This window comes from Vigna angularis, chromosome 11 (assembly GCF_016808095.1).
Source record: "Vigna angularis cultivar LongXiaoDou No.4 chromosome 11, ASM1680809v1, whole genome shotgun sequence".
Taxonomy (NCBI): domain Eukaryota; kingdom Viridiplantae; phylum Streptophyta; class Magnoliopsida; order Fabales; family Fabaceae; genus Vigna; species Vigna angularis.
Genome location: NC_068980.1, coordinates 15,082,462 through 15,154,550, shown reverse-complemented (window position 1 = coordinate 15,154,550; position 72,089 = coordinate 15,082,462). Strand labels below are relative to the sequence as shown.

The window sequence follows — 72,089 nt, the reverse complement described above, 5'->3', positions numbered from 1 at the left end:
AATCTTACCATACCATCATTTATACTATTTAATAGATAATGAGCAAAGATAAGTAAATCAAGGCATGCACTATCATCCTCTCTTCAAAATTAATTATCTCACTATAATTATATTAAGGTTTAATTGCTTAGTTTGTCTCTACTTTCATTGGTGTGTGTCAATTTTATCCTTGCTTTTAAAAAAGTGTCAATTTCGTCCCCACGTTGTGTAATGTGCATCAATCAACTTTATTCCATTAATTTTGCATAAACGGAATTAATTGTATGGTGATGTGAATACAAACTATGCATTTTCTTCTTCTCCTTTGTGTGCGACACAAACCCAACTCTTTCTCTCTCTTCGACTTAGAGAGAAAAGAATATTTTTCTTTTTAATATTTATTTTTTGGATAACTTCTTCTAGAAACACTTTAACAAAAAAAAACAGAAAAACAAAAGAAACATGTTTCTCCATGAACTAAAATAAATTTATTTACAAGTTAAAAATTTGATTTTGGCAAAATTAATATGAGGAAATCTCTATAAATTAACAAATAAAGAGGAACAACAAGATCTCGATGATGATGGTAAAAGAGAAAGGATTTATAATGACAAAAGGAAAAGTACAACGGAGTTAAACAACACTTGCTGAAATTTTAGATTCGATAGGATCAATTAGTCACTATAAATTTTTCATTTTGTTTAGCTTGAACTTCGAGTATATATATGATATGGTTATTTATTTTTTTCAGTCTTTCTAAGATTTCCTAGTATACTTACACTAGTGTAAAAACAGTGTATAAAATCACACGTTCAACGTCCAACCATTAAATAGCCAACGTTAAAAATGACTGATGACATTTTTGTAAATAAATGCAATTGTAGAACGTTGAACCCCATTCAATTCGACGTTCTATGATGGTAATTATTTAAACCAACGTGTCATTCTCTTTCTTCTTTTAAACCACCAATAATATGTTGAATCCTATAGGAGTTCGATGTAATATTTGTCAGTCAAAAGTCAAAGAGTCAACCTTTTCAATTTTTTTTTCTTTTTTCTTTTAAACAACAAATAATACGTTAAATTCTGTAAGGGCTTCAACGTATTATATGTCATCCATAAGCCAAAAAGTAACCCCTTTTTAATTTTTTTTTCTTTTTTCTTTTAAACCACATATAATACGTTGAATTTTGTAAGAGCTTCGACGTATTATTTGTCAGCCAAAAGTTTCCCCTTTTTAATTTGAGTAGAAGATTGAAAATTCATTCACTTTATCTTAGCGCGCGAGACCCTCTTCTTTTCTCAAACTTTTCTCGAACGAAGTTTGACGACCATCACATGTAATCTTTCTTTCATTTGATACAAATGCATGTTAATTAACTACTTTATGTATAGTTTTCGTTTGTTTTGACTGATTATTTTCGTGTTCTTGTCCTTCATAGGCGCATTCTGTTTTCTCTCTCACTAGTGGAAACACTTTATTTCAACGAACTCACCTTTTGAAGGCTAGTTTTCGTTTTCATTTTGAAGAACTTATTTGTTGAACTTGTTTGTTGTTGTTTTTTGTTGAACTTGATTATTGTTGTTATTTGGTTGAACTTGTTTGTTGTTGTTATTTGGTTGAACTAGTTTGTTGTTGTTGTTTGATTGAACTTGTTTGTTGTTTGTTGTTGATACTATACTACACGTTCATAGTTCATGCTTTATAAAATACCAAAAATTGAAATTTGTTGTTTTTCTACTTTTTAGTTATCGTAGAGTTGTAAAAAATGATTACAATTAATTAAAGAAAACAAAAAAATGCTTAACGTCAAATATTAACAAAATTCGATGTCAATTTGATTAATATCGAATTTTTTAAATTCGACGTCAACTTAACGTCTTCCGATATGATGTCGACTTCAAATTCGACGTGAGAGGCCAAAAACAACGACATTATACGATATTTTTGTACTAGTATTATTTTACTCTTTCACTTTCTTTTTTGTTAAATCCACATGAGAACACTATTAGATGACGAGAGTGGGTGCCAATTTGTGAAACCGTGTCCACCATATTGTGCCAAGAAGAGAGATAAATGTATATAATACTATATTATTTGCAAAGGAATATTTTTGTCATCTTATTTTTCCATCTCTCTTTCATGCATTTCTCATCTTTTTTTTTCCATCATGACATTACTTATCATATGTTTTACTTCCTATCCTTTTTCTAAGTACTTTTCATTGGGTGTATACATTTCATTGTTAGTAAATGCTACTTCGTATCCCAATCATTTTTTGTGTGTTTCTTATAACATATTTTTATACACGGATACCATAAGACTGACAATAACACGTAAATTGCATAAAGATCAAGACTACTTTCACATTTTTTTCTTCTCGATAATAATGGATATATATCTCTAATTGTATATCTTGCCTGGCTAATTGAGCAATTGCCCATGTTTCTTTCACAATTAACTACATAAAATACGTTATTTTTCTCAAATTGTTCTTTTATTTATCTTAAAGATATTTTCTATTAAATTTCAAAAAAAATTGTGGTAATTTTTTAGCTTCTTCAACAGTGTAGAATAAGTTTATGCATGATTTCGCCCAACATGACCAGAATGTGTGAGAACTTGGTGTCGATGTCGAAGTAGTTAACGTTGCAATGGTGAATTATAATGTTTGGATTGAAGTATTTGCCTGAGCGAGTTTTGTGTTTTTCTTTAGCCAATCTTGCTTTTGCGTTCTACGTATTGTGCTTTGAGGTGGTGGCGGTTGAACGAGAAAGCAGAAAGGCATTGGTGTGGTAGGTGAGTTTAGGTTTGAGGAAGAGTTAAAGAAAGATCAGGATGATACTTTCCAAAGTTGGATATTAAAAATTGTGTTAAAAAAATAAATATTTAAAACAAAAATATTATTTCTCTCTTAGTCGAAAAGAGAGAAAGAGTTGGGTCTGCACGCATAGAGGAGAGAGAAGAAAATGCAATGTTGTTACATTATTTATTTTTATAAAATTAATGGAATCAACTTGATGCACATTATGGACTGTAGAGATGATATTGATACATACTAATAAAAATAAGGATAAACTAAACAATTAAATCTTATATTAATTATAGATAAATATAAACTGTAATTATTAGATAATATATCATAAACATTAAATTATATAATATATTAAAGGAATATCAAATTATTCTAAAATAACTCTTCAGAATGATTTCCTATATGTCTTTTTTATTTTTTAATTTAAGGGTTAAAAATCACTTATTTGTTAAAATCATAACTTAAAAAATGTTGATAAAAGAGTCATTTAACTTAAAAAAGACTTAGTTGTTAAAATAATTAAGTTAAAAAAATAAATAAATCACGAGAATGGAAAATATTTTTAATATTATTATTAAAGTAGATTTATTGGTTACCATGTATAAATATATTATGCAAGTATAAAGATTGAGGTGAAGTTCTCTTACAAACAAGACTGATAGATTTTTTTTTTGGGGATATTTGATAGTGTTTATGTCGTGTTTTGATCAATTTTTAAAAATGTTGAAATTCAAAAGGAATACATCTATCTTTCATATGACGAAATTATCTAATAAAGTTTTCGTTTGGTGATGCAATACATTAAATGAGATATTAGTTGTCATATGTCAAATTCAGGAGAAGACTGACTTTGTTGCCAAAGATCAAGCGAAATTCAATTTGAGATACTAACTTTTAATTTCGAACATTCTTAGAAATTTATTACAATTTGGCATCTAAACTTATGTCAATAATAATTAATAAAAATAATACCTTTTATGCGTATTTCTTACTATTTTGCTTATAAGATTCTGATAATTGTTTTTTCATTGTTATTATTATGTGTTAGCGTGAATTGTGTTTGAAGAAAAGTAAAAAAGAAAAAAAAAACAATTACTTTATAGAAAATTAGATAAAAATAAATAATAATAATAATAATAATAATAATATAATTGTTTTCTAATTGTATTTACCTCTTTTAACAACGAAACTAGTTTCCCATTGTTGGAAAAATTTGTGGCAGAAATCAAGGAGAGACTTGTGGAAGGATTGAAATAGACGGAAGAAGACATTGTGAATCTCATGTGAAAGAAGAGAGAGTATTATTTTTTTTTTTTCATGTTCAAAAGGTGCGTGTTATTAATAGTGTCAACAACTGGTGTAACCTTAGACTTCAGAAAAGGAAAAGGATTAATGTTGTTATGTACGTGATGTTCGGAGTCTTTACCTACCATTGGTTTCATTCTAGTAAAGTAGTAAATGTTTTGTGTTTATGCAGAAGAAGTCATAGCTTCAAGAAAACACAGAAAGAAAGGAAAATAACATGCCTGAAATGATTAATAAATCATGTGATTGTAGTTGACAATTGATCTTTTCTTGGAGTGGACTAAATTCAAGGATGAACAGTTAAAATAAGTCAAGAAAATTGTATTATTATTTTTTTTTTGTGAGATTTAAGATAAGCGTTTCTCAATTTTTTTTAGAAAATGTTTTTAGCTGGTAACATTAAATTTAAAAGACTACATATTTTTTTAAATGTTTTTAGTCTCGTAAACTTATTATTTAATGACTAAAATAATTCTTATTTAAACTTATCCAACTATATATATAATATAATTAGTAGATCTACTAATTATATATATATATATATATATATATATGCGTGCGCTATTTTTTATATTTTTAATTTATTGTAAAATATATTAACAAGTAAAGAGTACTCCTTCAATTTTCATGCAAATAGGTGTATTCATTGGCCTACTATCAATATAACCTGCACATTCGTTGAAAAATAAGTTTTTTTTTAATTACTAGTAATATCATTAAGCCTAATTAGATTTTAAACTTGTTTAGATTTCTTAAATGAATTTAAATATATAATGGAAAAATAATTTTTTTTTTTATTTAATACGAGGTTAACGAGTGATATTTTTAAGGGAACACTAGCTTAATGGGAGGGGTGTTACTCTTTACACTTTTATTTATGAACCATCTTTTAATTATTGTCTTCTAAAGTATCTTTCAAACACTTCATTATTTTTTGAAGTTTGTTATTTCAGTTAGAATTATTGCACTAGTAATCCGTTAAATTAAATATTTTCTCTTTCCTCCCTTTTTCCTAACCTATTTAAGGTTAGGGTTTTTTTTTCTTTCAGAGTGTAATACAAAAAATGACTACACTATTACAATAATACAAAAGATTGAAGTTTTCTCTTACCTTTATAGAAGACTTTGCATCAATCAACTCTTTTTCTTTCTTCCTGAAAACACGAATCTTCTTCTTTCTTCCTAAAGACACGAATGCACACCGCAAAGAGCTTCGTGCTTTTTCTCTCTAAATTCCAGAAGTCTTGCACACTTTCTATCTCTACTGTCTGACTGCCTCGAGGCAGTGTCCTTATCTTGAGATATTTTATCTCTTTTAGGCCTTACATTTTGGGCCTTTGTTTAAGGCTTTTGGGCCTGTAGCTTAATATGATATCAGAACCAAACTGACATATGCTTCCTGAAGGGTTTAAATGACACTTACCAAACTGTTAGAAACCAAATCCGCTTGATGGAGCCTTTGCCCAACATCAAAAGAGTTTTTTCTCTCCTCATGCAGCAAGAACGTCAAGAAAGACCACATACCAGAGCAACTCCTCAGACTGACGCCTTCAAGATCTTGGCCAGTACCACTGACAGATCCACTTGGAAGCCTCAAGGATGTGGCACTAGCTCACGTGGCCAAGGCAGAGGAAGAGGGAGAAATCCCAACTATGGGAAACAATGTTCCCATTGTCATAAGATGAATCATACAGTTGATGAGTGTTATTCCAAACATGGTTACCCACCATAGTACAAGAAAACTAACAACAACAACAACAACAACACTTAAGACAAGGGAGGACAGAATGAGTGGAGTTTTGCTAATGTTTGTAAGGATGACTCTACCTCTACCCAGACACAGAATGTTCAACCGGGACATAACAGTAATTCTATGCAATCTTTTACCCCTGAACAGATGCAGAAACTACTAAAAATGATAGAAGACATTGACAATTCCTCACACAGTGTTAGCCAAGTGCAAAGAAACACTCTTGGAGACAGTCTAGGTAATTTTTCATGGATTATAGACATTAGGGCCACTGATCATGTGACCCATGAAAGAAAACATTTTATTACCTTTCATAAAATTAAACCCATATCTGTTAGGCTTCCAAATAATTCTATAGTTACTGCTCAACATGCTGGAACCATTTAGTTTTCAAAGAATTTCATCATCTTTAATGTTCTCTATATTCCAGAATTTTCATTTAACCTAATATCTGTACAAAGTCTAACTAGGGACTTAAACTGCACTCTAACATTTTCTTCTAAGACTTGTCAGATACAGGACAACTCTACCTTGAAGATGATTGGACATGCTAATGTTTATAAAGGCCTATACTATCTACAATCTTTCCCTATTTATAGTCAGGAATATGTTCCTAAATCTGTTTTTTCTTGTGAGCAAGTTAATGATGATTTGTGGCATTACAGACTGGGTCACCCTGGCCACAAAATCATAGAACAAATCTGTAAGAATTTTCCTTATGTTCAAATGTCATCCAAAACTGTTTGTGGCATTTGTCATTATGCTAAACAACATAAACTTCCTTTTTCCTAAAGCACTACTACTTCTACTAATTGTTTTAAATTGATACATTGTGATATATGGGGCCCTATCTTTATCCCTTCTATTCATGGACCTAAATACTTTCTTACAATTGTTGATGATTACAGTAGACACACTTGGGCTTTCTTGATGCACAATAAAGGACAAACTAGAGAACTTTTGCAGAATTTTATTCTAAAGATTAAAAATCAATTTGGCAAAATTGTTAAGACTATTAGATCTGACAACGATCCTTAATTTAATTGTGTTGCTATGTATGATTGCTATGGTATTGAACATCAAAAAAGTTGTGTTGAGACTCCCCAACAGAATTCTATTGTTGAACGTAAACACCAACGTATTTTAGATAAAACTCGTAGTCTTCTTTTTCAATCCAATATACCTACTGCCTATTGGTCTTATGCTATATCTCATGCCATTTATTTGATAAATATATTACCCATATTTTTTATAAATGGTAAGACTCCTTATAATTTAATGTATGACAATCCTCCCACCTATTTGAATTTAAAAACATTTGGCTGCATATGTTTTGCTTCCACTTTAGAGCACAACAGACATAAACTCGATTCTAGAGCCAGAAAAGGTGTTTTCTTAGGATATAAAAATGGTGTTAAAGGATATGTTATAATGGATGTTAGTACTAGGGAGATATTTTTAAGCAGAAATGTTATTTTTTATGAAAATATTTTCCCCTATAAGGATGCACAAGGTAATCAGACCAGCCATGATGAGAAAGAGATTAACAATGTTCTACCTAATGAATTTTGGTATGGTCAAAACTGTGATGAAGTTCAGAATTTTGAGGAGAATAGAGATACAGAACAGAGGTCTGATGACAATGAAGATACTATCATTGACACTGGTGCTGATCACACTAATGATAGAGAAGATCACAATTCCAGAAAATCTACCAGAGTTAAAAGGGTCCCTAGATACCTAAATGACTACATACACCAGGTTAATCATTCCTCAACCAGTTATCTTCATGCAAAAAATAGCTACAAGACTCCCTATCCTATTTTCAATGTTCTGTCTTATAACTCTTTATCGGAAAACATCTAAAGTACACCTTGAGCATATCTGCCAACATTGAGCCTAAATCCTATAATGAGGCAAAAGACAACAGTTGGTCACGACCATGCAAAGAGAATTAAAAGCCTTACAGGACAATGACACTTGGTACTTAACTCAACTTCCTCCTGGAAAAAATTACATTGGTTGCAAATGGGTGTACAAGATCAAGCACAAAGCTGATAGCACCATAAAAAGATACAAAGCTCGGTTAGTTGCTAAGGGTTATAAACAACAAGAAGGTATAGACTTTTTGGACACTTTTTCCCCTGTGGCTAAACTAACCAATGTTAGAATTCTTCTTGTTATTGCTGCCTCAAGAAATTGGCATCTACATCAACCGGATGTTGATAACGCCTTTCTGCATGGAGACCTAAATGAAGAGGTATATATGGAGCCACCACCAGGGCTAAACATACATACAAAAGGTCAGGTTTGTAGGCTAACTAAATCCTTACTTCATTATTGATCATCCATAAAAAAAAAACATATTATTCATATCATATTTAATAGTCTTATGTTACTTAGGAATCAGGACCTAAAATTATTTAAATATTTCTTTTTTTTATTTCTTTCAACATGCATTTTAAGGATAAAGTTCTAAAGCAAACAATATTGAGAATCCAAGTTCTACATTGAATAAAAATGAGGAAGTGTAGCAACATATAAAGGTGAAAATCCATTAATATGTTGTCTTAAGATTTTAAGTAGAAAATGATATCGATTTTTTGTGTGATTAGACTTAAATCTCATTAGTATTATATCTCCTTAGAAAACCTCTCCTCCATAATGCTTATAATACACAACATTCATAAGTTTGAAATTCATAAATGCTTATAATACACAACACTGGTAAGTTTGAAATTCATAAATATGTTACTTAATTCAATTTTATTCGTATGGATTATGTACTCTAACTTAGAAATGAAAATAAGTTGGGTTACACCTCTTGTATGATGCATGAGAGATTCAAAATATTTTTTATTTTCTTGTTCGCTTATTATTTAGAACATCATAATCGATTTGACCTAAATGACACAAAATATATAATAGTATTTTCACAAATAAATGTGGACTTTTCATGTCCACTGCATATCCATCCAACATAAACATAAAACTGTTTATTTATGTTAGTTCTAAGAAGAATCAACGTAAATATATATATATATATATATATATATATATATATATATATATATATATATATATATATATATATATATATATATATATATATATATATATATATATATATATATATATATTACATTAATGACTAGATTGTTTTCTAATCACAAAATTCATAAAATAAAATTTCAAGTAACAAATTTACTATTATTTTCTCATCTTTTACAACTGTAGTTACTTTCTACCAAACTGAAATAAAAATTTTAAGGTGAAACTATAACACATGTTTTATGTCATCTACACGTTGCAACACTGACAATTTTATTTTTTTAATTTAAATAATTAACATAAAAGTATGTCGTACTAGTTATTGTTCTAGAAAGGTTTTTTCATGATAACTTTTCATTATTTAATTCATAATAACTTTGGAAGATCATTACTACTATAATTTTTCATATTTCGTAAGTTGTTTTATGCAGATTTTCTATAAAAATAATGTATAAAATTATTTTTCTATAAGTTTTTATGTGGTTTTTGAAAGTTCCACAGAATATCTGCAGGTAAATTCATATGAAAAATGAAAACTTCCAATAAATTTTCAATTCATTTATCTTTTACTTTTTTTTAATGGTGTTATTGAATCTTTTCACGTTAGTGGTTCTTCTTAACTCTTAAGGTTATAAAGAGGTTAATCATGGAGCGTGAGTGTTGCTTCCCTTATTATTCATAGTGAGATTTTGCTTCTTTTAATTGGTTTTCTCATTTGAATTTACAATTTGTATAATGAGTTGAAATTTCATCAATGTTATCTAATTTAAATTTATGTAAATATAAAGATAAGTGTATTGTACATGGTTGAGTTCTCTCAATCTTGCTAATTATTTGACTGAGTTATTTAAAATAAAGACATGATATTATTTATCAGGTACCAGTATTGTTTAACCCTTAGTTAATAAAACAACTACTAGATATTCTATGAATATATCACTTAGTCGAACATCGAATACTGAGTATTGGGTACTATGTTTTCTACACCAAATACGATGTATATTTTGATAACAATGTTAACCATTAAGTCAGGATACAATAACTCTCCAAAATTTACATATTTTTCTATTTTTAGAAGTATTTGTTAGTCTTTTCTTTTCTAATTTTGTAGAATTAGGATAGTTTTAGGTTTTTCCTTCAATTCTTTAGTTTTATAAAATTATAGATAAAAAGATTTTTAGGAGCAATTTTTAGTGTTTGTTAATGATTAGGAAATTAATATTTTTGAAAAATCTTTTAATAAAAATTCATTTCTTTATTTTAGCTTAAATATGTTTTTTATTTTCTTTATTTTCTGAGATGTTCTGTTTTTTTAATTGTTGATAAATCCTTGTGCTTAATTGAATTGAAATCACTGATTGCACTAAACATTGGGCTGGATGTTCTATTTTTGAACCCATATTCTGCATTGTTCTGGTGCTAATATGAAAAGAGTGTTTTATCCTGCACCTCCAATTCCTTCACCATGCACCTCCTACATTTTCAAAAATTTCCTTTTTAACCTTAGTAAATATTTTCTTAACTTTTTCTCTTTTTTATTAAGTAACCTTGCACCTCTTCTCTTTTAACAATTTTTTTAACACTTTGTTTCTTATTTATAATTTAATATTTATTTAATTTAACTTAAAAATCTAATACTACTTAATATATTTTCATATTTTAATAATTATTAAAATATAATTTGTATTATTACAATAGTTATATTAAAAAAATTAAAATTAGAATAACTAAAATAAAATTAATAATAAAAAAAATTAATGATATAAAATTTAATTTAATATATATAAATATATTAAAATTGTTACTATGAGCTTATAACGGACCAATTGGGTAAGGTGGCAAAATATTTGTGCTGCAATTTTGATATTAAATCAACCCTTTTTGACTTAAAAGCTTGCTTGAACTCATGTTTTTAGTTTAGTTTTGTGAATAAGTGAGTAGAGGGTATAAATAATAATTTTATCACTAAATTCCCTTAATTTTGTAGGTTATTAGTATGATTTGGAAGAAGAGCAAAAATATCAAGGAGTTGGAACTCAAAAGGGACAAATAAAGTATTAGAGAAGAAGGCTGAAGAAGGTCGCAGGGAGCCTGGTTGCCTCTTTAAAGGGCCCTCAGCGCAGGATGTCACGCATCACCACCTGGGCGCTCCATTAAAGGCGTTGAGTGCCAGCTTCTTTGTGCCGCACACCGCCTGGGCACCCTCTTAGGGCCCTAAGCGCCACTCCTCTCGCAAGCTCGCCCGGTTGCCCTAAGTGGGGCGCTGAGTGCAAGCGTTATTGGGCTTGGACTATATTTTTGCTCTATTTAAGGACTTGCACGCCCTAGGGTTTTTCTATCTCTTTCATTCCATTGTACACCTAGTTTCTTCATGGCGATAGAGAACTAATCTTATTTGTTGTTGGGGAAGATGTAACCTCTAAACTCTCATATATTTGAATTTGTTGTGAATTATTATATGCTTCTTTCATTAATTGTTAGGGATTTTCTCCTTTGATTTATGTCTATTATATTTGGTTTTTCTTTGTTATTGGGAAATACCTAGAAACCAAGATCTGGAGAATTTCTCCCAAAAGCAATATTGTCTAACGATGGGGATAGGAGGTTTAGTTGTCTTAAGCTTTTATTCGTAATGCATAATTAATTATTAGGGATGCAAGGGATTGTGGTCTAATAATTAAGGATAGGCATTCTTCGCCGAGGGATCGAGCTTTAAGTAATTTAGAGAGTGACTCCTAACAATTTAATGAAGAAGATGAATTCTTATATGCATGAAAGTAAGGATGGTGAAATCTATACCCCAGCAACATTATCATCTCATATTATCAACATCATCCATTCATTTGTGTTTTAGCCTCAATTGATCAATTTGCATTCATATTTACTTTTGTTGCATTTGCATTTAAAAAACCAACAAAATATCTTTTCAGTCTTAATTAGTTAAGTAATTATACAATTGTCTAGTATCGTGAGTCTTCTAGGATAAGATATTTGGTCTTACCATTTTATATTACTTGATACAATTTGGTACACTTTTCAATGAGTTAACAAAGGACCGAGCGGTTGACATGCCAGAAAACATTTCATGACCGCTCGGTCCCAATAACCATTGAGCAGAGTTAAGGCGCAATTAATGTCACAACAGCTACTGTTAAGCGGTTAAGGTTTGCATTAATAATCATTAAGACAACTCTATAAATAAGGGTTTAAATTTTGAGGTAAACTCACTTTTACTCACTATTGAATTACAAAAAGCCTATGAGAAAAATTCTAACTTGAGTGAGTGTGTTCTGTAGGTTACCCCCTACACCGATCGATTATTTGGAGCAAGAGCAAGAAGGACGTTCGGTAGAGACATGAACTCTTCAAGCGGTTATCTGCATCCCATTTCAACATAAACAAAAATATTAAATTAATAAAATAACATTTCAAAATTTTTAGATTTCTTAATTACTATTATTTTTATTTTTATTTTTTTAATATTACTATTATAATATTATAAATTATATTTTAATAGTTATTTAAATATAAAATATATTAAATAACATTAAATTTTTAAATTTAATTAAATAGTTAATAAAATAAAAATAAAAATAAATTTTTAAAAACTTTCGTTAAATCCGATAAATATGTTCTCTCATACCATGATTGGTATTTTTTTTTAATTTTATTTTCTATTTAAAATTTCATAATAATTTAATAATTTAATATAATTTAATATATTTATATATATTAAATTGGATTTTATATTATTATTTTTATTACTTTTATTTTAGTGATTTTAATTTTAATTTTTTTTATATAATTATTATAATAATACAAATTATATTTTAATAATTATTAAAATGTTCTCTGATAGTATGATTGATGTTTTTTTAATTTTATTTTCATTTTTAACATTTAATAATAATTTAATAATTTAATATATTTATATATTAAATTGGATTATATATTATTATTTTTATTACTTTTTTTTTAAAATTTAATTTTTTAATATAATTATTATAATAATATAAATTATAAATTTTAATAACATTAAAATTTAATACACGACACACGTTATATGCTTTCAATCTAATAAATATTTTCATTTTCATTAAATACTACATATTGCCTTCAATTAACACAACAAATCACTTGAAAGAGACACCGAACTCAGAATTTCAGGACAAAAGTGAAGCATAAAATCGACATGCATGAATCCAGAAGTAGCATTGGGTCACAGAACAAACATCAAGTCCAGAAATGGATTACAGAACCGCAAATCCAGAGCACAAACCCTCATTCTCAAAACTATTTAACAAAAAGACACGAGAGAGAAACTCCGATAGGCGTAACAATGCTCAGAACCACCGCATCACGAACACACAACCAAGGGACCAAAATGGAGAAGAAAGAACGAATGAAGTGGAAACAAATATGGAGAATGGGAAACGAGTATGGAGAATGGGATGGGAAGAAACAGATATGGAGAGAAGTTAAGGATTTAGTGTTTTTATAAATAAAGTAAAAGATTAAAATGAAAAGGGTAGTTTTGTAGTTAAAAACAATTGAAGAGGTGTAGGAAGTGGTTGGGGGTGGGGAGGGAGTAACTCTCAACCTGCATATATTTGCATCAATTTGAGCCGCAAGAATTGGATTTGAGCTGCAAGAATTGGATTAGTCTGCACTACAGTACTGTTGGGTTGAAGAAATTGGGCCTGATTAGATTGGACTGTTGCAATTTGGGCTGAACTTTAGTGCAACGACGGCGTTTTTGCCTGGCAGAGCAGTCTTTGCAAGGGTCTTGCTTCGTGATGCATTTGGCAGAGAGCACCCTCTCGCGTTAGGGTTAGCAAGAGAAGAGTAGAGTTCGAGCTCCATAGCACGTGAGCAGAGGTTGTTCTGCAAGGAGAAGAAGCTGACCAAAGCTGACCGGAGCTGACCGAAGAGAAGATGATCGGAGGGCTCGTGATGAAGGCGAAAATAGACCGTCCGATGGGAAACAAAGCGTCAAAGCGTTCAGAGGTTCTCTATTCCTCTTTTCCTTTCTGTTTTTCTTGTTCTGATAGACCCTATATAAAGGGGTTATGTAAATAGTTTTGAGGGGTATCGAGTGGAGGGTGACAGACTCCACGGAACGATTCGAGATCGCGAGTGAGAGAGTAGTGCAGGTTTTTCATTTGCTTTCAAAGTAGCAAGGGTTTATTTCGCTTTTGTAGAATATAGAGATCTTGTTCTTGATTCTGGATTATTTAGAGGAGTTCCATGGGGTGACAGACCTTGGATCATTCTTGAAGTCTTCCGGTATCGATTCTTTTGTAATTCTTGTTTCTGAAATAGTGAAATTTCTTTTTCTACGATGCTTAGTTCATTCTGGAATTATACTTTGTTGATAGTTCATTTTACTTGCAATTTTAGATTCTAATTCAATTTACATTTCTGTTTGATTGGTATTTATTCTGCACGAGATTTTATGATTCTAGCTTTTGTAGTTGTTAATTTTGCATTCTGAAGTTGATTTTAGATTTTCGTATTTTCCTTTTATGTTTCTTTCATTGATTGTATCAATTTGGTTTCTGTTATGAGTATGGTGATGAATTGTAGTTTAGGATTGATTTTTTTTGTCCTTGATGATTGAATTTAGCATAGGTAATTGCTGTTACTTGTTCTTAGAATAGGTTTTCATGATTAGCTATGGTTGGATGTAAAATTCTGAGTTAAGTGTGCATTGGTTGGATAATTGAGTGAGAATTGCCATTTCAATTTCTGAGATATGAACAAGAAGACCCCAAAGTGGACTTCATCTTTTACAGAATGTCATTCTGAAGAGTAATTGAGACTCTTTCTTCCAATCCATTGCATATTTGCCTCTGATTTTTACATTTGCCTAATATACTTAGTCTGTTTCTTTCATTTGTGATTTTACATCTCTTTCCATTTGGTTCTGTACATGAAAATCTAGTCTTTGCATTTACATTTACATTTCTAGAATAGGCATATAACTAAGAGATTCATTTGTTCATTGGTTTCATATGTTGAGCATCTAGGTTTCTTTAATTTGCATATCCAGATTCATTAGTTTAGATCATTTTAAGTTCATTATTGCATTATTTTAGTTTAGGTGTTATTCTTTCATTTCATTTTCTTTCTTTTAAACAGTTTACAGATTTTAGTTTTAATTCTTTTCTTCTTAATTTCATTCTTTTAGTGTCCCCACCTTGCATAAATAATAAGTAGTTAGTTAATAAATAAAAGCAAGACTATTACTGGTGACATACCTTGTAAATGAATGGACTGTAATTTTTTTTAGAATTATTACTCTACTGTCATAAAGTATGAAAGCATGAGGGTTGGTTTAATTAGGAGTAAAAGTTGAATTAAAAACACATTGGAATGGGTAAAGCGTGCAATTTTGTTGCTAGGTACAAGTGATTACATTATTTCAGACTTGTATTTGGATTGCTTATCTTTTTGGATATCTGATTAATTTGTGTACTTTCTATTTGCCTAATAATTCCTGGATATGATATTGCCCTCATATGATATACATGTTCAGCTGATGAAATGTGGTTGAGAGAATGTGAATTAAGCCTGGCAGAATAACTTGAGAACTGAAAATGTTATTTATGTAAGCTGTTCTTTTTGCATGACACTAATGCCCTGCTGCACTGATACCTCTTGTAATATGATAGTCACTAACGTTGCTATATGGTTATAAGTCTAGATTAAATGAACACTTTAGTGTTGTCTAGAATATAGGATTTAACGACAGGGTCTGATGGGTATTATTGACGTTGCCTTGTTTTTTTTTTTTTTTATATATAGTTCAATGGTTGAATGGTCTGAGCATGCTGCAGAACATAACCCTGGTTTATGTGTGTCAATTTTATTAAATTAAAGGTGGTTTTAATTATATGATTGAAGTGAGGGATAATTTGTACGTTATGTGCCTCTTTGCATAGCTAGATTGAGTTGTTTTTAAGTCCAAGTTGGTTGGAGTTCTTTTGCCTTGGAGATTAACGTTGTTGGTTGCTAGTGTGACTTTTGGTTAGAAATAATGTTGATCTTATATGTTTAATGTATTTTGTTTTAACGAGAATGGTTTGGAGTTTGGTGTTGTTCTGCTTTGCATCAAAATACTATTTTAGTCACATGGGTACGTGGTTGAAGTGAACAAGTCCTAGTGGGTAGGCTCCATCTGAGTGCACTAAAGTGCATAACATAATCTATAATTAACAAAGAAAGGTCCTGAACTTGAAGTTCAGAGAAGATGAAGAGTCTTATATTTTGATTAAAGAAAACTGATACACTTTACTACTGTATTTATAGAAGACAGTAGTTCTGAAAGATAAAAACGCGGGAAGCCCCTAACATAAGTATTAATAATAAAATAATGACATTATACTTCAACACTCCCCCTCAAGCTGGAGCATATAGATCATATGCACCAAGCTTGGAACATATAAATTGAATTCTAGGCCCCCTTAGAGATTTGGTCAGAATGTCTGCGAGTTGTTCATTAGAGTTGATAAACTCAGTAACAAGATCCTCTGACAATAACTTCTCTCTGATAAAATGACAATCAATCTCTATGTGTTTTTGTTAGAGTTATTGGTTATTGTGTATGAGTTATGTGTGTATGAGTTGTGTTCAAGTGTGTTCCAACTAAGAGTGAGGTGGAAAGGAGTGTTCCAACTAAGAGTGAGTTGGAAAGGAGTGTGGTTAGTTACTTTGTTTCCTATAAATGTAAGTGTAGAGGTGTTTAAGTCCTCAAGAGAACATATTTTTATCTCAAGTTGGTATCAGAGCAGGTTCATCCTGCTCTGGTTTCTGTCCTAAAGTGGTCCACTAGCATTGTCATTGCTGTTTGCATCTGTCCGGTGCCCATTGTTGCCGTCCGCGATTGTCTTGCCACTGTCTGCAGCTGTGAACTACAGTTTGAAGCTCTTCAACTTATTGTCTCTGCCATCTTGCATCTGTCCGCCGCCGTTCGCCGTCACTGTTTCGTCCGGCGACCACTGGATCTGGTTCGCCTCTTCACGCGACGACCAACCCCACCGGTGCTGTCGTCTGATTCTTCCCCACGTTCCGCCACGCGCCGCTTCTTTGTGCGCTGCGAACAGGCGTGTGTAGCTCACGCGCCGCCCTCTGGCCACCGGAAAGTCACCGCGACACCTTCATAGCCGTCGCCTGGACCTCTTCTCTCTGCTCTGCCCCTCAAAACCCTGCTTTAGTGAGGTCCAGAAGCTCCCCTTGAAGAAAACCCTAAGAAACCCCTAGGATTTTCTAGTTCCTCTTGGTTTTCTGGCTCCTTTTTGGTTCCTCTCCTATTTTTATCAACAATGGTGTCTGGAAGTGTTCTTTCTTTCTTTGGAAGTCCCTCAATTACTTCTGAAAAGCTAAACGGAAAGAATTACCTCTCTTGGTCTGCTGCCGTGGAAATGTGGTTTCTTGGTCAAGGACATTATGACCACCTTGAGCAGGATGCAAGCCAAGTACCTTCTGAAAAAGCTGAACAATGGAAACAAACATATTTCCAATTGTGTGCCCTATTGTGGCAATCTGTGGAACCCCGACTTTTGATATCTCTTAGAGCCTTCAAAACATGTCACTCTTTTTGGAAGAAAGCTCAAAGCATTTATGCTAATGATATTCAACGTCTCTATAATACAGCAAACAAGCTTGCATGTCTCAAAATGACAGACCATGATATGGTCTCCTTCATGACTGAAGCCCAAGCAGTTGTGGAAGAGTTGAGAATGTTCTTGGAAGTGGAATCTTCGGAAGACATCAAGAAGAAGCTTGACAAGTAATATATGGTGATGATCCTCCGTGCTTTACACCCTGATTTGAATCATATCAGAGATCAACTTCTGACAAGTCATGAGGTCCCTTCCTTGGAAGCCTTGACCACACGTCTTCTTCGTGTTCCAGTGCCTTAATCTCAGGTAATACCTCATTGTTCTCAACCCTTTCCCTCCAAGAAAAACCCCATTTTATTACTCTTGCAAATGGCTCAAAAACTTGTTCAAAGGGAGTCGGTCAAGTCTCCCTGTCTCCCTCTTTAACTCTGAAATCTGTTCTTTTTGTCCCTAATTGTCCATTCAATTTAATTTCCTTAAGTCAGTTAACCAAAATGTTACATTGTTCAATAACTTTCAATTCAAAATCTTTTGTTATACAGGAGCGTGGCTCGGGGAGACAGATTGGAGAAGAATATGAAGCTGGAGGTTTATACCATTTTGGATCTTGTTCACGGGTATCCTGTGTTGCAGCTCTTCCCCCTAAAGTGTTACATGACCGATTTGGCCACCCTCACTTGTCAAAGTTAAAAAACAATGTGTCCTGAACTTAGTGGTCTTCAGACTTTAGAATGTGAGTCTTGTCAACTAGGAAAACATGTTAGATCTGTCTTTCCTAAAAAGTCTCAATCAATGAGTAATTCTAGTTTCTCTATTATTCATTTTGATGTTTGGGGACCTAGTCGCGTCTCTTCTTTTGGTTTTAGGTACTTTGTTACCTTTATTGATGAGTATTCTAGATGTACTTGGATTTATCTAATGAAAGATCGCTCTGAATTGTTACCCATCTTCACATCCTTTTTGAATGAAATCAAGAACCAATTTGGTCAAGTGATTAAAATCTTAAGAAGTGATAATGCAAAAGAGTATTTCTCATCCAATTTTTCTGCAATCCTTAGCTCCCATGGTATTTTGCATTAGTCCACTTGTCCTCATAAACCCCAGCAAAATGGTATAGCCGAAAGAAAAAATAGACACTTAGTTGAAACTGCTCGTACCCTTTTGCTTGGTGCCCATATAGCTGTCCATCACTGGGGATGCCATCTTAACCGCCTGTTTTCTTATTAATAGGATGCCCTCCTCCTCTCAATAATAAAGTCCCTTTCTCCATTCTCTTTCCCAATGATCCTCTCTTTCACACCCCTCCTCAGGTTTTTGATTGTGTATGTTTTGTTCACGACATGTCTCCGGAGCTAGACAAGCTCTTTGTTCGTGCGATCAAATGTGTCTTTTTGGGCTATTCTCGGCTTCAAAAAGGGTACCGGTGTTACTCTCCTGAAACCAAGAAGTACTACATGTCTGCCAATGTTACATTCTTTGAACAGACACCTTTCTTCTCTCCATCTATTCAAGATGTCCATATCCTTCAACAGGTCCTTCCTCTTCCGGTAGTTGAGTCCAATATCTCTAATGTCAATGTCAATCCAAGTCATGCTCAAGGTCCTCCCGAACCTTCCTCTTCACATATTGATATCTTCCGACACAGTACCCCGATGGGTAGTCCTCTTCTAGAAAATGGTGGATTTCCTCCTTCAGATCCTTCTCCCTCATCGCCTCCTGCCACGCCTCCTAGTGAAGATGATTTTAGTTGGCCCATTGCTCTCAGAAAAGGTACTCGTTCCACTTGAAACCCTCATCCCATTTATAATTTTCTTAGCTATCACAGATTGTCGCCCTCCTTTTATTCCCTTGTATCCTCACTGTCCTCTATAGTTATACCCAAAAATGTGAAAGAAGCACTTGATCATCCTGGATGGCGACAAGTCATGATTGCTGAAATGCAGTCTCTTGACCACAGTAATACTTGGGAGCTTGTGCCACTTCCCCCGGGCAAAAAGGCTGTTGGTTGTCGATGGGTCTTTGTAATTAAAGTTGGCCCTAATGGTGACATTGATCGACTCAAAACCCGGCTAGTTGCAAAAGGGTACACTCAGGTGTATGGCCTTGATTATTGTGACACATTTTCTCCCGTGGCCAAGATGACTACCATTTGTCTGTTCTTTGTAATGGCAGCAATTCGTCATTGGCCACTTCATCAATTGGATATCAAGAATGCCTTTCTCCATGGTGATCTTGAGGAGGAAGTTTATATGGAGCAACCTCCTGGGTTTGTTGCTTAGGGGGAGTCTGGTATGGTTTGCAAATTGCACCGATCTCTATATGGGCTCAAGCAATCACCACGTGCTTGGTTTGGAAAATTCAGCTCAATTGTTCAGAAATTTGGGCTAAAACGTAGTGAAGCAGATCATTCAGTCTTTTATTATCACTCGTCTCTCAGGAAATGTGTTTACTTAATTGTATATGTTGATGATATCGTTATTACAGGGAATGATACTGCTGGAATATCTCAATTGAAGGAGTACTTGTGTAGACATTTCCAAACCAAGGATCTTGGAAGCTTCAAATACTTCTTAGGCATTGAAGTAGCTCAGTCAAAAGATGGAGTTGTAATCTCCCAAAGAAAGTATGCTCTGGATATTTTGCAAGAAACAGACATGATTGATTGTAGACCGGTTGAGAGTCCCATGGACCCAAATCAAAAATTAACAACAGAAGAAGGTGAGTTATTCTCTGACTCGGAGAGATATAGGAGGCTAGTTGGAAAACTAATCTATCTCACTATTACAAGGCCAGATCTATCTTTTGCTGTTGGGGTGGTTAGTCAGTTCATGCAAGCTCCATGTGTTGGCCATTGGAATGCTATCATTTGCATTCTAAGGTATTTGAAAAAGGCTCCCGGGCAAGGGCTGTTATATGAAGAAAAAGGAAGCCTTCAGGTATCAGGATATTGTGATGCCGATTGGGCAGGTTCTCTTATTGATAGACGATCTACTACTGGATATTGTGTCTTCCTTGGAGGAAACATTATCTCATGGAAAAGTAAGAAACAAAATGTAGTGGCTCGATCAACAGCGGAAGCTGAATATAGGGCAATGACATCACTAACATGTGAACTTATATGGGTGAAACAGTTCCTCTAAGAGCTTAGCTTCTGTGACATCCAGAGTATGAAGATGTATTGTGATAACCAAGCTGCTCTTCACATTGCATCAAATCCAGTGTTTCACGAGAGGACTAAGCATATAGAAATTGATTGTCATTTTGTTCGGGAAAAGTTATTGTCAAAAGAAATATGTACCGAGTTTGTTGGATCAAATGACCAACTTGCAGATGTGTTGACTAAGTCATTAAGGGGACCTCGGATCGAGTTTATTTGTTCCAAGCTTGGTACATACAATCTGTATGCTCCAGCTTGAGGGGGAGTGTTAGAATTATTGGTTATTGTGTATGAGTTGTGTTCAAGTGTGTTCCAACTAAGAGTGAGGTGGAAAGGAGTGTTCCAACTAAGAGTGAGTTGGAAAGGAGTGTGGTTAGTTACTTTGTTTCCTATAAAATGTAAGTGTAGAGGTGTTTAAGCCCTCAAGAGAACATTCTTTTATCTCAAGTGTTTTGTTCTTTCATGAAACACTGGATTGGAGGCAATGTGAAGGGCGGCTTGATTGTCACAGTACAACTTCATCTGCTCATTTTCACAAAACTTCAACTCTTGAAGGAGTTGTGTAATCCACACAAGTTCACATGTAGTTAGAGCCATAGATCGATACTCAGCTTCAACACTAGATCAAGCAACAACACTTTGTTTCTTACTTTTCCAAGATACAAGGTTCCCTCCAAGTAAAACACAATATCCTGAGGTAGATCTTCTGTCAATTGGACAACCAGCCCAATCTGCATCACAATATCCCTCAACACGAGTGCTTCCCTTGTCGTCATACAACAATCCCTGTCCTGGGTTCCTTTTTACATATCTGAGAATGCGAATCACTGCATTCTAATGATCAACATGTGGATTTTGCATAAATTGACTCACAACTCCCACTGGATAAGAAAGATCAGGTCTTGTTATGGTAATATAGATGAGTTTTCCAACAAGCCTTCTATATCTCTCTGAGTCTGAGAAAAGTTCACCTTGGTCTTTCATTAACTTTTGATTTGAGTCCATAGGACTATCAATGGGCTTGCAATTTGTTAGGCCTGTTTCCTCCAAAATATCAAGAGCATATTTTCTTTGTGAAATGATGACACCTTCCTTTGATTGTGCCACTTCAATACCAAGGAAATATTTTAGCCGACCTAGATATTTGGTTTGAAAGTGGTTGACCAAATGATTCTTTAATTGAGCAATTCCAGTGACGTCATTTCCTGTAATGACAATATCATCAACATAAACCATAAGATAAACACATTTATCAGGAGAAGAGTGACTATAAAATACTGAATGATCCGCCTCACATCGTTTCAATCCAAAATTTTGCACAACCCGACTAAATTTACCAAACCAAGCTCGAGGTGATTGCTTCAAACCATAGAGGGAACGATGTAATTTACAAACTAACCCAGACTCCCCCTGAGCAACAAACTAGGAGGTTGCTCCATGTATATCTCTTCTTCTAGATCACCATGAAGAAAGGCATTTTTAATGTCCAACTGGTAAAGGGGCCAATGACGAATGGCAGCCATAGCATGCAAAATACGGATAGTACTGGTTTTAGACACAGGAGAAAAGGTATCACAATAGTCGAGGCCATAGACTTGAGTATATCCCTTAGCTACTAGACGAGCTTTGAGACGATCGATTACACCAGTAGGACCAACCTTAATAGCATAGACCCATCTACAACCAACAGGCTTCTTAGAAAGAGGAAGAGGAACAAGGTCCCAAGTGCCATTGTGTTCAAGTGCCTACGTTTCATCAATCATGGCTTGTCGCCGTCCAGGATGACCAAGTGCCTCATGAACATTATTATTAGGAACCTTAATGGAAGATAAGGAAGAAACAAAGGAGAAATATGGAGGAGACAAACGATGATAACTTAAAAAATTATAAACAGGATAAGGATTACGAGTAGAGCGAATACCTTTCCGAAGGGCAATAGGCCAATTATTATCTGAGTCAAGAGAGGGTGAAGAGGATGAAGGATCCATGGTTTGGGAATCTGATGAAGGAGGATCTGAGTCTCAAGGATCTTCAGTGTTTGGAGTTTGAGATTGTGTCCGACGCTGATATGTGAGAAGAGGTGGAGGAACAATGTCATTTGCATTTTGAGTTTGAGGTAAAGAAGCAGGAGTAACCAAGGGATCACATGATGGTAGAAGAAACATTTGTTGAACAAATGAACGGTCCTCCATGGAGGACAAGAAAAAAGGTGTATCTTCAAAGAATGTGACATCAACAGACATATAATACCCCTTGGTTAAGGGAGAATAACATTTATACCCTTTTTGAAGGCGAGAGTATCCCAAAAAGACACACTTAATAGCTTTTGCAGAGAGTTTATCAAGATCTGGAGAAACATTATGAACAAAACAAGTACACCCAAATATACGAGGAGAGACATGGTAAAGAGGGTCATTTGGAAAAATGATAGAGTGAGGGACTTTATTCTCAAGAGAGAAAGAAGGCATCCAATTGATCAGAAAACAGGCAGTAAGAACTGGATCACCCCAATGATGAACAGGAACATTAGTATTCAACATCAGGAAGCGTGTAGTTTCAATGAGATGTCTATTCTTTCTCTCTGCAATGCCATTTTGTTGTGGAGTGTGGGGACATGTTGACTGGTGTAAAATTCCTTGGGAAGATAAGAATGAAGAAAATGCTGCAGAAAAGTATTCCTTAGCATTATCACTTCTGAGGATTTTAATTGTTTTCCCAAATTGGTTCTTAATTTCATTAAAAAAAGACACAAATATTGCCAAAAGTTCAGATCTCTCTTTCATTAAATAAACCCAAGTACATCGAGAAAATTCATCAATGAAGATTACAAAATAATTAAAACCAAAAGAAGTAACACGACTTGGTCCCCAAATATCAGAGTGAATAGTTGAAAAGGCAAAATTACATCGCGTCTCAGACTTTTTAGGATAGGAAGATCTAACATGTTTTCCTAACTAGCAAGACTCACAATCTAAGACTTGAATCTGTTTGAGACTTGGAACCATCATCTTCCACTTGGATAAGCTTGGGTGGCCCAACCGATCATGCAAAAGTTTTGGGGATGAAGTTTCAAAACAGGAAACTGAGGAGTTAGGTTTTAAGAAATAAAGTCCTAGTGACTCATGTCCTTCTCCAATTAGACGACCCGTACCATGTTCCTGTATAACAAAGGAATTAGTAGAAAAGGTTACAGAACAATTTAAAGAACGAGTCAATCGACTCAAAGAGATTAAATTGTTAGGACAATGAGGAATATACAAAACAGAATTCAGTTTTAGTGAAAGAGATAGGGAAACTTTGCCAATTCCCTGAGATGCAACTTTGGATCCATTAGCAACAGTAATGAAATAAGGAGTTTTCGGAGAGGACATGAAAGAAAATGAAGGGATGTTACCAGAGATATGATCTGAGGCACCTGAGTCAAGAATCCATGAACTATGACCTTCCACAGATTGAGAGATGCAGGCAGTTGACACATTTGGCATTGAGGAGGATTGGCCAAGATTAGAAGATTTTTTAGACTTGTACCTCAAAAACTCTAGGTACTCTTCATCAGAAATTCTAGATTTTGAATTATCAGATTTAGACACATGAGCAGCTTTGTCTGGAAAGCCATGCAAGGAATAACATTTATCTTGGGTATGACCCATTCTCTTACAATATGAGCATTGAGGACGTCCACTTCGACCACCATGTCCTCCTCGATTGCTCCTACCTCCTCCTCTTCCTCGCGGTGTCACCATTGCTGATGTTTCAATAGCATCACTTAAATTCTCTTGCTTTACCAATGTAGGTACCCGAAGGAGTCGAGTAACTAAGCCATCCATCGACGGGATTTGATCACCAGCTAAAACTTGATCACGTACATGATCAAAATCAGAGTGTAAACTTTTCAAAATTAGGACCATGTAAAACTTGTCAAGCTTTTTGTTGAGATTTTCTAATGAATCAGCTACAAAGAAGTTCTTTAACTCTTCTATCGCAGCCCGAGCTTTTGCTACATGGGAAACCATATCATGGTTGACTTGTTTGAGAGAAGTTTCTCTTTGGGTTGCATCAAAAAGACGTTGAACATCATTAGCAAAAATATCTTGGGCCATTTTCCAAAAAGAGGAGCATGTCTTATAGGGTCTCAAGATATCTAAAACCTCTTGCTCAACTGATTGCCACAAAACAGCACATAACTGAAAGTCTAATTTCTGCCACTGAGATTTTTCTTCGTCTGGGACCATAGAAATATCTTGTTCAAGGTGATTATGGTATCCTTGACCAAGAAACCAAAATTCCACAACTGAGGACCATGACAAATAATTTTTCCAATTCAGTTTTGCAGATGTAATGATAAGGGTAGCAGATAAAGAGGAATTACTTCCAGTAGAAGAAGCCATTTTAAACTTAGAGAAGAGATGGGACTTAGGGTTTCAAAAACGTGAGGAAGAAGACCCTAGGTATGAGCCCAAGCCAACTAAACGGAGAAACAGGAACCAAAACACACTCAAGAAGCCTCGGCGAGATGATCTGCAGTGATGCGGTGAAACAACGACACCGGGAAGGCGGCGCATGCAAAACACGCGGCCGAGACTGGTCAGAAAGAAGCGGTGCGTGGCGGTTGGTGCGGAGACTTCGGAGGACGGGACCACTAGGGTTGGGTTGCGCTTCTCAAGGCACACCTAACCCTTGACTTCGCCGGAGAAAACGACGTTCGGCGGCGACAACAGACTGGCCGGAAAGAAGCGGCGTGTGGCGGCTGGTGCGGAGGCTTCAAAGGACAGGACCACCAGGGTTGGGTTGCGCTTCTCAAGGCGCACCTAACCCTTGACTTCGTCGGAGAAAGCGACTTTGGGCGGCGGCGGCGGACAGCGGAGCGAACGGTGGAAATGACAGTGAGACGATTATAGACGAAGAAGACAAAGAGTCTGGCTCTTGATACCAACTTGAAGTTCAGAGAAGATGAAGAGTCTTATATTTTGATTAAAGAAAACTGATACACTTTACTACTGTATTTATAGAAGACAGTAGTTCTGAAAGATAAAAATGCGGGAAGCCCCTAACATAAGTATTAATAATAAAATAATGACATTATACTTCAACAGCATCAAAATACTATTTTAGTCACATGGTTACGTGGTTGAAGTGAACAAGTCCTAGAGGGTAGGCTCCATCTGAGTGCACTAAAGTGCATAGCATAATCTATAATTAACAAAGAAAGGTCCTGAACATATGATTGGTTTCCTTTGAATGTTTGAGTGAAATTTGTGGTTCGGTGAGTGGTATCTACAATGCTTAGGCCTTCCTTTAGATAAACCTTAAAAGTGAATTAATGTTCGTGATGAGGTACTGTAATATAATTGAGTATGTTATTTGTTTAATTCAAGCCTTATAATGTTATATTCCTGTTAGGTGCTTTGAGTCAGGTGGTGATTGCATTGGTTATTGACTGGGCATTGAAATTGGGCTATTGAGAACGTAATTTTTAGGTTATGTTCTGTTACAATGAGGTATGCAAGCTTATATATGGACAAAGGGAATTTCTGTGAAACTGCTGGTAACGTATATGGACCAATTCTAGGATTATTTCAAGTTTGACAGATTAAGTAATTCACGTACTAGAATAATTGTAATGAACATTAAACCTTCGTGAATTTTTTTATGCAATGTATATGTATAGCTAAGTTACCCTGCATATTTTGAGCTATGGTGAAGTATCTTTGCATGGGTGTCTGATAATATAAAAAGGAACTAATAGTAATCATGGGTATTAGGATCATAGCAATCGCTAAATTGTAGTTACTGATATTAGACTAATTAGGTTAGTTTAAAGTACCTACTCAGACTCAATTCGTTAACTCGGTCAAGGGGATTAATTGGTTGAAAGTTTGAATAGGTAAAGAGAAAAATTTAAAACCTGGCCTATGTGTATATAATTATACTAGCTGACTGTTTAGTATCTAGAATGCATAATTGTGCATACTTTGTTGGTCATCTTACGCTGATTACAGGGTACAGGTTGTAATGATCTTAAATTGACTAAATGGATGGAAATTACTGCCGAATATAACTCACTGATGTCATATGCTGGTTTGAATACATAGTTTGGTTACAGTTATTAGATAAAGATCTGGAATGAAAGATTTTGTGTACGTCTGGTCTTTGCCTTAAAACATTGTATTTGCTATTATCGACGTTGAGTGTTGATGATTAGGTATTTTGGAAGAATATGTATATATATATATATATATATATATATATATATATATCTAATGTGATCGTTGAAATAATTTTAATTAGATATTAAATTATAAAAAAATGATTTAAAGTGGAAATAACTATTATTACTATTATTATTAGTTAAATAAAATTTAGAGTGATTAGTTAAAACAATAATTGAATAAAAATGTGTGATTAATTGAATGAAATGTTTTAATGGATGTAATTACTGTTGAATAAAATGTTAATTATAGATTTCCATAAAATTAATTCCTATCTAAATTAAAATAATTGTAAAAATATATTTATATTTATTTATACTAGTCCTTTTGCATAAAGTCCATTACTATGCATATGAACTTACTCTGGCTGTGCAGCTTTGATGTGAAGGAGAACGAAAAACCAAGAACGCATCCAGCCACAGCACCGCCCACCGACAAAGCACCGGCACCACCACCACCATACACCACCGACACCTCAGCAATACCAGTCCACCAAGAACGCGCCCAGCACGACCAACAAATACCCATTATCAAAGTGCTTAAACCCTACCAAAATTTGATGGCCTCTAATTAAAGAAATCAGTTGTGAATCACACATTGAAGAGCAGTTGACTATTTTTTCGAGCAAAGCTTGTGTTGGGATAATGCAAAGTGTCTCTAGTTTGTTATCAATGGAAACTGATTTGTCAGACGCAGAACCTGGGACCATTAATGATGGTTCCATGGCGAAGAAATCAAAGCAACGTAAGAGGAAGAGTTTCATGGTGGACGAGGAAGGGCAAATGGGTTCGGGAGAGAAGCTAGCAAAAAAAATCTTGTTGTCTCTTACTAGGCCTTCCTACGTCTTGGGATTGGGTCCCAAACCTCTGAGGAAGGAACACCGTACGAGGTTGCGCTACCTGCTGCGCAGACTCGTCAACCAGCATCACTGGGTCGAAGCCAGTGGTGTTCTCAGTGCCTATATAAAGGGCACACTTAATGAGACCTCGCCCTTCAGAAATCGTCTTAAATTTTGGGTACCCTCCCCCCCTTGCTCTTATTATTTGTGGAATTGGGAATGTGGTGTGGTGTCAAGTTTTATTTGCTTTTCAAGTGCTGATTTTTTTTTTACTTGTTTGATGATAATTGCTACCTATTTGATTAATATGATTTTATATATTGTTGTTATAATTTCTTCTATTCTTGATATCCTAGTTAGTTTCTGAACACTGACATGTATGCTGATCTGTGTTTAGGTTTTAATGGAGCTTCTTAATCGTGTGAAAAATAATTCTATTAATCCCACAAGAATCAAGAATCTCTATGATATTTGGTCGAAAAAAATTGGATCAATGAAGACTTGGCCTTTACAGGTATGTTTCAGACTCCCCAACTACACGCTTTATAGTTGTTACCTTTATTGTTAAATGTTTATAAATTTGCTTTGTTAGGTAGTAACTGTTTCTGACTTACAGCATGTTTTGAAATACCTAAAGGTTATTTATGACCTTAATTTTTTTCCTAGTGAAACAGAAAGCATATTATTTAAGCCTGATAAAACTGTTATTGATGGTAACTCACAAGAGAGAGGTAGGCTATCTGATTCAATAATCGATAGCAAGTTCTGAAACTGTTGTATTCTGAAAACTCTAATTGAAAGAGGGGAGAGGGATCTAGCTAAGGAAAAACAATGATCCTGGTGGCAGTGACTTGTGAGTCTATAGCTAGCCATCAAGTACTCAACAAATAATACTTTCTTTTTCCTTTTCCTTTCTTCCTTGGTGGAATTGGGACTAATTTGAAGAAATCAGGGAATACCTGACTTGCTAAATGTTACAATTTTTCTACTATTAATTACTAACTACATACTGAGTTTTGCCTCACATAATATGGCATAACATATCATTTTTAAACTTAGTTTCTCCGAAAGCCTTGCCTCAGTCCTCAATTATTTAATTCCAGTTTTTTTCAGAATTTTCTTTGTTCAGTGTTAAAGCTGCATTTTCGAAGTTATCTAGGTAGAGGCATGCTTGGGGAAAAGTTTGACGTTTCCATCCCTATTTTCATTAATATTTGCAAAAAATTCAATTTGTTTTCTCATTGTTTCTTGTTTTGAAGATTAGTATAGGAAATTATGAAAACAATATTTCAAAACAGGAAACTGAATGAATAATAAGGTGACTGATTTTCATTATTAATGATGAAAACAGAAATGTTTTCTCAAACCAAATAGGCTTTTAAGTTTTTAGATTTGACCGGCTTAGTAATTTTAAAATTATTAACTTGTTAACTTTTTCACGTGCAAGTTGTATGATAGCAATCAGGTTGTGATAATATGTTTGCTCCCATGTTATGTTTAAACTTGATTGTGGGAAGCTCTACCATTTCCATTGCAAACAATCTCATCAAACTCTCCACTGACATAAATAAATTATATTTTGCAATTGAGACATCGATTGTGCATTCAAATTGTAAGCTTGATTTGCTTCGTCTTCAGTTCTTAATGTAGAATTTTGTTTATGGAGCAGAGCAGATACGCAGTCCACTTTGAGTTCATTTTTTTCTGTCTTATGCAAGGCAATGCAGGGGATGCATACCAGCTTGCTTTATGGTATGAAATTTTATTTTTAATGTGTTTCTCTTCGCAGAATATTATGTGTTGAACTATGATGCCAAGAGTGGATAATTTCATAACTTCTCATTACTAAATAATGTGGTGAGCTGGTTGCCTGGCATTGTCATTATATTTTTACCAGGGTTGTATGTTTTTCAATAAAACCTAAATTTCTCATAATGGTTGATAAGGTTGTAATGGTAATTATCATTGGTGTTCAATTCCTCTTGAGAGTTTGGAATAGTATCTTAATTCTATTACTCCAGAGACCTTGGTACTTGACTGCCTGTTATAAAATCCAAGCTAATTAAGAATGATGCTGCTTAATATTGCCCTTGTTTACTAGTATTTAAAGTAGGTAAGTTTTATCAATGTAGAAAAACAAACATAATTGCATAAAGTCAATATTCGAAATGATTGACACTGCCCCAATGACAAAGATGAATTTGGGATTGGTCTCATCCTGGAAATTTGGGGATGGATTATTCCTATTGATGACTTTTAAAGATACCTTTAATTGTCTGATGTCCTAGATAGACACTTAGCTTTAAGAGTTCTCACCATTCAAGAAGTGCCCAAGTGATGCATTGTTTGAATATAACAGTTTCAATACTCTGGCAATTATAATTGCAATTTGTTTCTGTTAGGATATAGGGTATTTGGGATACAAGGGTATAATGGGAAATGGGATTAGGATAGAAGGTAGAGGAACGGTATAAATAGATTGTTTGGATAGTTAGAAGGGACTTTTGGAGAGTTTTTACTTTGGGTGTAGACCGGTTCAGACCTGGTGAAGGAGGTTAAGCTCCTGGTTTCCCAATTGTATTCTTGATTCTTTGATGTGAATACAATTCGTTTTTTTTACAATTTCTTGCTGTGAGTTGACTAAAGTGTGCAAGTAAGGGAGAAAGTTAGGATTCTTACCAAGGTTCCTAACAAAGTGATCCGACCTGCCGGATCGAGATGCCGCCAGAATCGTGTGAGGGTGAAGGAAATTTCGGTTGATAGAATGAAGGCGTAGACAGGGGAGCTGCGATCAGACTATGCAGCAATATGCCAAGATTATGCTACAATACGCCAAGATTATACTGCAATACGCCAAGATTTCCTGGTGAAGGAGGTTAAGCTCCTGGTTTCCCAATTGTATTCTTGATTCTTTGATGTGAATACAATTCGTTTTTTTTACAATTTCTTGCTGTGAGTTGACTGAAGTGTGCGAGTAAGGGAGAAAGTTAGGATTCTTACCAAGGTTCCTAACAAAGTGGTCCGACCTGCCGGATCGAGATGCCGCCGGAATCGTGTGAGGGTGAAGGAAATTTCGGTTGATAGAATGAAGGCGCAGACAGGGGAGCTACGATCAGACTATGCAGCAATATGCCAAGATTATGCTACAATACGCCAAGATTATACTGCAATACGCCAAGATTTCCTGGTGAAGGAGGTTAAGCTCCTGGTTTCCCAATTGTATTCTTGATTCTTTGATGTGAATACAATTCGTTTCTTTTACAATTTCTTGCTGTGAGTTGACTGAAGTGTGCGAGTAAGGGAGAAAGTTAGGATTCTTACCAAGGTTCCTAACAAAGTGGTCCGACCTGCCGGATCGAGATGCTGCCGGAATCGTGTGAGGGTGAAGGAAATTTCGGTTGATAGAATGAAGGCGCAGACAGGGGAGCTACGATCAGACTATGCAGCAATATGCCAAGATTATGCTGCAATACGCCAAGATTATACTGCAATATGCCAAGATTTGCAAGAAATCATAAGGATGTTGGGTAGTCGAGGCCACAACCAGGACGACCAACATTGGGACCGGCGAAAGGAAGAGGAAGGGGGGAGAGGGGATGAACGCCATGAAGTGCAACCCAGCGGGGAGAGGAGAGTAGATTTACCCGTTTTCTAAGGGTTTGATGCGATGGGGTGGATTGCTTGGGCGGAGACAGTTTTTGAGACCCAGGGGGTAAAGGAGGAAGAAAAGGTGTGCCGGACATCCATTAGCATGGAGGGAAGCGCGGGCTACTGGTTCAGAGCCTGGAAGTTGAAAGCCAAAGATCGTTCTTGGGAAGGTCTGAAGGGGGCAGTGGTGGTGCGATTTGGAGAACGGAACGGGGGTACCAGCTTTGAAAGGGTGGCGGCTAGTGAACAGTCGGGAACCACCGAAGAATACGTCCCAGCATCGAACGTGAGACAACTGTCGAAACCGAACGGTCTAGGACTGCTGGATCCGAACGGGAAAGGACGGCCAGAACCTAACGGGAGAGGATTGCCCGAGCCGAACGTAAGAGGATAGTCGACATCGAAAGGTCTAGGACTACAAGATGCGAAGGGGAGAGGATGCCCGAGCCGAACGGTCTTACAATTAGAATGAAGGCTGGGGAGGGAAAGGTGGATGGAAGAATCAATGGAGGGGAGAGAAGGGGGAGAGAATTTTTTGGAGCTTTGAAAGACATGGAAGACCATTTCCTCAGGGTTTGTGATTCTGGAAAAGAGGTGACTAGTGTTGGAAGCTAATAAAATCCAAGAAGAATGGAAGCCATTGGAGGAGAAATTGCCGCCACCCAAGCCTCCAGACCTGAATGGGAGGGCAGCATCCAGTGGGTTCCCTTCATATGGTAACAGGTTGATGAAGAGGAGCCATCAAATTGAGCTGTCCGGTTCCAACCTTGAGGACAAGGTTGTTCTGCAGGGGGATGTAATGTTAGGATATAGGGTATTTGGGATACAAGGGTATAATGGGAAATGGGATTAGGATAGAAGGTAGAGGAACTGTATAAATAGATTGTTTGGATAGTTAGAAGGGACTTTTGGAGAGTTTTTACTTTGAGTGTAGACCGGTTCAGACCTGGTGAAGGAGGTTAAGCTCCTGGTTTCCCAATTGTATTCTTGATTCTTTGATGTGAATACAATTTGTTTCTTTTACAATTTCTTGCTGTGAGTTGACTGAAGTGTGCGAGTAAGGGAGAAAGTTAGGATTCTTACCAAGGTTCCTAACAGTTTCATTTATTTTCTGCTATCTTATTCAATATACATAGGTTAGGTTGCCTAGTAAGTACCCTACCGGCATAGTTAAGTACTAGATACACGCCCAAATATATGTGAATTAAGTCAAACAAGACCAAATTATTGTGTTATGCTTTTGGCACCTAAGTGTATTATGAAATGGCTTCTAATATGAACTTTCCATTCACAAATAGTTTACCTTCATTAATGGTGGTTTCCACTTCAAAAATACTAAATAACATGTCAGTGTTTGAAAAATAGTGTTATAAGGGGGTCACCAGGTTCTAATTTATTTTCTTTATATTCCCTTGTTCTTTCTATTCTTTTCCATTTATTTTTGTCTTTTGGTTTCTCCTTCAGTATTGAACAAAACAAAGTTGATATTGATCCTGTGTTAAAGATGATGATGGGTTTGACATTCTATGAGCTTTGGTATTCTTCTATCCCCAAAGAATTCCAGTGGAGAAACACAGACCACTTTGACATGCAAGAGAACTCACATATCGAGATCTCATTTACCAATAAAACTGGACAGTCAGAGCGGTATAATTCAGTTGAATCCCACATGGCTGAGTCCCATTGTCAACGTGATTCAGATGTCTCTATCATGAATGATAAGCATATATCTAGGGATGTTGTATTCAGTGAAGACATAGAGGTTGGTACTAATAAAAGAGAAAAAACACATCAGAACTTTCAGCCAGAAGGTTTTTACTTAAATTCTGAAGAGCAAAACGGATTTGGAGACCCTTTTTCTAACAATGGAGGGCTTACACAAGATATCTTACACGGCCTTGGTAAGTTTTTTTTTTTTTTTCACTGAACAGGTGGAATATCTATATTCTGTCATGCACACCAGAATGAGAATGTGTATATGCTTATATGATTTTATATGGATTTTCCTACTTAATTTTTCTTTTTGGACTGAAAATATTGTTTAAAAATTTCTCATGATCCTAATAAGGCTAGATTGTAATTTTTATCTTGCCAATTATTACTTGTTTGCAGCAACCTAAGAGTAGCTTGTTAAACAACCCCTCCCCTATTACTATGGTTTATGTTGGAGATAAAGAAAATGAGGGTGTAGAGTTTCCATCTGACTACTTGAAACTTCAGACAATGCCACTGATTCGGCACTGAGACTTTTCATGTTTTTTCTTTTATCCATTTCTGTTTTGAGTGTGATATAATCCAACTGGCATGCTTTCACTGGATCAGAGCTCTAAATTGTTGTGGGTGACAATTTTATTTCCCTTTGAATATCCCATGCTAATCTGTTTATAATTTTCAGAAGTGTGTGTTAAATACTTAGATATTTTCAGTTCAGACTGGCTTCCCTATAGGAAAATCTCTCTATAGGCCTCCATTAGATTAATCATTTTGAGATAGAGAGCTTAAATCCAAGAATATCTCTCTATAGGCCTCCATTAGGCTTCCCTATAGGAATATCTCTTCCTGTGGTTATGATATAGTAGAGAGATTTCCCGGAGAAATCCAAGAAGCCCAATGCAGAGTGATTTGAGGAAATATGAAACAAAATGTAGAAGGAGGGAATGGGCCCAACAAGCCTCTAACCCATGAAGTGAGAAACTTGTAAGGGAAACTTGCTTTCATGGGTAACAGAAAAATACTAGTAGTGAGAAGACCCAAAGAGTAAATGGGCCCAACAAGCCTCTAACCCATGAAGTGAGGCATGGTTCAAGATGGGAAAGGGTATATGTGAGAAAGGGTAATGGCGTGGTCTTATTAGAACAGTGATCAGTTAGAGGAGAGAGAGAAGGAATATTTTCTGTTAGTATCAGTTGTGGAGAGAAGGGGAGGGCTTTTTTGTTGTCTGGTTGAATAGAGAACCTTGTTGGTTACTGTACAGAAGCCTAGCTCTGGGCAGTAGGATTCGTTATCTTGCTGTATTTTCCTCTTTTGGACATAAATATTAGAGTTGTTGCCATATATTTCATTCATCTATTGTCTTCTGTTGCTTGTTCTGGGTGTAGATGTCAGATACCCGTCATTGATCAGTGAATGCCACCAAGAAAGAAAGGGAACAAAGAGAAACAAGGGGAACCAACATATGAAGTTGCAATGGAATCGCATGTTGATCTCATCGAAGAAGAATTGACGAAGATGAAAGCAGTAATGGAGGAGATTCGTCTTCAAACAATTCTTAATCGAAATGCGTTGGAAGTAATGGTGAAGGAAGCTGCGGATAATCAATCAAAATTGATGGAGCTTATGATTTGCAACTTTATCAAAAGTATAAACGAGGATGGAAAGGGCTTTGTTGGTTCAAAAGATGCAAAAAGCATGAAGAATTATGGGAGGACCTCATTTGGGTTGAAATCCTTAGAAGGGGATGAGCTCATTGAGTTTCGTCAATCAGTGAAAAAAATAGAACTGCCAATGTTTAGTGGGGAAGATCCTGCAGGCTGGATATCTGGAGCTGAAATCTATTTTACGGTACAAGGAACCAATGAAGTCGTGACAATGAACCTTGCTTAGTTGTGCATGGAAGGAGGTACGATATACTTCAATTCTCTATTGAACGAATACAAAGAGGAGTTTTGAGGTGGGTGATATGGTTTTCCTTAAGCTCAACAACACCATCAACACTCTGATGAGTAAAATCAGGCCCAAACTAAGTGCAAGGTACTACAGTCCTTTTGAGATCCTAGAGAAGATTGGAGTAGTTGCCTGTCGTTTGAAATTACCACCCTCTTCAAGGATACATCCTGTGTTCCATGTTTCCTTTCTTAAGAAGGCAGTGGCTGACCATAAAACAGTAGATTAACTACCAACAGAGATAGAAGATGAAAATGTGGAAGTCATGGAGCCTGAATCAATATTAGCTTACAAAAGTATTATGAAGAGGGGGGAGCGAGTTAACCAGTGGTTGGTTCATTGGAAGGGAAAAACAGCAGAGGAGACAACTTGGGAGTATGAGATTACTTTAGAAGTCAATTTCCAGGCTTAAGCCATGAGGACAAGACAGTTTTTCAAAAGGAGGGTATTGATAGGTTCCTGCCCAAAGAGTAATTGGGCCCAACGAACCTCTAGCCCATGAAGTGAAGCACGGTTCAAGATGGGGAAGAGTATATGTGAGAAAGAAGAGTAGGGGTAATGAAGTGGTCTGGTTAGAGTAGTGGTTAGTTAGAGGAGAGAGAAAGAAGGAATAGTTTTCTGCTATTAGTATCAGGTGTGGAGAGAAGCGGAGGGGTCTTTTGTTGTCTGGTTGAACAGAGAACCTTGTTGGTTACTCTAGAGGAGCCTAGCTCTGGGCAGTAAGATTGGTTATCTTGCTGTGTTTTCGTCTTTTGCGAATAATCTTAGAGCTTTCATATTTCATTAATCTATTCTCCTTTCTTGTTTGTTCCGGGTGTAGATCTGTATCAAGTAGTCAAGGCAAAGTCAAGATCCCTATGCCCACATCTGCAAAAGAAATGGTTCAATATGATATAAAAAGTTTAGTTGATTCCCCAGCACTTATCAGTTACTAATTTCACACTTGAGATGTGCAGTCCTTATAAGTTGGAAATTTAACATTGATTGGTGATATCATCAAACTAGTGTATTAAAGTATGGTGGGGTTAACCCTTACCCCATGAGTTAGTTTTTTGGAGTTGAGTTAGGCTCAAATCCAAATTCTAAGAGTTTGATAGGAGAAATAAGAGAAACAATGATGGGTATCTTATGTAACTTACTAAATGACACTTATTAAGTCAGCTTGTTAGTTGGAGTTAGCTTTTTATGAGGACAAACTGTAATGAGGGTATATATAAAGGATAAGGGAGTATAGTATGGGATTTTTGTGCATTGGTTGAGAGAGGAACAGGTTCCTCAAAATTCCTGGGTATGCTGTTTTCTATAATTGTTTCATTATTTAGCGAGTAACATAAACAGTCTCTTGTCTTCTTTGTTCTTTTACTCTTTCTTTTCTTTATTTTTGTTATATTCTGGTACCATTGTTTTTCAAATTGGTTTCAGAGCTTATTGCTCAACATTTCTTGGTTTTGATAGTGATTACTCTCAGGTTTACTAGTAACTTCAATAATGTCTTTTCGTGCATTTACATAGGGGGAATTGATTTGTGGTTGCTGCCCTTGCATTTTTCTGATGAGAGCAATTTGGAGGAGTTCATGTATTTGCAAATAGATCAGCCTAATGACTATTCCAAAAATTCAGTGAAATATTTGCAACTAGCTCTCAACTCAGAACCTTCTGCTTCGGCAGCATTACTTCCATTGGTACAGGTATAGATCATACATTTCAAGTAACTTTGATGTAGCCCCTAAACATCATTTTGTATTTCGTTCATGTTTGTTAAACTGAAAATCAGGTTCATAACTTTTGAAGCAATAATTTATTACATTACCTCCTGTACTTGCTCAAAAGTACTTTGTCTTAAGCTTTGCTTTGGGTGCTCCATGCGTTGTAGCACTTGTCCTCAGAACTGAATGGAGGATATCTGCATAAGATTTTCCCAATACTCAATTCAATAATCAGAGATGGAAGTTTCAAGAATTAAATACTCAAATGAAGTGATTAAAAATTTATACTTTTTGAATGGGTCTGGGCCATGATGGTGAATAATGTCACCTTGGCCCATAGTTAAATTGGGATAAATCATATTTATACCTTAATCATTTGGTTATATGATTTAGTTTATTTTCATTACTTGTTACCTATTGGCTAAGTTTTTCTGGAACAGGATGGTTCTCGGCCAAGGCCTGGTAACTCTAGGTCTTGGGTTGTACACCGCCTAGAAGGTTTAATTAGGATCTGCAGCTAATATGAATCTTTTCTACAATCATTTGATACATTCACCGATAGGGAAATGTTAGAAAACGGTTTTTAAGCCTAACTCAACCTCAAAACCGTCTTGTAAGGGGAGCTTTGTACCCCGCTATATTATAATTTGGTCTTATCTCTAGTCGATGTGAGACTTCTAACACACCCCCTTCACGTCGAGGTATAGATATCTCGAGCATGAGAGGAGAATTTAATGGGTGGTCCGATAGCGAGTGGAACAGAATGTCCACATAGATCTCGCTAGGATAGATTCTAACCATAGCTCTGATACCATGTTAAGAAGTGGGCTTTAAGCCTAACTCAACCCCACAAAACCGGCTTGTAAGGTGAGCTTTTCACCCCACTTATATATTATAATTTGGTCTTATCTCTAGTCGATGTGAGACTTCCAACAGGAAATAACCTGAAACTTTTTGTTTAAGTGAATCAAGATAAATTTGAAGTCATTTCAAATAAATAATTTTGTATTACTTTTAGTTTTGAACTAATTCAGCATCAATTATGTTCTAGTGAACCATTTTCAAATTTTTAAACAATTTTGAAAGGGATGAGAAATAAAGGAATTTTGGTTGAAAGTAAAACTTGTTAGATGAAAACCCAATTGCTTACAGAATTTTGTTAAACTTAAAATTGGACTAGATTAAATAACTAATTATTTCAATATTTTAGATGTTGCCATACAATATTAGTTAAGAACTAATTCTGCTCTATGTCTGTACCTAATCTTCTTTTATTTTGGTAAAATTGCAAGTCTTATTGTGGTGTTGATAAGTGCAATGCATTTATTCTTTGCATAATTCCTGAAAATTATAGGAGCACTATAATAAACCATGCTGCTGTTGTCAACAACCCGTCCCTGCTGCCTTTTCATACTTTTTCTTATTGCTCTGCAAGTTTTTGGTTATAACTTTCTGTTGTAATTAGAGAAAATATCTTTAGAATCTTCCTAATTAGAGGAAATAGATATATAATCTTTTATTTTATTTTGTTTTCCTAGTTTCCCTATTTCCTTTTTTAGGAGAATTAGATTACTACAAATAGAGGATATGAGAATGTATTTTTCATGATTGAGAATAATAAATCAGTCTTATTTTCAACTTGGTATCAGAGCTCCCGATCTTGGGGCTCTGTTCTGTTGCAACAGTCGCATCGCCACCGCTGTCCGACCACTGCCGCTAGCGCCGGTTGGGGTCGTTGATAGGGCAGAAAGGTGCGCCCAACACCGGCGACCACAACGTCGAAAGTCACTTCGTGAGAGGAGCCGTCACGAGCCGCCATGCGCCTCCACCGTCGCCTGCGCATGTAGCCCACGTGCCCACCTCCGACGAGACCCTCTTGCCGCCGTCGCCATAGACAGGGTTGCCGGAGCGTCCTGAGTCTGTTCCAGGGGTTGGTGACGACTCGTTTGGCTTATATTTGAGCAGATATGAGTTTGAAGGTTTTGCTCCTCTTCTCGGTGTGACCCACACGCCGTCGTCGTCTCAGAAAAGGTAATCGGAGACTCCTAGTTTCGTTCTACGGGATGTCTGAAGTAAAAATGATTCCTTTGGGGGGTACCTAATGACCTACCAAATATTAGGAGGTATCCATCGGTTGGATGGTCAGGAGGTACCTAATGACCAAAGCCAAGGAGATCATACTCTATTCATAAAGTACTCTTCTACAGGTAAACTCACTGTTACTTGTCTATGTGGATGATATGATTATTGCAGGAGATGATGAAACAGAAAAATTGGCATTAAAAGATAAATTGGCAGCTCAGTTTGAAATGAAAGACCCAGAAAAACTCAGATATTTTCTTGGAATAGAGGTTGCCTACTCCAAGAATGGAATTTTCATCTCCCAAAGGAAATATGTACTTGATCTCCTCAAAGAAACAGGAAAGTTGGGATGTAGAACCTCAACAGTTCCTATAGAACAGAATCACAGAATTGGAAGTGAAGAAAGTGCTCCTATAGAGAAGGTCCAATATCAGAGATTGGTAGGAAAATTGATTTATCTATCACACACAAGACCAAACATTGCTTATGCTGTGAGTGTAGTGAGCCAATTTATGCATGATCCAAGAGAGAGACACATGCAAGCAGTTGACAAAATTCTCCAATACTTGAAGTCAAGTCCAGGAAAGGGGTTATTATTCAAAAGGGAAGACACATTGACTATGAAGATATACACTGATGCTGACTATGCAGGTTCTATTACTGATAGAAAATCTACTTCTGGGTATTGTGTATTTCTTGGAGATAGTTTAGTAACATGGAGAAGCAAAAAGCAAGATAGAGTATCCCGTTCTAGTGCAGAAGCTGAATTTCGAGCCCTAAGGAATGTGTGAAGGACTCTGGATGAAAATCATTTTGGATGATCTTAAAGTCAAAGTGGAGAACTCATGCAATTACACTGTGACAACAAGTCTGCTATGAGTGATAGGAGGTTGAGAGTCTATGAGAGGAGAAGGAAGAGTTAGTAGAGTTAGTTACTCTAACTGTCTTAACAGTTAGGAAAGACGAGGGATAGACTTGTATATATAGGAAGTAGTTATATGTTGAGGGGACTTTTGATTGCTTGCATTCTTTGAACAGGAAACGTTATTCCTGTGGGGGACGTTAGGCTCCCATACCTACTCTGTATATGACTTTCTTACTGTGAATACTAAGTGTGGAGGTTAATTCATCGTTCGGTTGAGTGTTAGTAAGATTCTTCCCTAGGTTTCCTAATTGGAACCCTAACAATTTGGTCCGACCTGCCGGATTCGAGAAATGGAGAGTGCAACGAAGGCGAGATTGGAAGCGATTGAGATAACGGTGGGAGGGATGAAGGCGGAATCGGTGGCGATACGGAGGGACTTACAACAAATCATGAAGATGTTGGGGAAGCAAGTCGTTCAGGCTGAAGGGAGTTCTGATGATAGTTCCGTAAATGACAACCGACAAAGAGTCGAGGGGGAGATCGGAGACGGAGGAACCGGCGACAGGAGGGATGAACAGAAACCGTGGAGAAGAAGGGTGGAATTGCCCTCTTTTGATGGAGCGGAACCACTGAGTTGGCTCAATAGAGCCGAGAGATTTTTCAATATACAGAAGGTGTCCAACGACGAGGAGAAAGTCGAAATTGCGTACGTCAGCATGGAGGGGAGTGCGGCGTATTGGTTCACCTTTTGGAGGGAAAAGGCGAGAAATCGATCGTGGGAAGGACTAAAGGCAGCCATGATCAACCGTTTTGGAGGAGTATTTAGGGGAACGGTGTTCGAGAGGGTGGCGACTTTACGCCAGACGGGTACAGTGGAGGAGTTCTTTCGTGATTTTGAGGTGTTGATGGGGCAGACGAGGGGCATACCTGATGAGCAGGTACTGGGTTATTTTCAGGCGGGATTGCGTGACGATGTAAAGGTCCAGGTGCGAATTCAAAACCCATCGGAATTGATGGAGGCTATGCGGATTGCTCGGGATGTCGAGGGGGCTATCATGCAAGCACAGGGTGGATACGGGAATGGGGTCAAAGTTAACCTGCTGGGAACACGATCAACGGGGACTGTGCTGCGATCGGAACCCAATCGAAACGCGACTCCACAAACGGCGAGAACAGAGAGTACAGGATCGGGGAGAAGAGATGGGGTGACGACGCATGCAAATGCGAGAGTGGGTGCAACAGCCGGGAACGAAAACAGAGGGAGGATGGTGAGAAATCTACCATATCCAGAATTTCTCAAAAGAAAGGAGGAAGGTCGGTGCTTCCGTTGCGGAGGACCGTTTGCACCAGGCCATAGGTGTACTGAGAAGAGCCTGCGCGTGTTGCTATTAGCCGAGGATGAGGAGGGAGATGAATGCGAAGAAGTGGGAAGCATAGAAGAGAAACCCATGGAGTTATCCGCCTGCTCCGTTGAGGGATTAACAACACCCAAGACCCTGAAGTTGAGAGGACGAATTGGAGAGAGGGAAGTGGTGGTACTCGTAGATAGTGGCGCAAGCCACAATTACATCAGCCGGAAGTTGGTGGAGGAGTTAGAACTGCCTACGATTGACACACGGCCATATTCGGTTAGTTTAGGGGATGGACACAGGAGGATGACACGTGGTCGCTGCGAGAAAATAAGAGTGGAATTGGGAGACGCCACAGTCGAGGAGGAGTTCTTTGTCTTTGAACTAGGAGAAGTGGACGTCATTTTGGGTGTTGCATGGCTGGGAAATTTGGGAGAAGTGAGAGTTAATTGGGGGGAGATGACGATGATCTACAACGTGGACGGCAGGAAGATTAAGATACGGGGTGACCCAACATTGGCGCGACAGCTGGTAGAGCCCAGAACGTTGTCCAAGATAGTGGATGCTGAGTCATGGGCATTAGTGTTGAGTCTGAATGGGGTGGAGCAGGAGAGAGATGACGGGTGGAGCGGTGATTTGACGGGAGATCAGAAAGCAGAGTTGGAAGCGCTGTTACAAGCGCACTATGGCGTTTTCCAAGAAACAAAAGGGTTACCCCCATCACGTGACAAAGAGCACAACATTACACTTAAGGAGGGAGTGGATCCTATAAATGTCCGCCCCTATAGGTATCCACACTTCATGAAAAGTGAGATCGAAAAGCAAGTGACAGACATGACAAAAGCGGGGCTCATCCGACCCAGTTCTAGCCCATTCTCCAACCCCGTAATATTGGTGAAGAAGAAGGACGGTAGTTGGCGTTTCTGTGTAGACTACCGAGCCTTAAACAGGGCCACCGTCCCTGATAAATTTCCCATTCCAGTCATAGAAGAGTTGTTGGACGAGCTGAAGGGGGCGAAGTACTTCTCCAAAATTGATCTTAAAGCGGGGTACCATCAGATTAGAATGAATGAAGACGATGTACCCAAGACTGCCTTCCGCACTCACCAAGGGCATTTTGAATTCTTGGTGATGCCCTTCGGACTAATGAATGCGCCAGCCACCTTTCAAGGAGCGATGAACAAGCTGTTCCAGAACTATCTCAGGAAATTCGTGTTAGTTTTTTTTGATGATATACTGGTGTACAGCCCCACATGGAGAGACCATTTAGAACAGCTGGGGTTGGTGTTGAGAATATTGGAACAGCAACGGTGGGTAGCAAACAGTAAGAAGTGTGAATTCGGGAAGCAGCGAATTCGCTATTTGGGCCACCAAATTTCTGCAATGGGGGTCGAAATGGATGTGGATAAGGTGAAAGCAGTGTTAGAGTGGGGCGAGCCGAGGAGTTTGAAGGAGTTGCGTGGGTTCCTAGGTCTGACAGGATACTATCGGCGTTTTGTGACGGGATATGGAAGGATAGCGAAACCACTGACCGATTTATTGAAGAAGGGTCAGTTTGCTTGGTCAGAAGCAGCAAGCACAGCCATGGCCAAGTTAAAAGCAGCTTTGACCACTGCTCCTGTGTTGGCATTGCCCGATTTCCAGCAAGCTTTCCATATAGAATGTGACGCCTCAGGTGGGGGCGTAGGAGCGGTGCTAACCCGGGAGGGCAGACCCATTGCTTTCTACAGCAAAGCCTTATCTGCAGGATCGCTGAGCAAATCCATTTATGAAAAAGAATTGATGGCTTTAGTCATGGCCATTCAGCATTGGCGTCCCTACTTAGTTGGGAGAAGGTTTATTGTTCATACGGATCAGCGAAGTCTGAAATACTTCCTAGAGCAGCGTATAGTCACCCAAAACCAACAGAATTGGTTGGCTAAATTGATGGGGTATGATTTCGAAATAATCTACAAGAAGGGAAGTACCAACAGAGCGGCGGATGCTCTATCGAGGAGAGAAGAGGGTAATACGGAGGAAGGGGAGTTGCACTTGCTATCCAGGCCATTCTGGCCAGATTTTAATGAAGTTTTGAAGGAAGTGGAGGAGGATGAAGTATTACAGAGGCTGATTGATGAGATTAAGAAGAACCCCGAGAGTCATCTGGCTTATACAATGGAGAATGATAGGTTGCACTACAAGGGTCGAATGGTAATATCGGCGAGTTCAGCATGGGTCCCTAAGTTGCTAGCTGAATTCCATGTAACTAAAACAGGGGGCCACTCTGGAATTTACCGCACGTATAGAAGAATCGCCCAGTCTCTATATTGGGTGGGTATGAAGAAGATGGTTACTGAGTACGTTGCTAGGTGTGAGGTGTGTCAGCAGCATAAATACTTGGCTGCTTCTCCTCAAGGGCTGCTACAACCCTTACCAATTCCACAGGTGGTATGGGAAGAGGTGAGCATGGATTTCATAGTAAAACTGCCAAAATCACATGGCCATGATGCGGTTCTTGTGGTCGTAGACAGATTGAGCAAATATGGCCATTTCATTGCTTTGAGACACCCTTACTCGGCCAAGACAGTAGCGGAAATATTTGCAAGGGAAGTCGTAAGATTGCATGGGATTCCTGTGTCGATTGTGAGTGATAGAGACCCCATCTTCTTAAGCATATTTTGGAAGGAGTTGTTTAAGTTGCAAGGAACGCAGCTCAAAATGAGCACTGCATACCACCCCGAAACGGATGGGCAGACGGAGGTGGTGAATAGGATTGTTGAGGGATATCTGCGTTGTTTCTGTTCGGAACAGCCAAAGGGGTGGTATGAAATGTTGTCTTGGGCAGAATACTGGTATAACACCAGTTACCAGGCATCAGCACGCTGCACCCCGTTTGAAACGGTGTATGGTAGGCCCCCTCCATCATTTAGCAGATTTATTCCGGGAGAAACAGCTGTGGAAGCGGTGGCACAAGACTTGATGACACGTGACAAGGCACTTACACAATTAAAATTCCATTTGAGCAGGGCCCAAGATCGAATGGCGCACCAGGCCAACAAGAAGAGGAAGGAGATTAGCTTCAGGGAAGGTGATATGGTCTATTTAAAAATTAGACCTCATCGTCAGACCTCCATGACGACTAGAATACATCCCAAGCTTTCGGCCAGATATTTTGGACCGTATCAAGTGTTGCAGAGGGTGGGAAAAGTGGCCTATAAACTCAAACTACCAGATTCAGCTCGTATACATCCAGTATTTCATGTGTCTCAACTAAAACAAGCAGTGGGTGACAGATGGGCAGAGAAGGAATTACCTGTAGAACTCCAGGCAGAGGGGCCAACCTTTTGGCCAATCCGGATTATAGAAGAAAGGCAACTACAACAAGGAGGAGATGTAGTACATCAGGTCCTGGTCGAATGGCAGGAAGGTGGCAGAGAGGGCGCTACATGGGAAGACAGATTGGTCATCCAAGACCAATATCCGGAGCTCAATCTTGGGGCCAAGATTGTTGAAGAGGGAGGGGGTAATGATAGGAGGTTGAGAGTCTATGAGAGGAGAAGGAAGAGTTAGTAGAGTTAGTTACTCTAACTGTCTTAACAGTTAGGAAAGACGAGGGATAGACTTGTATATATAGGAAGTAGTTATATGTTGAGGGGACTTTTGATTGCTTGCATTCTTTGAACAGGAAACGTTATTCCTGTGGGGGAGGTTAGGCTCCCATACCTACTCTGTATATGACTTTCTTACTGTGAATACTAAGTGTGGAGGTTAATTCATCGTTCGGTTGAGTGTTAGTAAGATTCTTCCCTAGGTTTCCTAATTGGAACCCTAACAATGAGCATAGCCCATAATCTAGTATAGCATGACAGAACCAAACACATTGAAATTGATGGGTAGATTTCAAGATCTTGTAGGCAAGTTAGGAATGATTGATATTCATTTACCAACTTGAGGGGGAGTGTTGTAATTAGAGAAAATATCTTTAGAATCTTCCTAATTAGAGGAAATAGATATATAATCTTTTATTTTATTTTGTTTTCTAGTTTCCCTATTTCCTTTTTTAGGAGAATTAAATTATTACAAATAGAGGATATGAGAATGTATTTTTCATGATTGAGAATAATAAATTAGTCTTATTTTCAACTCTTTCCTACTTAATGGCTTTGCTACCATACATAATGGATATTTTAGTATGTTTTATTGTTATTCGAGTAATTTGTGTTTGTTGAACTAGTGAAATGTGAAACCATTAGACCATTTCAAGGAATTGATGAAATGAAAGGGAAAGTAATGCTTTTACTTGTATCCTTTAGGAATGCCAATGTTGCATTAAACCATGTGGAGTGTACCCAGGTTTCAATTCATTCTAAATATTAACATTGCATCCCTTGATTCTGTTGTATTAGGACAATGATGTCTTCGTGCTTTCCTTTCAAAGGATATCCTTATGATGTATGTTAATACTATGTTTCGTCCTTTTACCTAAATGCTTAATGCACCTATAGCATATTATTATTGTTGTTGCATTACAGAAAAAGATGGAACAACCTTCTTTTAATAATTTCTTTGGAACTTTCTGCAAAACGCCAAAACCATCTTCAACACTAAGAGGAGCTCTTTGTTTTTCGTACTAGCTGTGTAGTTTGTTCTTGTGGCAATTGACATATCATTCTGCTTTCCTTAACTGTTTATAGGCATCTACCGCCTCTAATATTAGAAGCTTTTGGTATGTCCTTAACATTGTACTACAGCCTCAATATATAAAATGATTATGGTTCAATCCTTGCAATTCCCATTGTTTAACCCGAGCAGACAAGACAACTATGTCCTTGTATATGAGCTTTTGAAAGTCCTTTGTGCAACTGCATGCTAACTAATTGGTTCTCACTCCTTCCATGTGCTTATTTTGTTACACACGTTGTGGAAATATCAGTAGCTTGTATTAAATGAAATCAATTATGTCAATATATTTTAGGAAACTTTAGATATTATTTCCATGTATTTAATTTGTTATATTTCCATGTAGACAAGTTTTAGAGTACGGAGAATTGCAGAATGTTCATTCAGCTTATAGATTGAATGGAAAAATTTATTTTAAATGGTCTCAACTCATTAAGACCATTCTAAAAGGGAAAGGAAAGGTCAACCATCTCACTAAAGATGCCCCTGCAGTAGAAGATGCCAGATTCAAGTCATGGGATGAAGAAGATTCCATTATCATGGCATGGCTATGGAACTCAATGGTTTCGGAAATTAGCGATACATGCATGTTCCTCACTTCTGCAAAGGCTATATGGATTGCAATAGAGCAAACCTACTCTAAGGCAAAAGAGGTGAAAGGAAAAACAAAGGCTGCCAAACAGGGCACTAAAACTGTCATAGGATATGTTAATCAACTCAAATCTTTATGGATGGAGTTAGATCATTACAGGGTCATAAAGGCAGAGTGTTATGAGGATTCAGCAATTCTAAGAGAATACATTGAACAAGATTGGGTGTATGATTTCTTGGTAGGCCTAAACCAAGAATATGATTAAGTCAGAATCCAAATATTAGACAAGGAGAAGGTTCCTGGACTCAATGAAGTAATGGCAATTATTTGGAGTGAAGAAAGCAGAAGGAGTCTAATGCTAGAGACCCCAATTGCGGATAATTCAGCTATGCTTGTTGAAGGAGCAACAGTCCTGGTTGTAGAACAAAAAAAGTAGGTCCTCTTCCAAGAACAGAAAAGAAAAATGAAGGAGTTTGGTGCACCTATTGCAACAAGCCACGTCCCACAAGGGATAAATGCTGGAAGTTACATGGAAAACCTCAAAGTAAAGATTGGGGACACAAAAGAGGCCTTCCAAGGAGAGGGGGGCAAGCTTATGTTGCTACTGGTCCTGAAAGCAAGAAGGATCTGTAGAACTCAACCATGAGGAGTTAGAAAGAGTAAGGTCCTTAGTAAATTTGAAAAACCCACAGGTACGTGTTCATTGACATACTCTGGTAAGTTTCCATTTTCTTGTGGATTTAATGTCTCAAATACCCCATTTGTCCATTATTGGATACTAGACTCTGGAACCACATACCATATGACACCATTCCCTAAACACTTCTCCACATATTCCCCATGTCCCAGCAGCAAGAAAATTTCTACCGCTGATGGAACCCTCATAACTGCAGCTGGACAAGGAGATGCCCAAATAACCCCAATCATAATACTAAAAATTGTTCTTCATGTCCATAAGTTATCCACAAGTCTGATATCTATACAAAAACTTATCGAGGACCTCTTATGTAATGTAGTTTTTCATAGTAACTCTTGTATATTGCAGGACAAGAAGTCAGGGAGGACGATTGGACATGTTAGAGAAGGGAATAGCCTTTACTACATGGAAGATTTGAGTCTGCCCATTGATTGTCACTCTCTAATATCTGAATCCTCCATGGCCAACAAAGAAAAAATCCAATTGTTTCATTGTCGTTTGGGACATCCTTCATTTTGGGTCATAAAGTTAATATTTCCTTGTATAAAAATTTAAATCTAGAAGTTCTTCATTGTGAGGTGTGTGAACTTGCCAAACACAAGCGTGTACCTTTTCCTATCAGTAATAAAGTAAGCAATTCTCCATTTTATCTTGTTCATACGGATGTGTGGGGTCCCTCTAATATTCCTAGTACTTCTGGGGCTAAATGGTTTATAACCTTTATAGATGATTGTACAAGGGTAACATGGCTTTTCCTTCTTAAACACAAATCTGAGGTCAACTCAGTTTTTCTCCAATTTGTTTCAATGATTAAAAATTAATTTGGGGTTAATATAAAAATAATTAAGTCTGATAATGTCAAAGATTACTTCAATCATACCCTAAATTCTTTTTGTCAAAAGGAAGGAATAATCCATGAATCCTCATGTGTAAACACACCCCAACAAAATGGGATTGTAGAAAGAAAAAATGGGCACTTATTAGATCAAACTAGAGCACTTCTTTTTCAAAATAATGTTCCAAAGAGATTTTGGGGGGAAGCTATTCTCACTGCTACTTACTTGATTAATAGATTACCTTCTAATGTTTTATCCTCAAAAAGCCCCATGGAAGTCTTAAACTCGTTCTACCCACATATAATCCATACAAATAACCTTCAACGTAGAATTTTTGGGTGTGTCTCCTTTGTACATGTTCATAGTAATGGAAGAGGAAAACTTGACCCAAGGGCAATAAAATGTATTTTCTTGGGGTACTCAGCCACACAAAAAGGGTATAGGTGTTTCCATTCCCCATCCAAAAAATTGTGTCAAGAGATGTTACTTTCAATGAACGAGTAAGCTACTTTGACCAATCTCATCTTCAGGGGAGACTTTAAGAGACGAAGATGAGCCTTTTATATTACCAAATTTGTCTTTTGGACCAGAAACAAAAACTCAAAAGGATATGACCACTATATGTGAAGATGAAGCTGAAGAGGAACAAGTAGAGGTGAATCAAATACCTCAATCTGCAGGACCAGCAACTAAACCTCATTATAATACAAAGTTTGGAAAAATTTGGTGTATACACGAAGAGAAAAGGCCACATTCCAAGATCTACTCATGTTCAAGAATCCAACCCTACAACATTACCTAAGGTAATTCCTTTTGATCCTATAAATTCTAACTCTATTGCTTGTGATGAATTTTCTTTTGAAAAACCAGTTGAACAAATAGATCATAATTTATACCTCCCAATTGCTCTTAGAAAAGGAACCAGAACATGCACCAAAGTTATGACCAGTCTTAAATACAAACAGTCACCTAGAGCATGGTTTGGGAGATTCACCAAAGTTATGACAAGTCTTAAATACAAACAGAGCCAAGGGGACCACACTTTATTCATCAAACATTCTGATTCAAGGGAAGTAACAATACTATTAGTCTATGTGGATGATATAATTATTATTGGGAATGATAAAAAGGAACAAATGTTGAGCAAATGCCTTGCCAAGGAATTCGAAATCAAGACTTTAGGGAAGCTAAAATATTTTTTAGGGATTGAAGTAGCCCATTCCAAGAAAGGAATCTTCATATCCCAACAAAAGTATATCATTGATTTGCTACAGGAGACAGGTAAAATAGCCTGCAAAGCAGCAAGTACACCTGTTGATCCAAATATAAAGTTGGGAAGTGCAGAGGAGGATGTTTCTGTTGATAAAGAAATGTATCAAAGATGTGTGGGAAGACTCATTTACCTATCTCACACTAGGCCAGATATTGCCTTTGCTGTGAGCTTAGTTAGCCAATTTATGGACCAACCAAAGGAAGCACATTTACAAGCTGCACTTAGAATTGTCCAGTATTTAAAAGGGACTCTCTGGGAAGAGGAATTTTGTTTAAAAGAAATAAGAATGCCAGTCTTGAGACATATACAGATGATGATTATGCAGGTTCAGCTGTGGATAGGAGGTCAACTACCGGATATTGTACCTTTCTTGGTGGAAACCTAGTAACTTGGAAGAGAAAAAAACAAAGTGTGGTAGCTAGATCTAGTGTTGAAACAGAATTTCAAGCAATGGCCCAAGGAATATGTGAACTTTTATGGCTATAGATTATATTGGAAGACTTAAGGATAAAGTGGGATGAACCAATGAGGTTATATTGTGATAATAAATCTGCAATATGTATAGCACACAACCCACTACAACATGATAGAACTAAACATATTGAGGTGGATAGACATTTTATCAAAGAAAAGCTTGATAGTGGCTTGATTTGCACCCAATATGTATCCACTCAAGGTCAACTTGCAGATATACTCACCAAAGGACTGAGCAGCAATAATTTTGAAAGAAATATATCCAAGCTGGGAATGAAAAACACTTATTCACGAGCTTGAGGGGAGTATCAAAATATTTTTTAGGAAACTTTAAATATTATTTCAATGTATTTAATTTGTTATATTCCCTGTATTTTGCTATTATTAGTAGAATAACAATCCCACAATTTTAGGGATTTGTTCCGTAGAATAAGCTACTCATTCAATACGCTCTTATATATATATATATATATATATATATATATATATATATATATATATATCCAATGCATGTAAGAAGACAAAATGTAGAAAATAATATATTCTCTCCTAAATTTAAGAAATTATCAATCTGAAATTGCACAAAGCAACTGATTACGTTCAGCCTTGCAATTCTCACAGCGTATTCCCTTTCCTGGATGCACATGCACGTCCCTACTTTGCGTCTGTTATAGAAGTTATTTGACAGTTGTTTTAGCATAGGATAATCTTTTAGATATAAAAAATGGCTTCACTTTATTTTTTATTGCCAGCTGTTGCTAATGGGAGGACAAGTTGACGAGGCTCTAAATATGCTTGAGAAGCAGTGCTGTAATGCAGCCTCTGTATTGCCATTAAGGTATATCCCTTATCTTTTATAAGGTGCTCTTTGTTATGATTATTTAAGTTACTGATGTGCATACCCTTGTAGAGTGAGGGCTGCTCTCTTGGAGCGTTTTGATCGAAACAACTCTGGCATGCTTCTTATCTGTTTTGAGAATATATTGAAGAAGGATCCAACATGTAGTGATGCCTTAGCCAAACTTATCAAGATGCACCAAAATGGTACCTTCATTCTCAATCATGTCTTTTGTATGATTTGAATAATTTATATCGCTATTTCTCTCAAGTTGAGTCCAATGTCAACTTGAAAAGAGATGGAGAAAGAAGTTAATGAAAGAAAAATGGGGGATTTAGAAATATTTGCTCTGATAATTTCTTCTGTTACAGACTAAGCGATATCTTATATGCTTAATAATACATGATGTCTATGTTGTTGATTGGATTCCTTGGTACTTTGCAGGAGAGTATAGTCTTGAGTCTATGCTGGAAATGATTGCTTTACATTTAGATGCTACAGATTCAGAACACAATACATGGAAGGTGTTATCTTCATGTTTCTTAACACTGTATTCCTACGAAGAAGACTGTATGTCTTCATGCCCCATGCAAACTAAAAATGGACACAAGCAACTTCGTTCCTTTGACAAAACCCCTAAAATATTTACGGATGGTACATCGGGAAAATCTTGGTATCTTCGCTGTAGGTGGTGGATAACAAGACATTTCAGCAATAGCAAGCTAGAATCAGAGATTGAATCAGGTATAATCATATCATTGGAATGGTCAAACTCTTCCAACCATGTTAAGTGACAGTGAAGTTACAGTATCAGTGTCTATATAAACTTCACTAGAAATATTGTTGCATGTTCATTCACTATTGTTTTATTTTTTAGTCATGCTAATGAATTTTCTTGAATTGTCTCAGGTGATTTGCAGTTACTCACATGCAAAGCAGCATGTGCATCGTATATGTATGGACGCGAGTTCAGCTATGTTGAGAAGGCTTATTCTCATTTAGAGAAAGAAAATGATAAAGAGTTGTTGTCTTTCTTAGATAAGCACAGGGGAAAAGAAAATGATAAAGAGTTGTTGTCTTTCTTGGATAAGCACAGGGGAAATTCATTAGGAATTTATAAAAAATTTCGAAAGAAATTAAACATTTAATATAGTAATTTAATTATATTTGCTTCCTTGATATCAGTTTCTTGGATGTCGTCTTTCCCTTCAACCTTTAAAAATGGGAGGATCAGATAAAAGTTTAGATCACAAAACAAATAAAGTAGCACCGTTTAAATTAAAGTAAAACTTAACAAAGCATACAATCTCATAAGCAACTCTTTGAATATTATACAAAAGTATCATGTAAATAAATAAATTAAACATTTATTATTTCTTAAAGGTCGCAAGACACATTTAAGTAATTATAAATTTTGATAATTTTGGAAATGTTCGAATGAGCTTGAATACATGTTAGGTTAACTCTTCGTGTATTAACTTAATTTGGGTAATTTATCAGTTTAAAATAAAGAGCATGAATCTCATAATAGCTTATTTGGTCTTCAGTTTTGTTTACATTTCTCAATTACGTCCAACCTTTGAAAAAAGTGTTAAATGCGTTCTCATTTTGTAATTTTTGCATTAATGAAGTCCTTTCTGTTAAATACAAATAAACATAGTTAAGAGATTAATGATGTGGTAGAAAATAGTGTTAATGTGTTATTTTGTAGATATATTTGTGCTTATTGTTAGTGATTAGAGGTTGGCGTGAAAAGTAATTCACCCTTCATGCACCATGGTCTTGATTTCATCTTCTTTCACTTTCTTTACAAAAAAAAAGTAACACTCAGATTCATCACCCAATATCACCACCTTCACTCATACCTTAGAAAATCTCCATCATCCTCGTATAATCACTTGCACATTCAAACCCAGCCAAAATGGAGAAAACCAAAATAAAGAAACACTGATCAAAGAACCACCTCCAAATCGAAAACTAAAACTTCATAATCGCTAATCGCAAAAACAAAACAAGATCAAAAACCCTAAAATGACCAAGAACATGAGAACAAAACTCTTGCCGAGAAATTCCCAAAATCAGAAATCACTTGTGAAACGCGAGAAACAGAAGCTCCAATTCGAGCCCTAACCTGCAGAAAAGCACAAAATCCCAACTCGAGATCGAATCAAAGACTCAAGATTTCCCAAATTCAGAAACCCAATTTCGACAAAACCCCAAGATTGTCATTTTGAATGGTAATGATGCTTCCCCTACAATGAAACCACAAAACCAGAAGAAATTTTTGGGAAAGAAGAAGCGTTCTTACAAAGCCCCAAATCGAAACCTTCAGTCACAAGCCTTGTTGTTGCGAAACCGCCTGAGAACAGAGGCCACCATACCGCAAACGCAAGCCCACTCTTCTCCTCCACAACATCGCCATCAAACAGGGCTTCTCGCATTGTGAAGACGTCGACAACCATGGCTTGACCGTGGCGGTGGCTTGCGCGGGAGAGCATCATTGACGGCGCTGGTAACCTCGTCAGTTAGTGTCAGAGCTTACCTCAAGCGCGCACGGAGGGAGGAACGCCGTAGTGGCTGGCGGTGTCTCTAGCGACGATCGGTGCCACCGACGATAGTTTTTGCCAGCCAGAGGAGGCACGACATCGTTGGAGAGCAGAGCTGCTAGGTGGAGAAGAGACCTTCTGAAAAAGAAAAAAAAAAGAAAGAGGGCTTGGGTCTGACCCAAAAAATACTACGTGCACCCCTAAATTCCATCTCTGCACCCATTCACTAACATGTCAGCATAAATATACTTACAAAATAACACGTCTTCTACCACATCATTAATCTCTTAACTCCGTTTATTTGTATTTAACGGAAGAGACTTCATTGATGCAAAAATTACAAAATGAGGACGCATTTAACACTTTTTTCAAAGATTGGATGTAATTGAGAAATTTAAGCAAAACTAGGGACAAAATAAGCTATTAAACCTAATTATAAATTCTGATAATTTTGGCAATGTTCGAATGAGCTTGAATACATGTTAGGTTAACTCTTCGTGTATTCACTTAATCTGGGTGACTTATCAGTTTAAAATAAAGAGCACGAATCCCATAAATTATAATTTAGATTGCTACTAAAATTTCAATCCCATTGATACATTTCATAACTTCTTATATTCTACTCATACAAAATAATATCACCTTCTCAGTAACTACTATTTCGTACTAAGAACTATTTAATTTGCAAAGGTAAGAGTAAAATACTTTTGTTCAAAGTTACAAATTCAAAATCACAATTTTAAGAATATTGCACTGAGACACCAACAAGTTCAAACAAATTTACGCTTACTAATGCTAATTCAACTATGAAAGTTTGGAATTAACATATGTTTAAAGACGTCCAAGTATAGCACATAATAATGAAGCAACATTTTTTTTACATTATTCATTCGTTTATATCATGTATAGTATTATTACCAATATTTCAAACATCAAATGCTAACTAGAACCAAAATTAATCAAGAAAATTAAATCTTAGATCATAAATCTAAAATTGAACCTTCTCAAGATCTATTTTTTTTCAAAAAAAACTTAGTTTGTCCCCTTAATATCTAATATCCTCAAAATATATAATTATATTCCCGGGAAAAAATTGTGATGTTTCTTAATGATATGATCATACCAAAAAAACATCATATATATTGAATAAATCTTCAATCCAAAGTCAAACATGCACATCATAAATATCTTAATGTTTCAAATCATTCATGAACATACAATTGAGTTAAAATTTATAAATTATATATATCTTCAAAATATATGATCAGTGATCTTAATGGTATGACTTGATCGTTCTTGTGATGTTTCTACGTGTAGATAAATATCCTATGAAGGTAAAGGAGTTGTAGTGCTTTTAAGAGCTGTTAGAGCTATTTAAGAGGCAAGAAAGCTAATCTTTGCTCTTACATACTTGTTTTCAATTGATTTTTGGTGTGTATTGTGATTTGTTATTGTTATGACTCAATTGACATGTTTTGATAATTTGTAGATGCTGAATTTATAAATTTTAACTCAATTTTATGTTCATGAATGATTTGAAACATTAAGATATTTATGATGTGCATGTTTGACTTTGGATTGAAGATTTCTATATGAACATTAACACTACAACTCCTTTACCTTCATAGGATATTTATCTACACGTAGAAACATCACAAGAACGATCAAGTCATACCATTAAGATCACTGATCAATGGTAACTCATATAGAAGATTAAAATCATAAATGCAACAAAGAGGAGGTCACATGTAAACCAAAAAACACTTGGCCAAGGGAAAAGGAGCACAAATTCAACTTACTCAAAAGAAGAAACTGATTGAAAAGAAAGAAGGAGTTTGCCAAGAGGATCACTCTAGTGGTCTATGATCTTCATACAAATGAACAAAGAGAGAGAAGTCCTAGAAAGAAGTCAGAGAATTATAAAAAAGTGATATATAGAGAGATCGTGTAAGTTTAACATAATGAAACTCATTTATAATACAAAATATTTAACTTATACCCTTTTAATATTAAAATTATCGAATATCGATATTTTTAAACCACTATCAATTATAAAATATCATTTTCTTGATTCTCACCGTTAGTTCCAATAATTCATTAAATGTGTAACTTTTAATTTTATTGTGTATTCGATTTTTATTTTCTTAAAATTAAGTATTTTTGTCCACTATCAATTGTCATTAGGAAGTATTAACTTATTAATTAAAACTATGTGTTAAAATTTGTCCTTAAAATTAGTATAATGTTTTATTGAATAATTAACTTACATAATTGTTATTACTTTTGGAATGTACATTGTTCAAAAAATTAGATTTTATTATGACTTATTATGACATGTGAAATCCACTTGTCATAATAAATTGACTAGTGACATTTTTATAATAAAAGTAATAATTATTATGACTAGTAAAAGGAAATTTATCATAATAAGTTCAACATTAAAATTTTTGTAATATAACTAACATTTATTATGAATAGTAAAAGAGGATCTGTCATCATTAGTCGAAAGGGAAAACTTATTATAACATGTGAAATCCACATGTCATAGTAAGTTAGATGCGGTGGCAAAATTGAAATAATGTTCAAAACTTATTGTCAAAGTCGTACTGCGGAATGGTTAGCGTGTACAACAAACCAAGAGGGGGGAGAATTGGTTTGTTATCGCAAATAATATTTTTAATAATTTTCTCGTAAAATATAAATTTCTTAACAACAATTTAAACAAATAAAAAAGTAAGGAAGTGAGAAAATTGCACAAGTGATTTTTATACTGGTTCGGATCACATAGATCCTACGTCTGATTGTTAATCTCAAACGAGAATTAATGCTTCACTATCACAAACCAACAAACTATTACAATCACAAAGAAAATAAAACAGTTTAAGGTTAGGACATCTCTTTTGTTATCCCAAGAGATGAAACTCACTTCCTTTTAAACCCAAAAGGGATGAACACGTCCTTTGAATATTCACAAATGATGAACACCTCCTTTGAATCTTCACAAAGGATGATAGACTTTCAACTCAACAACAACAACACTTAATCACAACTCTCATGAAAGTTATCGCTTTATACCAACACCAAGTTCTAAAAGTCAAACCACAAGGGTTACACAAACCTTAGAACACACTTATCAAAGTACACAGCTAAAAAGATAAGATTTTCGAAATAAACATATTTCGTATTCTTTATTTTAGAACGAGAGTCTCAATCCAATTTATAGAGATCTCACTTAAGGATATATCCAAAAATCTGCTATCAACTAATTAGCGTGTGATAATCGATTATCCACTTATGGTAATCGATTATGCATTTAATGAATGCACAATAGTGAAAACCTTGCTTAAAAATTCTCACAATTGCTTGTGATAATCAATTATGACTTGCTGATAATCGATTATTATAAGTTGATAATCGATATTATCTTGAGTATAAAATGATGTTTTCTTATTCAAAATGAATTTTAACGCAACATAAGACAAACAATACATAGAATCTAAAGATAAACCACATCCTATACATAAATCTATTAAATTACAAAAACTTTAATACAAGACAAGTTAAAGATCCTTTTGCAACAAGAGCACTTGAAACTTAACTTTGAGACATCATCAAAACTTTTTCTCTTAAACTTTATACTAACACTTATTATGCTAAGTTTTGGAAAATTTGTTATAATCGGTATTTACTAGCTCCATCACCTGTGATAGTGTGATAGTATGTCCAAATCCCTAATTTCACTCTTACTTCAATTCATTCCAAGCAACTTCTTTGTTTCTCTTCACGGACACTCCCACAACGTTGTTTCCAAGCCGTCAACGCCATTGCCTCCCACGTTGTTGACGTCGTTACCTTCATGCTATTGTCTCTCTTATATCGTCGTGGAAGACGCTGTCATCTCCCACTGATTTATATCTTCTCTACGTTGTCATTCTCTGTTCATAAGTATCTCTATCTCTGTATTCTCTGTTTTCGTTTGGACAATCAAGTTTTATCTCCTTCCTTCACTTATTGTTTGATATGTTGTATTTGAGAATGATTGCTTGAACTTCAAAGTAGCAACAGTAGCAGCCTCTGCCGTGTCAAAAGTGCGAATGTGGGATACCTGAAGTTAATACATTTACTGCTTCCACATGGTGTTCTTATTCGTGAAAGGAAATGCTATTAGAGAAGGTAAATGAATGTAAGGATCAAATTTAATATCCTGAGAATTTAAAATGCATTCAATACTTTTGTGACTGAGAAAATAGTAGATTTAGTGGGAGAATTTTGTAGAAAGGTAATGAATTGTTCCCCTCATGAAATGAAGCCCAAAAGTCACTAAATTTATCAACCAACTCGTTCATAGCTTCTGAAAGGACATCTTTATACCCGTTTGCAGATTTCCTCTGAAAACGGCCAGAAAACCTTTTTTAGCATTATGTGAAAATGATTGATTTGTATGAAGAAGATGTTGCTGAAATTTAAAGATACATATCTATTATGTGCTCCATTAGTTGATTTTGAATATTTTTAATTTATTTTTTAATATAAATAAATCGAACTTAGATTCACTTATTAAAGATATTCTTTAAGAAATACTAATTTTCTTTTTTAGAAAATCACATTAAAGAGATTCAATAGAAAAGATTTAATTTCTAACCTACTTTAGTATATTTGGTATACAAACCTTAACTATGCTGAGCTTAAAAATATATCCTTACTCAAACTCCATGCAGTATAATGATGCATTAAACCTATATTCAACTTGTTATTACTTTTACCAAATTCAATTGTATAATTTGTAACAAAATTATTCAAGATTACAAAAGTTATTAAAAACTTATTGTTTACAGTTATTTTTTCAAACTTTTCTTACATGACAATTATATATATATATATATATATATATATATATATATATATATATATATATATATATATATATATATATATATATATATATATATATATATATATATATATATATATATATATATATATATATATATATATATATATATATATAAGTATACAACATTTTGTATAGGCAAGTATACTACTGTTATAATTTTAAAAGGAAAACTATCCAAATTTGATATAGTTTTTGATAAAAAGAAGCAAGAGCAGTATTCTTAATTATAATTTTGTTATTTAGAACATTTTAAATGAATAAATTTTTTACATGCTTTCTGTTTTTCTTTTTAATATTACATAAACTTACTATAATAATAACAAATATAATTTAAAAACAAATAGAGAATGTTTTATTCATATTTCTTAATCTATACAAAATATAATGTTTAACATCAATTTTGAATATTATTGAATGATTTATGGGTCAGCATTAAAATTGGTAGGTAAACAATACACAAAGAAATCTAATAAGATAAGTCTATTTGGTTTAAGTACAAAGTAATATTATTTTTTTAGAAAGATTACATTTGATTAGAGAATAAGTTAGAAATGATAATTTGAAATTTTTTTTTACAAAAGTTAACAATTAATAAAATCATTAAATATTTGACGTGATGTGATATATATTTCATACATGAAGATTGTTATATATGATTATGATATAAAAATATAAAAATATATTTTTTATTTAATATATGAAAACTCAATATGTCAAACATAGATAACTAACTACCATGGTTACATGAGTTTATTGGTTAAGCATTGTATAATCAGAAGCTTCAAATGAGTATGTGGATAATTCATTATTCATGTCTTGGGTGTTTAAATTATTTTGCTCCTCGATTGATGTTTATAAAGGTTAGCATACTACCATAATGTGTTAAACATCCTGTAAAATCTTAAAAGTCTAACTATGACGTAGTTTATATTTACTTGTCGGGTAACTTTAAATGTCTACTTATTATAATAGGTGTTCATTTATTATGGTAAGTTTTCAAATATTTGTCATAACACTTACTATGAGAGGTGACCGAAAATATATTATAGTAAGCTGGATTTACTATGATATGATATGTAATAAAAAAAATGTCATAATAAGTCGTTTTTATCATGACAGGTAAACAAGTAATTGTCATAGTAAAATTGATTTTCAATTATAAATTTTCACTATCATAAAAAATATTAAATTTATTATGACAAATAAACAGTAACGGTCATAATAAGTTTGACTTTCAATGATAAGTTTTGGCTACGTCATGTAAAATATGAACCATGATTTCATAATTATGACACACATTAGTGCAGAAACAGTGTATAACGTCACGCGTTCAACGTTTAACCACTCAATAACCAACGTTAAAAATGATCGGTGACAATTTAGTAAATAAATACAATTATTAAACGTCGTTTAGAATTATAATTCGACGTAAAAGGATATCAAACCTCGTATGTCTCAGCGTTAAACGTCAAAAGGTTAGTGAATTCAATAAAAATTTGAGCCGGAGATTAAAAGTTCATTCACTTTATCTTAGCGCGCGAGACCTGTTAGCAAAATGATGAAGATGAAGTTTTGATGATGTTCAAATCAAGATTCAAGATGTTATGAAGACTTGTATGGCTATGGAAAGCTTTTGTAATAATTGTAGTTTAGTGTCAAGGACTTAGATTATTAGTGGTTTTATGTATGCATTCAAAAGTGATGTAAAAATGTACCAAGAAGCAAAAACTGTGCAGTGCTAATCGATTAACAGAGGTCAGTAATCGATTGTTCCAGAGACGAATGGAGAAGCACAGCACTGCATGCTAATCGATTAACAAGGGCTGTTAATCGATTAGCGTTAATCGATTAGCAGAGGCTGTTAATCGATTAACAAAGTGACCGTTTGAAAAACTAGCCGTTTTTAGAGCCGTTGGACTATCCGTTGGTGAGTTAATCGATTAACCACTTAAGTTAATCGATTAACACAGTCAGAAAGGCTGAAAACGAAAAATGGAAGAGCCTTTGGATGAGTCTATAAATAGACTCTCATTTCCTCTCAAGAAGATAATTAGAAACTCTTCCCTTGTGCTCAAATACTCAGAAATCCTTGAGAATTGTGTGCTCTTGTTCGGCTTGTGAAACTCGTGTCTATAGAGCTGGTGAAGTGCTGCTACGGTGACAGAGGAAATAGCCGGTTCATCCTTGGTGTGTCTGAGGAGGTGTTCGGAAGAGGAAGTTCATCCTTCGTGAAGTATTCGGAGGAGGTGTTCATCCTTTGTGAAGACTCAAAAGAGGTGTTGTCTCATCTCTTGTGGCATCAAGAGAGGTGTTTTCTAAACTTTTACAAATTGTATCTTTGTGATTGTAGTTTGTAATTTTTTTGTGATTAGTGAATTGTTTATCTTGCTTTGAGATAAGCGACTGGACGTAGGATTGGTAAGATCCGAACCAGGATAAAATCATCTATGCAAATTTCTCTCAACCTTACTCTATTTAATTGTTATTATTAATTGCTAAGTAAGTTTAATTGAGTAGAAATTAAAAGGCACACGTTCGTATTAAAAACCCTCTTGGTTTGTTATTCCGCGCTAACCATTCCGCTGCAGCCGCTCTGACAAGACCCTCTTCTCTCCTCAAAGTTTTCTCGAACGAAGTTTGACGACCATCACATGTAATTTTTCTTTCATTTGATACAAATGCATGTTAATTAACTACTTTAGGTATGATTTTCGTTTGTTTTCACCAATTATTTTTGTGTTCTTGTCCTTCATAGGCGCATTCTGTTTTCTCTCTCACTGGTTGCAACACTTTATTCCGATGAACCCACCTTTTGAAGGTTAGTTTTCGTTTTCGTTTTGAAGAACTTATTTATTGAACTTGTTTGTTGTTGTTTGGTTGAACTTGTTTGTTGTTGTTGTTTGATTGAACTTGTTTGTTGTTGTTGTTTGATTGAACTTGTTTGTTATTGTTGTTTAATTGAACCTTTTTGTTATTGTTGTTTGATTGAACTTGTTTGTTATTGTTGTTTGATTGAACTTGTTTGTTATTGTTGATCCTATATAGTTATGCTTTTTGAGGTCTCATAGAGTTATAAAAAATGATTACAATTAATTAAAAATAAATAAATAAATAATTGATTAAGGTCATATATTGACAAAATTTGACTTTAAATTAATGTCGTATATTGAAAAAATTCGACATTAAATTAACATCGATTTTTTTAAATTCGACGTCAATTTAACGTCTCCCAATATGATTTGGTTCTCGAATTCAACGTAAAAGACAAAAAATATTCGACGTTGTACACTGTTTTTGTACTACTTACCATAACATTTGTAAAAAAATCGTCTATTTTATTTGTCATAAAAAAAATTTCTACATTATTAATATTATTTATGATATTAAATATTAGTGAGTCTTCGTATTATACTATTTTTTAAGGACAGTTTATTGGAGAAGATTTCGAAAGCAGAAGAAAATTTTCATTTAAAGTGACCGTAAAAACAAGCACAAATAAATTTATCAATTCTCATTTAGTAAAAATTGTATGCTACAAAAATATGTGAGAAGTGTTATTTATAGATACATAAACCACTTGTTCTTCATATTTAAGGGGATGTTAAACTTAAAAACATGCAAAAAAATTATCTTAAACCAGGTAATTCGTAACTCCTTATCCAATTCTACCTTGTGTGCTATTTTATTTTTAGTTGTCCAAAAGAAAGTCCAATTAAACTCAAATGTGTTTTATAAGAAAAAACACAAGAAAAAAATATACTTATACAATTTGTAAAAAAAGAAAAAATTCTAGTATTATATCTTCAAGTGAATGTTTCATCATTAGACTTAAATTTTTTTATCTTATCAGTTAATGACTTTTGTAGCACAACTAACATAGGTAATTTTACCTAATTTTAATAAAACCTTAAAAATAGTATACCAATTTAATAATTTTTCTTTAATGAAATGACTTTAAATTTGGGATAAAAATATACTATATATACACACAAATAACTATAACTAAAAGCAAGCTGATTTTAGGTATTGCGATTTACTTTTTCAAATATTAACATTTTTTAAAGATGAAAACAAATTAGGAATAACTTACATCAACTACAAAATCTATATTTTACAAGTTTATACAACAATTAAGTAGGTGTCCATCTAGTCATAATCATTGTTTTCAAATAAGATTATAATTATGTTAATTGATCATTCAAATTAGGCATTGATTTTTTAATCAAAAAAAATATTTGTTTATTCTAAAACGATTTAATAAGTTAAAAAATTGATTACCATAGAGTTGAACAGAACATATAAAAGGTATTAAATTGACGGTCATTGAATTTAAATGGGCAAGGATTTTACTTTTTTTATTCTAAAAAAATTAATAAGTTAAAACATTGATTAGAGCACATAAAGCATATTCAAGTGGTGGTCTTCGAATTTAAATGTAAAATTAGTGTAAATTTGTGTAGAAAATTTAAGTGTTAATGAGATAGTAAGAAATTGAATTTTAGCTTAAAAAAGTTAAACTATATGTACAATTTCTTTTACAGACAATACTGGGCCTAAGTTGTCAAATTGGGATTGGTTTATTTCTATCTTTTACATTATCCAATATTTTTACTGGCGAATTCAAAATTGGTAAACACAAAGTTCATTAATATAATATATAATTATAACGTTATAGTTAGTAGAATTAAAAAAATACCTAAAATATATTTTATAATAGATTTTAAGGTAAATAACATTAATAAAATATTATGTTTGACAATAATAGTTAATAAGTCAACAAACTTTATTATTAATATATAATTATTAAAAATGATGTTTATTAATATATAATGTTCCTAGAATTATGAACTTAATTAATGTGAACAAATATATCATGTCGGCTGTATTTTGACTAAATTCTTATAATTTCAACAAAGTTTTATGTAAAACCCACATATTATATGCAATCTAATTTAGAAATTAAAGAATTGTCTTATCTTCTTCAGCTTTTGAACAAGAAAATATTTTTTTTATATTAATTCACTAAACAGTTACAAATATTCTACAAGACTCTTCAATATTATAATTAATATTCTTATACTCGAAGTTAATTTTCTCAATATTATATATTTATTAAGTTATTTTCCTTTTCTCCACATTTACTTATTTCCTTTAATTTTTATAAAAAATTAAAATTAATTTAGTTTTAAAACTTTAAACTAATTTAATTTCTCAATTTTATAAATGATTAGTTGTTTTCTTAAATGAAACGGTGTCAAAAGTTTGCTAAACTTTGTAACGGCGTTCCATAAAAAATGATGACGTTTTATGCAGTTATCAATTAAAAACTATATTTTTCAAATATATTAAGCTGAAATGTTTTTTGAAAATCTCTATTAACATATTCTACTTTCAATTTAATTCATTAAAAAAGATAAGGTGAATTCCCATCCCAAACCGCATCATCTATGACAATGTTATTATACACTTCACCCAAATTTTAACGCTCTTCTATCTTATCATGGACTAAATCTATTTTTAAAAAAAATGGAGATTAAATTGGTCTAAAAATTTTAAAATTAAACTAATTCCTATTTTATGTAAAATTTAATGAATGAAAAATATATTTAATATTTTATTAAATAAAGGAAAATTCAATTCATTAATAAATGGAATATTCTATTGATTTATTTAAAAAGAAAGTGAGAAACTTTCCATTTCTAGCAAAATTATGTTTTGGATATAGTAATCTAAATTTTGGTAGCTTGTATTAGCCTTTATTTTTTTATAATTAGTTGTTTTTTTTCTTTGTTACTTTTCAAATAGGCTTTAATATCATATTAAAAAATAAATTTTAAATTCAACTTAAATCTATAAATTTGATTTTAAAATGAAATTTAAATTCATTTATACATCATAGTTTGACATTATTCAAAAAAACGTGAGATTTTTAACAACAATCTTAAACAAATAAAATAATGTCATTAACGTTAAACTCATAAATATTTTAGGTTTAATACATCATTTGGTCTCTACTTTTAAGAGTTTGGTTTAAAGTAATTTTATGTTTTAAAAAAGTTTAGTAAGATTTTATATTTTGTTAAAAAAATGTTCAATCTGGTCCTTTCCGTATAAGGGTGCAAATATCACTGTGATATCTCATAAGCACGTGACACACGTTAATATGTGAACTTTTTTAAAAGATAAAAAGATATGATTACTTTAACCAAATCCCTAAAAGTAGGATCAAAATAATGTATTAAACCAATATTTTAAAGAAGACTTTTGATTAAAAAATCATTTAAACTAATAACTCTATTATCAAGACAAACTAATAACTTTAATATTTTGAAAGAGATTTATTTAAAAAATTCAATAATAATAAATGAATTTAATATATAATAAATTCACATTATCTTTAACTTAAACTTTAATATGAACTAAACATAAAAATATTTTATTTTAATAACTTTAATATTTTGAAAGAGATTTATTTAAAAAATTCAATAATAATAAATGAATAATAATAAATGAATTTAATATATAATAAATTCACATTATCTTTAACTTAAAACTTTAATATGAACTAAACATAAAAATATTTTATTTATTTCAACGGCACCCTCACCTTTAATGCAAATTAATAACCAAATAGATAATCCTACTAAACACAAACCCACAAGGAGGTAACAACAAGACCCACGTTTACTTAAAGGAACGACATTGCAGTCAACAATATTTAAAATTTACAAAATTTAAACAATTTACAAATTAATTCATTTTATTAATATTTATCTTTTATATGTTCTCGTATTGTTGTCACGTTATATTTTTTTCAGTACATAATTTAATGACAGAGAAAATACTACATTGTCGTTAAATCATGTAAAATCCAAAAATAAAAATAAATTTTTAAAAAATAATGAAACAAAATTGAAAATAATTTTAAAAAATTGAAATAAAATAAATTATTAAACATTTTTAATTTAGTCTTTATACATAAGTGTTTTTTTTATTCTCTATGACTTTATTGTTTGTTTATTGTAGTCTTTGAGTATATTTTAAAGTTTGGTTAGTTTGTTCTATAACATTATCATTGTTGATTAGGTAATTATTGAGGTATTATAGGATGATATTGTTATTATTTTTATTATTACATTTTATAGAGTTTAGTGAGAGAGACTAATTAAGCTCTTTTTGTTGGTATGGTAGTTGTTATTCAGCTATCATAAGAGTTTACGTTTTCTAATCGTTGCTTCACAAAGCTTTTTTAATTTTTTTTTTCAATTTTCTTCTAAGAGCACAGAGAAATGGTAAATTGATTAAACCTTAAGATAATTATAAATAATCAGCTTATGCTAAACCAGATAACTACTTCATAGATAGATTTTTCTTAAGCTAAGCTCTTCAATTTTATCAGTTTTACACCTCTTAATAAAATCACCAACAAATTTTAGTAATTTTTAGTATTTTTATTATTATACATGGTTTCATGATAATAATAATATTTTCATAATTTTTTTAAGTTATAATTTATTATTGTACTATATATTGATGCTAACAAAAGATTATGTGTTAATGAAAACATTGATCCCCATTTGGGGCCTCTTTGGACAAATAACTATTTTTCATTTTGGTAAATGACAGCCACTGTTAACACTTGTTAGATTTATTCCAATTCTAGTTAAAGAGAATACATACTTTCGCTAGTTAGTTTTAGTTGTGTGCATATTATATGACTAAGTATGAATTGTTTTAAATTTTTCATCTTATAAATATATGCTTATGAAATTCTTTGTTCGAGTTTAGTTTTTACAACTTTTTAACATTTTTATTTTCTTTAAATATATCTTTAATTCTTTAAAAGGATGTTATTATATTTGCTTTGATATTTTAATTCAATTTTATTTTTTAGACCTTCAATCTTATAATATTATTTTTGGTATGTAAAAGAAAGGGATCAGGTAAGAGATGAATATTGTGACTTGTCTAATATTAAAGCCAACTATAATAGTTAATTATTCGTCACCACCCTTTCTCTACTTAAAATAAACTCATTTGTGAAATATGACTAAAATATTATCATTTTTTAAAAGGAGTTAACAATAATAATAATAAATATATCATATAACTATTCTGTTAACATTAGATTGAATGGTCCAAACAGTCAGTCATGTCACAAACATGATCACAAGAATCATTTCTTGACCGAACTACTGTAATCTACATATTAAACAATCAACTATCAAACTTAATATTGATTAACTTATGATAAAGTGTGATTATTATCAAGTGAGTCATAATCAGTGAAGACGAACATTCATACTTTCAGAACACGTGATACAGTATTAAATATCATCAATAATATATGAACATCATTAACTTCACATAAAAAAAAATAATATTACAAAAAAAATCAAAATTTTTTAATAATAATAAACAAAACATTAATAAACATATTTAAATTTTTCATTTTTCAATTTTATCAAACGTACAATTTTTAAAAAAAATATAATTTGGCGTGTTTAATGAGATGTAATCGTATCTATTACCATATTTTGATTTATGATCTTACGCTTTTTTATCGATATCACATGAATTCAGTTATTAATTATTTATAAAATTAAAGGGATAGATTAGATTTAATTAACCTTTTTATAGTAGATAGATAAATAAATTTATTTTATTAATAAATTAAACAAATAAATTGTTTTATCACCTAAAATAGAATAATCTAAATATCATTAAACCCTAAGAATAATGATGTCGTTGTTGTGATTTTTATTAATGCATTCTCTTTAATAGTGTACATGCTTGTAGTTGCATTCATTATCGAAAACGAGCAACATAAATAATTTACAAATATCACTAAGGTTAATTTACACATGATCTGTATATTTTTACCATTTTAAATAAAATAAATAAGTGAGAATATAGAATGCGAAATCAAGTCCTCAATGCAAGATGATTGTGTTTACTTCTCTTCCAAACTCCGTCCTTAGAGATTATGTTCTAGAGCTAGAGTTAAAAAAAGGTGTTTTTTTTTTATTTAGTCTAAATTATCATATATAACTTTTGATTTAATAATAATAAACGTTTAATGTAAAATATCTAACATATTGGTATAATTTAGTGATTACATGTGAAGATTTGAATAGACTCATTCCCACAACAATATTCCTAGGTTTAGAATAAAAGCCTAGTGGAGCAATTGTACAACGTTTGTTGACCAAACAGGTTAGTCAAACTGTGACCAGGTCACACAGTTTAGGACCAAAGTCTGACCATGTTTGATCTCATTCCCAAAGACGCTTTCTCTTTCTTTGAACATGCTTTTAAAAACACCCTATACTTTTGGGACTACATAATTTCCTCTGACTAAACACATGAGAATGTCGTGCAAAAATATTATGCCATGTGTTAAAAAACGAGTCGACAAACACTTCCATCAACATGAGACGCGTTTACATGTTTTGTAAATGTGACTATTTTTTATATCCCATGTGCGGTGAAAGTCAACAATGGTTGTTCAACTCAGTTTCTAACAATTCTAAATAACTTCTTATATAAAAATGTCAGACACTATATTGAAATTTTCACTAACTCTTGAAAGAAAAACGTCAAAGTATAAAAAGTCTTAAATCATTTCAAAATAATTTTATCTATAATCGATTCTATCTTTCACTCTTTCAAAAACACATGCAAAGCAACATGATGGAAGAATCTGTTCAAAAACATTTTCGTGGCTCATAAAAAAACTGCGCTTAATCACATACTAAACACAAGAAATTTGATAAAAGCAACTTTATTTTCAGCTAATCCAAAAGCACAAGCAGCGATATATAAACGCTATGCAACCCCATACATTTCGAAATGATTAATGAAGCAGGTGGTGATATGATTACCTGAAGTTACTTCATCAAACAGAACAAAGTCTGTACAAGTTGATAGATACAAAGTTCTGGCGCCAACAATAAATGAGTTGGGCAGTATGACGTCTATATATGTGCAAGTACATATACAAAATACATAACAAAATATGAATTCTGTTCAAAAATAAATTAAGGCACTAAGCAGGAATAGAAAGATGTTCGGTTTCATTGCTTTCTATACATCCTTCCTTCCAGGAGTCAAAGCCTCTGATTTGCATATGGGGCAGACATTTTTCACAACCAACCATTTCCTTAAGCAATCCGCATGATATTCATGCTCACATCGAAGAACTCCAATCTTCTCCTGGTTCTTGAATTCTTCCTGTCAAATAAACATTCCAGTTATTAAGGGGTGATTCATTAGTACATGACATATACTGATGAAATCTGTTTCTAAATGTTCATACCTGACATATTATACAAGAATCTGTTTCCTGATCATCACAAGCTTCCTCCTCCAGATTAATACCAGTAGCACTTGAGGAATAGGATTTTGTTTTCAACTGATTTGTGATTGTTTCCTCTGATAAACCGGTGCTAACATTACCAATCCTCTCACCCAATGCAAGGAGATCCTGTCATGAGTTTCAAGTGTAAAATTATTCACAAATTATCTACAACCTCTATCACACATATCTGCATTGACAGGAAAATACAATACCAATCTTTCTATACTTACCTCATAAGACATATCCTCAATGTCCAAGCGCATATCTCTGTGATGGTCAACTAAATTTCCCACTTCATCAATTAAAGCAACATCCTGCACAAGTTGTAATTGACAAGAAAATCAATATATTTATAATGAATAAAAATAGTATTATTCTTTTTACATAAGGACAGCATTAGAGTTATAAAGAAAGTATTAAGAGATAGGAAATATTACATCAACTTGGAGGAAGCCCACAGGTGGAAGACTTCGGTGTCCAAGAGTTGTCTCAGGCACAATCCCTCTATGAGGTCGATAAATCCGGAAGCCGGCAGATGGTGCAGGGCCAACGTGCCTAGGACCTAGCTCAAAACCAGGCTGCGCTGGAATAGCAACACCGCGTGAAGGATTTATTGGAACTCTAAATGATGCTGCAGTTACTGCAGGGTGAAAGTTGATATTATGACCTCTTACTCCTTGCATAGGCATTGCTGGGTGATGATAATTGTGGTGCTGTTGGTTGACAGGAAGAGGGTGAGGAAACCTGAGGCCATTTCGGCTTCCAGCTGGATCATGATATCTCTGCAAACCCATACTTGCACTATCTAATGAACCTCCATTTACAGTAGGTGCTGAAAATAGTATGGGGAGAGTCAGAAAACCTAAACTCATAACCAACACAACAACTTCAAAGAAAAATTTGAGCACTTCGCTTGGCCCTTAACATAGGAGGCAGATCATACATCACACAAAAAACACCTATGCACTAACTCCAGTCTTAGGTGGAAACTAAGGGGATATAAAATCAAGGTTTCTTATAAATTTATTGCCTGACTGAAAAACAACATTCAAGAAGCTGCAATTAACACTTTTTCACGACAAAACAAGAAAGAAATTTGCAAATTATTCACTAACAGAACATCCAAGTAATGAACTAATGATAGTAAATCACTGAAAGAAGAACCACAAAACACATGAAGAGGAAAAAAATACCTTGTACATAATGCATTGGAAGCGACTGATTCCAGGGTGTAGTATGGCCATCATTATTGTTACCGTTCAACTGCTGGTCCAACCACGGAGGAGCAGCTGGCTGAAAGTGCTGTCCTAAATAGTTTCCATGAATCATATGATTATGGTCATGTACCATGATAGACTCACCTGCCCTGCTCCATGCACTACCATGTGGTCCTACTTCCACAAGTGAAGGGACACGGAATGAAAATGGCGCAGCATCCATCATAGCAACACCATCAGCAGTGCGTCTTGCATTAGGAGGAGCAATTGAAGAGCTAGATGATGCATTAAAATATTGGTAATTTCCTCTCATCCCTTCAGCAATTTTCCTTTTGTAGGGACCTCTAACATCATCCATGAAACCAGAACTTCTTCCAAAATTATCTGAAGAAACCCCAGCAACTGCAAATGTACTTGAACCAGGCAACTGCTCAGAAGCTCTGTGATTTAGAGGCAGAGGGAAAACACCAGCACCAGAAGAAGGATTAATGCCAGAATAATATAAGTTGGCTGCCGCTGGCACACCCATATCAAGATTATGGGGATGCTGAATGCCATTGTATTGTGTAACACCATACATCCTAGCATTGTCATAAGCATCTGGCACAAATTGAGAATCAACATTAGTTGTGTTCCCAGAAGCTCTCACCATTGCATGCATATTATTCGGCTGTGAGATGTTTGTGGTTCCTCTAGTAAGGATACAGGGTTCAGAATGATGATAGCCTCGTCTCTGTTGATCCATTTCTGAATCCGTTGTTTGATCCATAATGTAGAGATTTCCCTGGATGCAAATTAATCCTGATATTCCAAGCAGAGTGAATGAAACCGGTAAGAAATACATCAGAGGAACAAAAGATTAAAACCAAATCTACATGTAACAAAAGCAAATATTCAGCACAAGATAAAATGTTATCAAACTCAAATATTTCATATCAACATTATGGAAATTTTTTCATCATTCCAGGTTACATAATGCTTCCATTAATATAACAATACTCTCCTCTAAATGGTTATATTTTTCCTGATTTAATTTTCTTAATGAGAAAATGTTGCCAAATGAAGTAAGCAGAGGTGTCCAAAAAATACCCGTCTACATTCATATAATTACTCCGATCTCCTTCTATTACACAGAATTTGCATGCAACATATAATAAAATCACAGAAACAAATACCCTGTGCATAGCAAAGGATTTGGTATTAGGTAAGTTTGTAGCAAAGGAATTCCTTTGGAAAACATGTGAAATAATCAAGGAAACATTAAATGGACATGAAACATGCAGCTTCGTCTTCCAAGGGAGAGCAAATTGCTGTATAAACATGGCAACTCCAACCCACAAAAACACAGCAAAAGTATCCATGTCAGTGAAAAAAGAGAGCGAGCCCCGTAGAATTCTTTCAGGTGTGCTATAAATGACTCTGTAAATGAATTAAAATACATGCAATTTGAAGACCTTGTAATCATTATGCAAAGTTCAAAGGTAAAGAATTTCATAACCCCTATGAATGATGAAAACAATTATGAGCATACATAAACAAAAACAAAAATCCTCCACCCAGAAGAGAAAAAAAAATCTTTCTTTAATTAATTCAAAGAGTCACAACCAAACAAGAAAGTACTTGACCCATATCAACCTCCCAAATTCATCACCGACCAAACAACATCAAAAGAACAGATAACAATCCGTACCTTATTATCATCAAAACAAGAGCTTGCGGCTTCTAAGTTTCAGAGATCAATATAACTTATGGAACACCCCCAAAATCAACTCTGTTGAAAATTCACACAAAGATTAAGGTTTCTTTTTAATTTTTTTTCAAAAAGGCAAATTTATAAACGGAAAATGTCAGAAACTAAAATCGGGTGAATGTGATCACAGCCCAAGAATGCAAGTTTCTTCCTTTCATCAGAGAACAAAAATGACACAATTTTAACCCTAGGTAGCAGCAAAAGGGGCAGAAAAGTTGGGTAAGAAAATTGAACAATTGATTTTAAGAGAATTGAATTACCAGAGGGAGAATTCGAGGGGGGCGAGAATGATTAGAACCGGTGATAGAAGGATCGGATAGAGGAAGGGGGGAGAGAGAAAGAGCAAGAGGGGTTAAGAGAGAGGAAGAGAATGAATATGGAGGAGGAGAGGATCGTGCCTTTCATTGGAGAGAAAATTTCATGATCCTTTTGTAATAAGAAAAAAAAGAATTAATGCTATTTTTTTTTTTTTGCTCTTTTGTCTTTATTATAGAGCAGTTTTGTAAGGGAGAAAATCAAAATCTAATTATATTTCCATTAAACTTGTAGGTTATCAAAATAATATATATATATATATATATATATGTGTGTGTGTATAGGGCATCTATATTTAAATTTTTTTTCATGTCATTATTTCATTATAATTCATTGTGTATAATTACTTTTATTAAATTAATTATGAATTTTTATTTGTTTGACCACATATAAAAATATTAGAAAAATTGAAAATTGTAGTTTGAATTCAATTTATACATGTTAAAGAAAAAAAAGTTTATGCTGTTAGTTAATTTAAAAAGCATAATAAACATGATTATAAAGTAATTATTATAAAATTAAATTAGCATATATAATAATTTATAATTGAATCATTATATAAAGCCTCTTAACATCTTACATAAGTTAAAGTTTTA

General features: G+C 34.4%; 2 protein-coding genes and 1 long non-coding RNA gene across 5 annotated transcripts; 1 reads left to right on the top strand and 2 right to left on the bottom strand.

Annotated features, from left to right (window-relative positions):
- The first annotated feature begins 13,671 nt into the window (after positions 1 to 13,671).
- Positions 13,672 to 51,590, top strand: LOC108333857 (uncharacterized). Of its 2 annotated transcripts, none has more exons than XM_017569318.2 (10): positions 13,672 to 13,908; positions 27,267 to 27,907; positions 28,127 to 28,243; positions 29,399 to 29,481; positions 32,842 to 33,278; positions 36,553 to 36,728; positions 50,326 to 50,411; positions 50,484 to 50,617; positions 50,856 to 51,155; positions 51,321 to 51,590. In XM_017569318.2, exons 2-10 carry the CDS (start codon positions 27,536 to 27,538, stop codon positions 51,557 to 51,559), a joined length of 1,944 nt encoding a protein of 647 aa, XP_017424807.2. In that variant the 5' UTR covers positions 13,672 to 13,908; positions 27,267 to 27,535; the 3' UTR covers positions 51,560 to 51,590. The 2 variants fall into 2 exon arrangements, with proteins under 2 accessions (XP_017424807.2, XP_052727115.1); XM_052871155.1 differs by lacking the exon at positions 13,672 to 13,908 and adding an exon at positions 14,103 to 14,187.
- A 603-nt stretch (positions 51,591 to 52,193) lies between these two features.
- On the bottom strand, positions 52,194 to 53,361 carry LOC108333537 (uncharacterized). The gene is made up of 2 exons (XR_001832564.2): positions 52,720 to 53,361; positions 52,194 to 52,542 (listed from the first exon to the last, which is right to left on the bottom strand). It is a non-coding gene; the product is annotated as an uncharacterized LOC108333537 (long non-coding RNA).
- Positions 53,362 to 67,704: 14,343 nt separating this feature from the next.
- On the bottom strand, positions 67,705 to 71,601 carry LOC108334317 (probable E3 ubiquitin-protein ligase ZFP1). Of its 2 annotated transcripts, XM_017570091.2 has the most exons (7): positions 71,439 to 71,601; positions 71,119 to 71,199; positions 69,405 to 70,229; positions 68,649 to 69,043; positions 68,442 to 68,525; positions 68,170 to 68,337; positions 67,705 to 68,084 (listed from the first exon to the last, which is right to left on the bottom strand). In XM_017570091.2, the coding sequence occupies exons 3-7, from the start codon at positions 70,195 to 70,197 to the stop codon at positions 67,938 to 67,940; spliced, it is 1,587 nt and encodes a 528-aa protein (XP_017425580.1). In that variant the 5' UTR covers positions 70,198 to 70,229; positions 71,119 to 71,199; positions 71,439 to 71,601; the 3' UTR covers positions 67,705 to 67,937. The 2 variants fall into 2 exon arrangements, with proteins under 2 accessions (XP_017425580.1, XP_017425581.1); XM_017570092.2 differs by lacking the exon at positions 71,119 to 71,199.
- Between the last annotated feature and the right edge of the window lie 488 nt (positions 71,602 to 72,089).

What these genes read in the sequence shown, in the direction of transcription:
- LOC108333857 (XM_017569318.2), top strand. Translation starts at nt 27,536, where the DNA reads ATGCAAAGTGTCTCTAGTTTGTTATCAATGGAAACTGATTTGTCAGAC. An exon ending in TGAAGACTTGGCCTTTACAG is followed by an intron (nt 28,244 to 29,398) that starts GTATGTTTCAGA and finishes TTTATGGAGCAG; the next exon opens with AGCAGATACGCAGTCCACTT. An exon ending in GCATACCAGCTTGCTTTATG is followed by an intron (nt 29,482 to 32,841) that starts GTATGAAATTTT and finishes TTTCTCCTTCAG; the next exon opens with TATTGAACAAAACAAAGTTG.
- LOC108334317 (XM_017570091.2), bottom strand. Translation starts at nt 70,197, where the DNA reads ATGGATCAAACAACGGATTCAGAAATGGATCAACAGAGACGAGGCTAT. An exon ending in TGGGCTTCCTCCAAGTTGAT is followed by an intron (nt 68,526 to 68,648) that starts GTAATATTTCCT and finishes CAACTTGTGCAG; the next exon opens with GATGTTGCTTTAATTGATGA. An exon ending in TTGAGGATATGTCTTATGAG is followed by an intron (nt 68,338 to 68,441) that starts GTAAGTATAGAA and finishes AACTCATGACAG; the next exon opens with GATCTCCTTGCATTGGGTGA.